Raw genomic sequence first — 72089 nt, 5'->3', positions numbered from 1 at the left:
TCTTTACATTTGCTTTTATACTTATTGTAGATACCTCACCACTCAACTCTGTTGTTTTACCTACTTCAGTAATCCCTGTCAAGCTTGTACTCACACTATCTGTATAAAATTTCAAAAGATGCAAACTTTCTCACATATGTAGCTTATCCTGCTTGGCTTCTTGCTTATGTACTGTCTCATTCTAACTGTATAAAATCATAAAAGATGCTTTCATACTATGTATCTAATGTTAAAGCTTTGTGCTTATATAATGTCTATGTAAATATTAATGCTACTGTTATACTCATGATAATTGCTTGGAATTGATTTGTGGAGCTTTTCTCCTCGGGCCACTGTTGAAAATGGATATGTATCCAGTCAGACTTTCCCGGTCAACAAATATAAAATAAATAAACAAATAAATAAATAAATACTTATCTCTTTGATCTGAATGATATTCCTTTGGCATAATAATTTCAAATACTTTGCAGCCCAGTATGCAGGTATGCATGGTCAAAGTTTTGTAGACCAGATATAAAGTGTTAACAGGCAAATTATTTTCTGTGGTCTGGGAGTTTGAGAGACCTGGTCTAACTCATATAGCCTATAGATCCATTTGAAAAGCTACCCTGCATAAGTCATTGGTATGTTACAAGCTGATTATGTCCCCCTCATTATGTTGCAGCTGAACAGCTCAATTAAATAATTCATTGATGAACCATGCAATCATTTATTTTTTCTTATGAATATCAGATCTGTATAAATGTTGAACCTCAGCACTGAAATAAATAGGACATGCTGGAGGGACAGATTCATAACCCAAAGGCTCCCTTCACTCTGGAATAAAATCCCAGTCCAGGTTAGGCAGAGTCCGTCATTGACTCTCTTCAAGACGAATCTTGATGAGTGGATGGGAGATCGTAGGTTTACCCCGGGTATCACTTCTGTGTCACTGTTAGACAGAGGCACAGTATACTAACCTCGAAAAAGGGCATAACAAAATTAATTTAAAATGGGTGGTGAAAGCCAAACACATTCTGGCTAGGCTTATAAATGCCCTAGGGCCGATAGCCTAGTATGAACCTATGAACCTATAATGTGGTCAAAGGAGTTTTCTTCCTCAGCCTGAACTGAAAATGGGTCTCCACTGAACTGGGTAGCACAGTGATCAAATCATACATGCATGCATGCATACATACATATATACACAGATATTTAAATAAATCCAGATTAAGCATGCATGCATACATACATATATACACAGATATTTAAATAAATCCAGATTAAGCATGCATGCATACATACATATATACACAGATATTTAAATAAATCCAGATTAAGCATGCATGCATACATACATATATACACAGATATTTAAATAAATCCAGATTAAGCATGCATGCATACATACATATATACACAGATATTTAACTAAATCCATATTAAGCATGCATGCATAAATACATATATACACAGATATTTAAATAAATCCAGATTAAGCATGCATGCATACATACATATATACACAGATATTTAAATAAATCCAGATTAAGCATGCATGCATACATACATATATACACAGATATTTAAATACATCCAGATTAAGCATGCATGCATACATACATATATACACAGATATTTAAATACATCCAGATTAAGCATGCATGCATACATACATATATACACAGATATTTAAATAAATCCAGATTAAGCATGCATGCATACATACATATATACACAGATATTTAAATAAATCCAGATTAAGCATGCATGCATACATACATATATACACAGATATTTAAATAAATCCAGATTAAGCATGCATGCATACATACATATATACACAGATATTTAAATAAATCCAGATTAAGCATGCATGCATACATACATATATACACAGATATTTAAATAAATCCAGATTAAGCATGCATGCATACATACATATATACACAGATATTTAAATAAATCCAGATTAAGCATGCATGCATACATACATATATACACAGATATTTAAATAAATCCAGATTAAGCATGCATGCATACATACATATATACACAGATATTTAAATAAATCCAGATTAAGCATGCATGCATACATACATATATACACAGATATTTAAATAAATCCAGATTAAGCATGCATGCATACATACATATATACACAGATATTTAAATAAATCCAGACTAAGAACTGCATTCTTTAAAAGTACATGCATATCTGGACTCTGTGCAGCAGGCATGGCTGCCAAACCTACCATCTGTAACCCCAGAAGCCATATGCGTAAGCTTCTCCATTGGTTGTTGCTTAGAGACGCTTCAGTTTGCTAAAGCAGAGACTATTCAAAATTGGTCATACCCATTAATAAGAGGAAATTCAGGACTTTACTGTGTTTAACTAGTTAATAGTGTAGTCATTCATGATTTTATTATACTGGTTCATTACTTCATTAAATTGACCAAGTCAAGGGCCACACACAATTAAATGATTTAAATAGGTGGGGTGGTGATTCAGGGTTTGAATGGGATTTGAAGGTGCAGAGCACCCCTGAGTTGTCAGCAGAGTTTGTTGTGAAGAGAAACTCTTCTTAGGATGAGTTTTGGTTGTTTCATTCCAGGAGACACAAGAGGCAAAGCCACCAATACACTATGTGAGCTTAATGTTGAACACTGTAGAACAAGAACATTCTATGTCTGAAAGGAAAAGCTGGGCATAAAACTGAACTCTTAAGCACAATTCTTGGGCAGAACTTTTCAGCTTTGGTTGACCATTCCTCTTTTCTGTGAATGGATTGTTAAACAGATAAAATGCCAGGGCCATGTGCCACTTCCTGAGTTTGCAGCCCTTCTGATTAAAAATGGTGCACTGACTAGGGCCCAACATGAGAAAGCAAATGCCTCCGCTTTGGGCCACTATTTTGCATGTCCTGCAGCTCACTACAATCTGTATTAACTTGGGGGATGTCTAACACTTGTTCTGAGAGACAGAGAGAAGAGTGTGACAATAGGGAGGAATATATTTTGAAGTCAGGCTAAGGCGCTGTAGTTGGCTACTGCAAACACTTTGAGATCAGTTAATTGGCTGGGGTTGTAAATGGACTGTGTTAAAACCTACATGCACAGTAGAAACCTGTGTGCTGATTCAAGCTAATAGGCTGAATTTGTAGAGCCTGTTATTATAACAGGGGAAGTAAGAGTAAACAGAAGGGGATGTCTCTGAAGAAATAAGCAAATCATTGAGGACTGAAGCCACTAAACAATGACAGACATTTGAATTTTAGACTTCATAGTCTTCCAAAAGTCCAAGTTAATGCAAAACCTACGGCTCTATAAGTGTAATATTTAAAATCTGTCCATGATTTTGGACCCCTGTTCTCCATATTGATTTTAGCTTTGTCCAGAATTCTTGAGTTAACAGTTTATGAGGTATATCTGCACATTTTAGCAGGAGGTTATTCTAGTATTCACAGTCATCTGCAATCCCTATCAGTGTAATCTTAATTAGCATAAGTAAAAAAAAATGTGGAATGTGTTTACTATTGCTACTGCCCACAGATATATCTACTGCCTTGTAACTAGTTCTAAGGAAATCCAGGTATCTAAACAGAGAAAAATGCAACTGAAGAATAAGAGTTTTTAGTTCCTCAACAACTTGTGTAAAGCTCTTGGATGGGTTGCTCTAGGTAAGCCATCTCTTCTGCTTACTTCTTTCTTTCTTTATCCTTTGTTGATTGTATTAATCTCATTAGGCTAGTAGCCTCTTTTAAGGGGACCCACGGTGGTATTAATCTATTGACTGCAATTACATCTGGGTATAGTGCCCTTTTTGTGTTTGATTCAGATATATTTGTTCACTGGCTTTATGATAGTGCTTATATTTCAAGTTATTCATACATTTAAAATTAATTATAGACTTGCATCTATGACGTTGTTTAAGTCTTCAGGGGATCTCAGAATATTTTAGTGGCATTTAATAATGTTCATTATGTTCTAGTATATCTATTATAGCTCAGTGTAAACCTCAGTTTATTTGATCTATCCTGAAACATTCTAGCTGCAGCAACTGTAGCTTGATTTCTATTGTTAGGGATGGCAATATGTTTCAATAAAACTTTTTACCAGTCCTCCTTATCAGCTAATTGTTCTTTCCCTGTTTGTTTGAAGTCTGTAGCAAAGCTGTATTATTTATCACCCATTAAGCCTATCACTAATTGTGAGATCACAGGCAGGTACGGACGCAGAAATTAGGTTTATTGTATTGAAAATGTGAACAAGATGAATATTTTTATTTATTTATTTTATTTTACATTTGTTGACCGGGATAGTCCTTCTGGGTGTGAGCCCATTTTCAGTGGAGGCCCGGGGAGAAAAGCTCCAATAAAACAAGAACAACATTGACAGGTACAGTGTCAGTTTTACATAGAATTTAACAGAAATATCTAGAGACAATAATGAAAGTACAATATACAGTAGGCACTTTAGTGAAAAGGCGAAAGTTATTACAATATAGTATAGTTTTATATATATATATATATATATATATATATATATATATATATATATATATATATGTTTTTTTTTTTTTTTTAATTTTTTTTTTTTGAGGGCAGGGGTCCATCTTTATTTGATCATTTGAGTATACTTTAATATGTGTACATATGTATACCCGTACAAAACAAAAATATCAAATTATACTCTTATTGTAGGTAGCTGATAGGTGGTGTTAACAAGTGGGAGTGGGGTATACATGGAGACTATAAAATTTAGGGGATGAAATTTGAAGTGGGCTTATGTGGTATTAGCTTGTATTAAGACTGAAATGGCTGAATACAAATGGATAACAAGGTTGAGGGCTGACATACCCCACCTGCAGGTATTAATGGGGCTGATAGCTTCAAACCTATTCTTAAAGGCCATGGCCTTAAAGAATAATTTAAATGAGGTCATGTTATTTGTAATTGCTATTTATGCAGATCCATTGCTATGGTGGGGTAGGCAGGGTTGTTGTCCAGGGGCAAGGTGTTTGGGGGCACAATTGGCAAGTGTCAGTGGTGTGAGAATACATAACAGCCTTTCATTTATAAGAGATTGCAGTCATGCCTGAAGTAATTTTCAGCAATGAAGCACTCTATGTGTGCAGTGATTTAATTTAATGCCTCTAGCATAGCTTGCAGTTCATCAGTTCATTCTACTTAGCTGGGATAAGTTGCTAATTAGAATGAACTTCAAGCTATGATAGAGGCATGGTGGTCAAAGGATTATGTGTCATCAATGTCCATAGGGTTCAACGGTCTCTTTGAGGAAACTAACCTGGATAAGAAGAAAGGATCTGCCTTTTCCAAAACCCAACCGATTAAGGCCCTGGACCAGGACATTATAGGTTCATAGTTAAGTACTAGGCTAGCTGCCATTGCAGACCATTTAAGCCTAGCCAATTTCCCTTTTGGTCCTTGAATTAACCTATCCTATCTGGAGTTAGATTGACCTTACCCATCTCATAGCTGACTACTATATATTATCCCTAATGAGAGTAACTCAGATCATATTGTAGATAATTTGAGGTGACCCATGCATGGGGTAAAGCATTTATTAGCTTCCTCTATCTGATAGTACTACAGGATGCAGTCCTGGGGTAAAAGTTTTGTTTCATATCCAAACTGTACTAGAATATAGACTGGGATGAGGTTTGTTTTACTTGAATGGGGGGGGGTCTGTTCCAGAGCAGTGGTATCTTCTGCAAGATAAACCTGTCCTTCCAGACTGTTCTGTTGATGCTGTAGAAGAGATTTAGATCCCTAGAGTGAGTATTTGTAATAAGATTTATTTGCAGATGTGCAATAAACTTATCAGTATTTGGTTAGAGGACACCTTGTATGCCAGACACAGGTCACCTCTTAGCAGTCTGAAGGATACCATGTATGGTCACAGAGCTTTGTGTCATTCCATGTAGAACTTATTGATAAGAACAGCTTTCCTTTTAGTAAGCTATTTCTGTGGGCATTCCAGTTGTTGTAAGTGTCTGGACAGATATATTTTTCAATGACTGGACTAATGAGGGCTGAGTAAATGGGGGCGATGGCATCCCTAGAACTTGACACAATCCCTTTGCTGACATGCTGTGCAATACAGACTGAGGCAACAATGAGAGGCATTTTGTAAATGTGATAGTTCCCTGAGGTAGATGACTTCCCAAAGGATATGGTAATACATGTTTTGTCATTTAGTTTCAGTCCATGATTTCATCACCAGTTATTTATTTGGGATAAGCCTTCCTGCAGGACTGCTAAATCATTTGGAATTTCAATGACTGCTCCCACCTTGCTGTCATCTGCAAACTTAGTCATTCAGAGCCTTTAGTATTGGTTTTACTTCAGAGAAATAGATGGTAACACGAAAGGTCCAAGCACAGAACCCTAGGTGATGCCACTGATGACTGATCTCTTGTGGAGGTAACCTCCTCTATTTTGATTTTTTCCATCCTATCTGTGAGCCAGTGAATGATACAGGCATTTATTCCTAGTTTATTTAGTTTTTCTACTATGTCTGAGTGTGGTGTTGCGTCAAAAACTTTGACCTGGTCAAGGTATATGATGTGTACTGTTTTACCTTCATCCACAGTGATCTGCTAACCAATTCTAAAAAGACCATCAAGCTGAGTAAGCATGACCTGCTCTTGACAAATCGAAACTGAAATGGAAGATGGATAGTGTTCAGAAGCTCCTTTGTCTATATTGTTTAGTTCCATGATAAGTCTTTCCATGGCTTTGCATATGAGTTAGTAATTTCCTGGTCTGTGGAAGTTCCTGCCTTATGCAGGGGAATGACCGCAGATTTTCTCCATTCACTTGTTACAAAACTTGTGTGATGGCTGAGGTAGAGCGGTGTAATTAGTGGGTAGGACTAAATCATACCATATCTAAATTACCTATATCTAAATTTAGGAATTCATATATGAATTGCTTTACAGCCTTACATATGTTATGTTTGAAGCTAATAAGTCTGAATTGGCATTGAGGCTGCTCTTATGCAGTGGCACCACCCGTTTTCAAAAGAGGCCCAAGAAGAAAAGTTCCAGAATACCACCATTTCTACACTGAAGACCTAAGGGGTACATACATTAGGGACATATTGTAATCATGTACAATATACATATATTAAACTCGAGTAAGAAGTTACCAGCTATAAGCACAATATTATATAAAATACTAAGATTGCTATATTTACAGAGGAAAATACAGTCTATTTGATTAGTACTTATTCAAAACAATGTATTGTTAAGGAGAAAGTGAATGGTTAGTGTCACGTTTACTAGACATGCTACACAGAAATCAATAGTAGCTAGAAATCAGAATATAGATAGATATGTTTTATACAGTTTCATGGTCAGTGAAGGACAGATGCACAGCTGGATGGTGGGTATTAGAAACTGTAGGAACATTAGTAACATGTAAAGACTAAGTAAAGGGCAATAAGGCAAAGGCGTTGCTGACAGAGGTTGGGAATGGGTTGGCTAGGTTATAAATGTCAATACATGGATAGTAGACAAGATTAAGTAGAGAGGAAGCTAGGTAAAGATGGAACTGGAAGAAGAGAGAGAGAGAGATAAAGATAGTGATATTAAACTCCTGGTCAGAGTTATGCTATGATGTGCAAGTACGACAAGTACAGACGTTTTATACAGGAATAGCTAGTACATGTTCTGCATTTGCATACCCACTGTTCACACAAATATGTTATTGTACTGGAAATCTACACATTGTACATGGCTGTCTGTGAACTGCACTTCTGTTTTATATAATATTTTATATGTGCTTCCACATCTTCACAGTGCACTATGTTTATTTGCACTGTCAACCATTTCAAGGTGGCCACCATAACTCTTAACCTCTTAGCACAAGAAATCTGGACAAAGCCAAAAATAATGGTGGGGGGGCAAAGGCCCAAAAATAACAATGGATTTTAACTATTACTCTTATACTCTTAGAAATCTGCTAGAATGACTGATTTTGGTTAGCATGCATTTTTTGAAGGATACAATGTCTGAAACTCAAATGCCTGTCATTTTTCAATGACTTAAATCCCAAGTGATTTGTCAGAAAAGCACAAATTTTAATGAGGATCAGACATAAAATATTTAGTGAAAATCTGGACATTCTGCAAAAATCTGGACCATTCAGAGGTATGGTGGCCACACTAGCCTGGTAAACTATAGTTATGTAATTATGTAAGACATATGAAGAGATTGCTGCTGTAGTCATTATGAGATATCTATTTGTGCTTCGATATTATAATCACTAGTTGTTCTAAATTTTTCATCATAATATGATGAATTGCACACCATTTTTGGGGAGTGGAATTTCAGCTTTATTTCTCTCAGGTTCAGCAAGTCAAATTATAGTGGAATAGAAAGCAACAAAGAGTACAGTTTCTATAAAATGTAAGTCTTAATTTAACCTGATTAATTTAACAATTTCACAAAAACAATACCAAGTATAAAATAATATGTAAATTATTATATAAAGGTTAATAAGGGGATAACTGTGCATTGCCTACAGAGAGGCTTTGGGGATCCTTCCTGACAGGAATAGCAAGGAGAGAGTACTGCTATGAACCTGAGGAACAGTGGATACACTAAATGTAATTTTACTCATGCCGTGACTAGATCTTGAAAAAGAGACAGCTATATTACACAAACCACTCTCATATTACAGATTTGTTAACCTGTTGAAATGCTATCTAAAAGCTTACAATAATTTAGGGATTGGACTTACCATTAAGCAAGTCTATATTTCTTAATAGCCTTTAAGCTGAAATACATCTTAAAGAAAATTTATGAACTTTGGAACAAGCTGGCAGCTTTTCTGCCTTGAGATATAATGGTTGGTTAAAGATAAGAAAAGTGTCTAGTCAAAGATTTAGTTTTATTTCATGCAGAAAATGTAATTATATCCAACATACAAAGATAATAAGATCTTCTGCTCATAAGTTCATTCTGGCTCTTTAGATAATACTGTTTTTTTATATTCATAAGAGCACATTTTTGTAGGTAATTTCTCATTGCAATGTCTGATATGTCGCTGATTTAACTATTTACTTATATCCTCCTAGAATATTGCATCTGATAAACTTCCTTGTAGTTAGTTTTGATATTCTGTAATAGTATTCCTTAATGTTATGTTTACAATATTTTATAATATGTAATTAATTTATTTATAAGGCATAATGGAAAGATATACAAGATAGTCTTATTTCTACTGTGAGATTATTTCAAGTGTAATATTTCTATATATTTCAGGCTGGCAGAGCATATCCATTTGAAAACCTTTGACGTAATAATGTTCCATAATGCAGATTTTTTTTAGGTTTGTTTAGAATGAGATGCACTTGTCTTAAAAAGTGACAATGATCAAAACCCTCACATTAATCCTTTATAATTTTCCAGTGATTTGTAAAAATAATTATGGAGATTTTGCTTTCTCTGTGATCTAGGAATGGGGTAAATTGCTGCGTCAAACATAAATTTCAATGCGCTTCTATGTCATTCTCCCTAGGTGATTTTTTTGCTCTCCCTACAATGTGTCACTGATTAATCAATGGCTGTGTTAAGATTGTTTGAAATGCCCAAACCATTCATCCCTTATACTGCTGTGAACCCCCAGAAGTTCCATGCTCATATGCAGCTCATAGCTGCCTGTGTAGTGTTAATCTGTGATGCTAGCCATGTCATTCAGTCCGTACTGCTGGCTATACTAAGGCAGGCATCTCAGGGGCCTCCACCATTCATTAACCTGCTGTTTGGCAGTATAGCTGCTTATGGTCTTGGTATTTCTGAATTAATGATGAACATAGCATATCTCTGTCTTGATAATCTAAATGCCAATGTACAACCTTTTTAGCAAAAAGGTACCTTTCACTACTGGAGCACTTGATCTTTGAATTAATTGCACTTGCCTGCTAGATATAATTCTTGCTAAATATTTTTTTTTTACTGACAAGATTTTAAAAAACATGAGACTCCTAAAACACAGCTGAAATGAAAATTGAATGAGTGATGTTAAAAGCACTAATTCATCTATATAAACATATCGTAAGACCATATGTTCTAGATCATGCATAAAAAATACAATACTTATCACTAGACTCTGTTTTCTAACTAAAGGCCAGTATTGTTTGGAGGAAGTTGATTTATGGCACAGGGATACATTCTATGTAAAATAAATTGCATGTATCTGCTGATATGGATTTAAAGTGCTCTGTTGCAGCTCTCCCAGGATGCTGACTTTGATTTATAAAACCTTTGAACATGAATGTACTGCAGAATACTACGGCTGTGAAAGTAAATCAAAATGTCACTGCCAAAGGAATAATGAAGACTGACTCTATGATAATGAGCTTTAGTGTTTAAATGTCTCTTGTTTATGTTTCTGTCCTAATTGTTATTCAGCTGCATTTAAAATCGTTTCTTCTTTTTTTTTTGCTGTGATGGATATGATTGTTTTATCTGAGCATAGGTTTTGTTAAATAAAGTGCATAAAATGATCTATAATGTACAGAAGAATCTGTATAATTGTGTGTTTTACAAAACTATGAATCAAACATGTTCGTGGAGCAAAATTAGCTGACTGAGATTATGTGGACAATCATGTGACCAGCAATAAACATAATTAACGGTGGGGTCAGGGAGAACTTCTTGTGCACTTCCTAACACTTCCTTTACAACAAACTCCCTAGTGGTTCTTCCTTTCAGCAAATACAATACTATTGATAGACAGTTATCAACAGCCCCTTGTCTCTGACACCAAGCCCTTTTGAAGGAGTAATATTCCTTTCCTCTTCCATCAGAAAACCAGCTTTAATCCTGTGACACAGTCTAGGTTGAGCAGTTGCTTCTCAGATCTCCAATTTCCCACTCACAGTATATTTCTGGAATAGTGTTTCTTCTTGCTAAAGAGCCTTAATGCATATGTGGTGCATTACATGCTTCATCCCCACTAAGGTATGAGTCTTTCCTCTTCCAAAAATCTTTTCTTTGACTCTACAGAACGTGAGGACCTGTGAGGGTTAAATAATGGCTCAAATGGGGAAACAAAACATTTATTTTATTATTTCTAAGTGTGTTTTTCCTAACCCAGCCACTGTTGATGCACAAGCCAGTGCATTTCTTTGTGCCGGTCCCAAGCCCGGATAAATGGGGGAGGGCTGTATCAGGAAGGGCATCCAGTGTAAAACTTCGCCAAATAATTCATGTAGACACCAGTAAATATTTACATACCAGATTGGTCGAGGCCCGGGTTAACAACGGCCACCACCAGTACTGTTAGCCAACAGGGTGCTGGCGGAAATTGGGCTACTGTTGGCCAAAGGAGGAGAAGAGGTGGAAGGCATGGCCAAAGGCAGGAAGAGAGGAGAAAGGCTAGGACTGTGGTAGTGAGGGTCGGAACTTTGAATGTTGGCAGTATGACTGGTATAGGGAGAAAGCTAGCTGGTATGATGAACAGAAAGAAGGTTGGTATATTGTGTGTGCAAGAGACCAGATGGAAGGGGAGTAAGGCTAGGTGTATCGGAGGTGGGTTCAAATTGTTTTATCATGGTGTGGATGGGAGGAGAAATAGCGTAGGAGTTATCCTGAAGGAACAGTATGCTAAGAGTGTTTTGGAGGTGAAAAGTGTGTCGGATAGAGTGATGTTTATGAAGCTGGAAATTGATGGTGTAATGATGAATGTTGTTAGTGCATATGCTCCACAAGTTGGTTGTGTGATGGATGGGAAAGAAAAAATTTGGAGTAAGATGGATGAAGTGGTGATGACTGTACCCAAGGGTGAGAGAGTGGTGACTGGAGCAGATTTCAATGGGCATGTTGGTGAAGGGAACAGAGGGGATGAGGAAGTGATGGGTAGGTATGGTGTTAAACAAAGGAATGCAGAAGGTCAGCTGGTCTTGGATTTTGCAAAAAGGATGGACATGGCAGTGGTGAATACATATTTTAACAAGAGGGAGGAGCATAGGGTGACATACAAGAGTGGAGAAAGATGCACACAGGTGGATTATGTCTTATGTAGGAGGGCCAGTTTGAAGGAGATTGGAGACTGTAAAGTGGTGACCGGGAAAAGTGTAGTTAGGCAGCACAGGATGCTGGTTTGTAGGATGATGTTGGTGATAAAGAAGAAGAGGAGTGTGAGGGCAGCACCAAGGATCAAATGGTGGAAATTGAAAAAGGGTAAATGTGAGGTGGAGTTCAGGGATGAGTTAAGACAGGCACTGGGTGGCAGTGAAGAGTTACCAAATAGCTGGGTAACTACAGCAGAGCTAGTAAGGGAGATGGCGAGAAAGGTGCTTGGTATCACATCGGGACAGAGGAAGGATGACAACGATACATGGTGGTGGAATGAGGAGGCACAGGAGAGTATACAGAGAAAGAGGTTGGCAAAGAAGAAGTGGGATTGTCAGACAGATGAAGAAAGTAGACAGGAGTATAAGGAGATGAGGTGCTTGGCAAAGAGAGAGGTGGTGAAGGCTAAGGATAAGGCATATGAAGAGTTGTATGAAAGGTTGGACACTAAGGAGGGAGAAAAGGACCTATACCGATTGATTAGATAGAGGGACCGAGCTAGGAAAGATGTGCAGCAGGTAAAGGGGATAAAGGATAATGAGGGAAACATACTCACAAGCGAGGAGAGTGTGTTGAGGAGATGGAAAGAGTACTTTGAGGAGTTAATAAATGAAGAGAATGAGAGGGAGAGAAGGTGGGATGATGTGGGGATAGGGAATCATGAAGTTCAATGGATTAGCAAGGAGGAAGTAAGGATAGCTATGAAGAGTATGAAGAATGGAAAGGCTGTTGGCCCAGATGACATACCTGTGGAAGCATAGATGTTTTTAGGTGAAATGGCAGTGGAGTTTTTAACCAGATTATTTAATGAAATCTTGGAAAGTGAGAGGATGCCTGAGGAATGGAGAAAAAGTGTTTTGGTACCAATTTTTAAGAATAAGGGTGATGTGCAGAGCTGTAGTAACTACAGAGGGAATAAACTGATCAGTCACAGCATGAAGTTATGGGAAAGAGTAGTGGAAGCTAGGCTAAGAAAGGACGTGATGATTAGTGATCAGCAGTATGGTTTCCTGCTGGGAAAGAGCACTACAGATGCAATGTTTGCTCTTAGAGTGTTGATGGAGAAGTACAGAGAAGGTCAGAAGGAGTTGCATTGTGCTTTTGTAGACTTAGAGAAAGCATATGACAGGGTGCCTAGAGAGGAGTTGTGGTATTGTATGAGGAAGTCGGGAGTGTCAGAGAAGTATGTAAGAGTGGTACAGGATATGTACGAGGGTAGTGTGACAGCGGTGAGGTCTGCGGTGGGAGTGACAGATGCGTTTAAGGTGGAGGTGGGATTACATCAAGGATCAGCTCTGAGCCCTTTCTTATTTGCAATGGTGATGGACAGGTTGACAGACGAGATCAAACAGGAGTCCCCATGGACTATGATGTTTGCAGATGACATTGTGATCTATAGTGAAAGTAGAAAACAGGTGGAGGAGACCCTGGAGAGGTGGAGATATGCACTAGAGAAAAGAGGAATGAAGGTCAGGAGGACTAAGACAGAATATATGTGTGTGAATGAGAGGGAGGATAGAGGAATGGTGAGGATGCAAGGAGTAGAGGTGGCGAAGGTGGATGAGTTTAAATACTTGGAATCAATAGTTCAGAGTAATGGTGAGGGTGGAAGAGAGGTGAAGAAGAGAGTACAGGCAGGATGGAGGGGGTGGAGAAGAGTGTCAGGAGTTATTTGTGACAAATGAGTACCAGTAAGAGTGAAAGGGAAGGTCTTCAAGAGGGTAGTGAGACCAGCTATGTTATATGGATGTGACAGTGTTAAAGATGTTAAGATTTGCACTGGGTGTGACGAGGGTGGACAGGATTAGGAATAAGTATATTAGATTGTCAACCCAGGTTGGAAGGTTTGGAGACAAAGCCAGAAAGGCAAGATTGCGTTAGTTTGGACATGTGCTGAGGTGGGATGCTGAGTATATTGGGAAAAAGATGCTAAGGATGAAGCTACCAGGTAACAGGAAAAGAGGAAGGCCTAAGATAAGGTTTATGGATATGGTGAGAGAGGGCATGCAGGTGGTTGGTGTGGCAGAGCAAGATGCAGAGGACAGGAAGAAATGGAAACCGATGATCCACTGTTGTGACCCCTAACGGGAACAGCCGAAAGAAGATGATGATGATTTCTAAGTGTGTTTTTCCTGTTGCAAATGGAAGCAAAACTATCAAACATACTTCAGTTGTGAAACCAGTATAATTCAGTGACAGTTCACTGCATTTTTAAAGTGTGTCTTCACTGGGGGAGTGAGTCATAAGAGGCAAACAGTAGTGATAATGAATGCATAAATAGAATAGAGCTGAAGCTAGCTCATAATGAGAAAGATGTCTTTAGTGATTACTAGTCTGCAAATATTTCACATAGGTGGTAACACCCACAATATAAGTTCACACTGGAAGAAGAGGTTAGCACTACTAAACTTCTGTGCAACTGTTGTTTCATTTTAAATGATGACACCTAGCTTACTTGTACTTTCCTTTACAAATGACAAAATAACAGATTTCTGACATATATTAAGCCAAAGCAAGACCAGATGACAGATTCCCAGGAGCAATATTACTCTTTTGTTACCTCACAATGATTCAGTATGCAAGGGGTGTTAAGTAATTACTTAACTTGGGGGCTGCCTTCTCATTTCTAAACACATTGGTACGTACAAGACACATACGCATACACAGCATAGGACACAACGTAAACCATCTTATACTGAGGTTGTTAAGAGAACGCTGTCTAAGTCTTCCACGCTAAAGTCTAAGAAATCTCAGAGATTAGTTCACATAACAACACGTACACCTTCACCTTTCACACCTATATACACCTCTAAGAGTCACAAGGGTGCAGACTCAAGTCCTTATATACCACTGAGACTGCATCTAACTAGAGTAATGTTTTAGAAATGTGACTCTGTTGGCAAGTCATTCGGACAGCACCCTCACCAGGCAGTATACAAATAAGGTGACAGCTGTCTTTCTGGAGCCAGGATCTGGGACATAACAAGGGCTCTTAGATCACTTAGATCCCTTCATTCTGACAAATAGGATTATGAACTGACAGTAGTTTGTGTGTGGATGAATGACCTTGGATACTGCACCCAGAGACACATGCAGATGGATATTACTGAGTGTGCTATGCATGTGTCTGTGGTGAGAAAGACACTGGTTTTGAATGGTATTATGCCATCACCCAGAATGCTGCTGAAATACAAATACAAGATAATTGGCTTTAATAATTGCCTATGAAGTTGGTGACAAATGCTGCTGAAATACAAATACAAGATAATTGGCTTTAATAATTGCCTATGAAGTTGGTGACATTCGTGGAGGATCAGTATGTGTCAGCCTGGGATGTGATGGCTGAGAAGCCTTCCTGGTTTGCTAGGGATGGTCTGCAGCTCACTTCCCAAGGCATTCTCGCAAAGGCCTTGACTGCACTCATACTGTCTTTTTAGTATGAGTCCATCTTATAGGCATTCCAATGTAGTAAATACTAATTTGCAACACATTAATGTGACTCTTCTGAATGCCAAGAATCTTAACAAAAAAATAAAATGCCCGACTTGAGGCTCTCTCACCACTTGAACATATTCATATATAGTTACAGAGATGAGGTCAGAGCTTTGAATTCACTCCTTGTATTCCTGGTTATAGTGCTTACACCACTTTGTCAGATCTCCTGGCAATTATGGAGGAGTGTCAGTATTTGTCAAGGATATCATCATCTCACCAGAGATCGTACCTGTCAACCTCTTAGCCTGCAAAATCTGGACAAAGCTTGACATAATGGGGGTACAAAGGCTCAAAAATAGGGAAATATTTTAAATTTTGCTCTTATAAGCTTAGAAAGTTACTAGAATAAAAGTATGGATTAAAATGCATTTTCTGAAGGGTATGAAGCCTGAAACTCAAATGAATGACATTATTAACTAATTTCCTTCCACAGATCATCCCAGTGATTTGCCAGAAAGTCAAACGTTTTATAAGGAACAGACTGAAATTTTGAGGCAAAAATCTGGACATTCTGCAAAAATCTTGACAGTTGAGAGGTATGTCACAGATTCCTCAGGATACTACATTTGAACTCCAAAATGTCCAAATCACCATAAACTAAACTGATTACCACTTCATACATAGATATAGAATACCCTCTCGACCCTTTTGTACATGATAGCTATCTTAACATATTAGCAGAAATCTCCATTAAACCCAACACCTTTCTATGGGGGGATTGCAACTGTCCATCAATAAACTGACTGGCCTATACTACCAATGGTCAGCAAGTCCAAGTGCTTCATTAACATTAAAAATGCTAACTCTCTTTTACAAATAGATAAAAGTCTTACTAGAGGCCCCAACATCCTTGATCTAGTCCACACAAACATGGCAACTTTTTGCACATTCCCATATGTATCATCCTGCCCTGTTAAATCAGACCATCGTTTTTCTATTTATTTTATACTTAGACCCCATAGACCAGTGTCCTCTTTTCAGAGAAGACCTGAGATTGTATTAATACGAAATTTGGCTGGAGCACTGGACAATTTCCCCTATTCCTTTTATTAAATGCTATGAGAGCTTTTCCATCCACCGGAGATACCACCCACTCAGGCAGGAGAAACCTCAGTTGAATGTCTCATCTGAAGGATGGCTCACTCAGGAGTGCAGTACCCCCTTTATGATGCATTGCAGTGTCAATACTAAGAAAATAATGCAAGTACATGGTATGGGGATAGAACCCACAAACTTCTGATCTTTCAGCACCAAAGGCAAGTGTGCTACCTTGTTGAGCCGCTGATGCTGTTATTAGTGCCATTTCCATTAAAACTGGTGGCACTTCCCTGGCAAATACCTCCACGTTTAGGGACTTCTCAAAATCAAACTTTCTTCAGTTACCTGATGACCTAAATATATTCCAGTGTAATCCTTCACAGATGGATCCCACTGGTAAAGTTGCTGCCTATACCTCTGACTTCTCCTCCCACTTAAATAGTTATCCTGACATGGAAATCCCTCACCACATCAAATATGAGAAATTTAAAAACAACCACTTACAGTGGAATACCCAGATTAATAAATTATGTAAGAAGAGAAAGAAAATTGCTTAATGATTATAACAGGTCTCTTTCAACCTACCTTAAGAACTCATTTAAGCAAAGTAGTATAGAGTTTAAGGGAACTGTTAGGAGGCTCAAAGTTGAGTATGAATTTAAAATAGCCAAAAAAAAATCAAAAATAATGAAAATCTTTGTTTAACTATGTCAGGAAGTTAAGAACTATTACTCAAAATAGTTGCAGCTAGTCCACAGTAGTACCACACTCTCTGACCCAAATGAAATAGTTGATATCCCATGTTTTAGTTTACCTGTAGTTATACCTGTCCCACAAATTCCATAACCCCAGCCATATCCTTTAATTACTATGGAACACATTATCTCTGCCTTCTAAAAAGACAAGATCACCTCATCCATGGGCCCTAATAATATACCAGGGTGTCTAATTATCAGTGCCCAAATTTGACTAACTGAACCCATACTTAATCTCTTTAATCTGAGCAGCTCTACTGATATCATTCCTGAAGCCTGAAAAACAGCCAATGAAATGCTTTTATACAAGGGTAACCCAACCATAGACCTATTAGTCTTATTAGTTTCATATATAAAGTTATAGATCATATTATCCCAGACCTCATCTATTTCCTTATTGAAAATCCATTAACTCTGGACCTCATCCATCTGGGTTTGCCTCTTTGATTTCCTTAATTTCAAGTAGTCAATAACAGTTATGAAGTGCATACAGTATAACTGCAAATGGATCAGGCCTTGCACCTTATACCCTATGCAGACATCTGAATATAAATCTTTATGTTGTACAATGGATAGCTAATTGTTTTTCTGACAGAACCCATGTGGTTAGAGTTGCAGGTGCCACTTATAAAAGCAAAAAAAAAAAATATATATATATATATATATATATATATATATATATACCAGTAGTGCACCACAAAGCAAATTGTTTGGCCTCTGTTTATTATTGATTTCTCACATCTTCAGGCCAGCAATCCTATCCTGCAATTATATAAGTTTGCAGACAACTGTAAATTGAGTGTTGCTATTCAATCTTCCACTGATTCAGAATTACTCCAACATGGGTTAGACTTCGTTAATAATTAGTGGAAGGATAATGGTCTTAAATTAAATGTAAAAATATATATAGCATAGTTAATTTTGTAAACAAAACATTTTTACCTACAATATAGGTGACACCCCCTCCCCCAAATCAGACACTGTTGTACGGGATCTAGAATGCTTGTTGATAATGCCTTATTGTTCAACCATCATGGCTCCTGAGTTGTTTGGAAAGCTTTCTGTCTAGCTGATTTAACTTCCACTGGTGTCTCCACCAGCTCTAAAGAAGTCTTAATTCCCATTTACTCTTATTTTATCAGACCCATTATTGAATATAATGCATATTTTGATATGCATTTGTCTAAACATATCACTAAACTTGAGAGACCTCTGGCAATCAAAATTAAAAACATCAGTGACCACAAAAATCTTAGTTTTCTGGACAGAGCAGCAGCTTTCTGTCTCTCTCTCTCTTTCTGTTTGTACTCAGTCCCCTACAAACTCCTTGAAGATCTGTGTCTAGTCTTTCAAGTCATGACACATCCAACCCTCTTTGACCTCTCATTCCTTCACGGAGGAAATGGTATCTCAAATACCTGGTTAAAGGAATTAAACCATCAAAAGGTAAATAAGACAATTTTGTGTGACGGATTCATATCTCAAAGCATCTCTCACCTCTAAAACAAGCTTCCACTACTACATGTGAATCAGAGTACAACCTCAACTCCTTCAATTTAAAGCAAGCTAATTGGAATGGGCAGCTTCAAATTCTCCCCTGGTCTATTTTGTATTGCCTTCCTTGAGTTTGGAGAGAACTTTTGAATAGGGCTTTTTGGCTTGTCTTGTAATGGACTGCAGTGTGATACCCTGGTACTTATTTAAAAACCTATAAACCTAATAAGTAAGCTATGGAGTCACTTTGAGCCAAGCAAAATGTTAAATATTAGATGTACCAGTTCAAAAGTGCAGGACAAATGGAAAATGAGTCTACACAGATGTTTTCTTTTCAGGCTAGGTACACATACAAATACTGCAGGTTAAATATTCCAGCAAGAAACTAAAATATAAACATGTTAATACTTATAATAATTCTAATAAACATTATAAATAATTAAATACAATTAATAAGGACACCTATCCAGTCATTTAACTCTTTTGTGAAGGAAGAATGTGTGTCACATTGTTTAATTTAGAGTGGAAGTTTCTTTCAAAGAAGGGGTTAGAACTGAATGATGACTGATTTCAGGAGCTATAAAAGATGTTGGACAACAGGATCCTTATTGGCCTGAAAGACAAGGCAAAGATTACCCATAAGGAGCTTATAGGGCACTGAATTAAAAGACAGTGTCTACAGCCTCTCCTTTTAGATCTTGTCTTTAAAATTTGTTTTTTTTTTTTAAACAGAAACCTCTGGGGACTTTATAGTTGATTGATATGCTTAGTGAGATACCTCCAAAAAGGAGTATTGTATTCAATAATAGGTCTTATCAATGCATGTTATACAGGGATAAGAACTTTCATGGATATCAGTGAAATATGATTTGCCAAATACTATGCCAGGTAAAATGATTTTCCTAAACACTGACTGTTGCAATGTGATGGGCAAAACAAGTGAATTTACAGTTGCAATGTAATGGGCAAAGCAAGAGAATTATCTACCCATGTTCCAATATGTACACTTTCATTTTAGCAGTGTGGTATTGCTTGTACTACAAGATAGATTAAGGGATTTTTTACTAAATGTGATGATATTGTACTTTTTAGAATTCAGTTTTAACCCATTTGTAAGCACCAATTCACATGCGTGAGTTTCATTTGAATTTTGTGCACATCAAAGTGGTCTTGAGGACGACACCAAATTTGCAGCTGTCTGCAAATTTGGTTAGTCACATATCCCCATTTGGAATTTGGAGAGCTGTGATGCTGATGCCAGATAGTAGGGATCCCTGCATGGAGCCCTGGGGACACCAGTGGTCATCTTCATGTTTCCTAAGGATGCACCTGCCAGCCTCACTACATGGGTTCTAGCCTTCAGACACTTGCTATTCATCTAACTATATAGGGTCAATTTGAAGCTCATGCAGCTTGTTTATTATGTGTCAAAAGCCTTAGGCAGGTTGAGGTATGCAGCATGGATAATATGTCCATTATCTGCAGCTTATATTACTCTCGCAAAGAAGTTGACCAGATTCATTAGGGTAGGTCATGCCTACTCAGCCTGGTAGACTTCTTTGAGAAGGTCATCAAAGCAAAGAATGAGGACAAAATGGTGCACACTGTCTACTTTGATCTGATTGAGGCATTTGTCACAATACCTAACTTGAGCATTGCTGACAAGCTCAGTAAATTAGGTATAACCCTCCCCCACCCATGTCACCCATTGGATAGTCAGCTGGCTCATGGATAGGGCACAAGAAGTTAGGAAAGGGGAGTCTACCACAACAATAAGGCTGGACACTAGTGGAGTACCTCAGTGGTCAGTGCTTGGAGTGCTCCTGTTTGGCATCTACTTCTCTGAAGTCAAAGCTAATATCAAAGACATCTGGTTGCTCAAGTTCAAAGATAATTGCATACTAGGAGTAGTCACTGAATCTCCCATGACTCAGACTTATAACTGATGCCAGAGTCTTGGTCTGAAACTCATTGTGAATATGTGCATAACAGTATTTTTCATTAAGATGGTCATCCTTGCAAACTAATTAATTGGTAATACTCTCCTAAGAATGGACCTAACAGTCAGGGCTTTGGGAATGCATGTAGACAGTGGCTTGGCCTTTGACCATCACGTGTCTGTTGTACTAAGGAAATAATTTTATGCTGCACAACTTGTAAGAATGGGTATGGCATCTAGTTCCAAAGACGTTATCGTTCTATTATACTTGGCCTCATTAGACCAATAACTGAGTTCAATGCCCCTTCTGGATGTACTTGACCAGGAATATGCAACAACTGGAGTATCTACAGTTGCTCTTGACAGAGAGAATGCATGATGTAGAAAACAATTCCTATGCAGACTGCCTCAAAGCCTATCCTTATACTCAGTTTCCTATAGACTGCTGAGAGGTCACCTATGACTGACTTACAAAGCATCCTCTGATCCAATCTTACTGTACCATTTGCATATATGCAAAACAAATGGCATCAGAAACACCTGAGCCAGGGACCTAAACCTCATTTACAACATACATAAGACATGTTGGAGGGACAGATATGTGTCTCAGAAACTATCCCTTCCCTGCAACAGGCTTCCCATCCAGTTCTTCTCTGCATTATTCAAGTAGAACTTGGATGAATGGATGGGAAATCATAAATTTACCCCAGGTCTGACACCTATGTACCTATGAGAGAGAGAGAGAGAGAGAGAGAGAGAGAGAGAGAGAGAGGAAGCTTGTATATGATGTCCAAGTTATACATATTTACACCCCTCACAAATTCAAAGGACCAAAAACCTGTCCAATACTTTTGGGAAGCATGGCTTGGCTTAAAAAGGCCCTTTAGGGTCATTAGCATAGTATTCTATTATCTTTATATCCTATGATTAGACAGAATCTACCCTTAACAAAGCTGAACTGCTGTGAGTCAAGCCTTATAAGACTTTTGATTCATATTTAATTAGGTCAGTTATGATATGTTCCATGGCTTTGCAGATGAGGCTAGTCAGGCTAATGGGTCTGTAGTTTCTGTGGCCTACGGTGGGTCCACCTTTGTGAAGTGGCATCCCAAGAGCTATGTGCCATCATCATCTTCTTTCGGCTGTTCCCGTTAGGGGTCGCCACAGCGGATCATCTGTTTCCATTTTTTCCTGTCCACTACGTCTTGCTCTGTCACACCAACCACTTGCATGTCCTCTCTCACCATATCCATAAACCTTATCTTAGGCCTTCCTCTTTTCCTGTTACAAGGTAGCTTCATCCTTAGCATCTTTTTCCCAATATACTCTGCATCCCTCCTCAGCACATGTCCAAACCAATGTAATCGTGCCTCTCTGGCTTTATCTCCAAACCTTCCAACCTGGGCTGACCCTCTAATATACTTATTCCTAATCCTGTTAACCCTTGTCACACCCAGTGCAAATCTTAACATCTTAAACTCTGCCACATCCAGCTCTAACTCCTGCCCTTTTGTCAATGCCACTGTCTCCAACCCATATAACATAGCTGGTCTTACTACCCTCTTGAAAACCTTCCCTTTCACTTTTACTGGTACTCGTTTGTCACAAATCACTCCTGACACTCTTCTCCCACCCACTCCATCCTGCCTGTACTCTCTTCTTCACCTCTCTTCCACACTCACCATTACTCTGAACTATTGATCCCAAGTATTTAAACTCATCCACCTTTGCCACCTCTACTCCTTGCATCCTCACCATTCCTCTATGTTCCCTCTCATTCACACACATATATTCTGTCTTAGTCCTGCTGTCCTTCATTCCTCTTCTCTCTAGAGCATATCTCCACCTCTCCAGGGTCTCCTCCACCTGTTCCCTACTTTCACTACAGATCACAATGTCATCTGCAAACATCATAGTCCACAGGGACTCCTGTCTGATCTCATCTGTCAACCTGTCCATCATCATTGCAAATAAGAAAGGGCTCAGAGCCGATCCTGTACCATACTTCAGGGTAAAAACAGTAGCTAAAGTCAAGTCAAACAGCTGCAGGAGTTGGCCTACTAGGGCATGTTTGTACTGTTTATCAGGCAATGAGTTATATTAGTCAGCCCCATGGATGATGTCTTTTTTGTTTTGGACAGTACCTTTAGCAAGTATTCTTTGGATATGATAGTATTTTGAGATTCTGTGGGATATGTGGACTTTGTACATTCTGAACAATGTTGGATGATTTTCATTAGTTTCCTAATGTAACTAAAGAATGATTTGTAATTGTCTTTAGTTTGAGATGCTAGTCTAAGTTCATGGGATGCCTTTGTATTCTTGATTGTGTTTTTTTAGTTCTTTGATCACATTTTAAAGTTAACCTTGATTTCAGTTTTTTTTATCTTGCTGTACAGTTTAAGAAGGTTTTTTCTTCTATTGAATATTTTTATTTTTACATGTGGAACACTTGTCTGATTTACTTTTAAACTTCACATTTTGTTCAGATCTGGTTGGCACTGCCTGGGCAATGCATTTATTCAGGTGTGCAGAGAGTCTGTTTGTAAAATCACTTACTGTGTTAATGTCTTGGGTAATACTGAGAAATTTCAAAACTTCATCATAGAATTTTAGAAAATGTGTACGTTTGAAGTCTCTGAACCTTGTGATGTTTGCATCTAACCAGAGATTTTGAAGAAAACGGTTACCAGTCTGAGATTGGATTTAACTGCAGAAGGGACTACTTGAGGATAATTAATATCAGTGCCATGCTGGTAAGGACCATATCACGAGTATTTTACCCACTAGTGGGATCCTTGACAATTTGGTCCAGGAAGTTTTTGTTTATGAAATCAAAGAATTTTTGGGCATAACCTAGAGTTGAGATATGGGTGTCCAATTTTATTGTGGGGGTAAGTAAAGTCTCCTAGGGTAATGAAATTCCTGTTAACTTGATGATCATCCGGTATATTTAGGAACCTAATATTTTTTGGGTGCACAGAAGGGGCCCCTTAGCAAGCAGTGATCGTCAGATTTAGTGTTTTTTTTATCTGAATTAGTTACGTTTTGGGGTCTCTAGGGATCTGCCTCGAATTGATGTAGTTTTTAGCCTGGTATGAAGGAAATGCTTTCTATACTTTTAAACCAAGTTTCTGTAATAGCACAAACATTTAAGTGCTTCCAATACTGCAAGGCTTTCATTAACACAACCACTTCATTAATTAACCAGCACAGCCTTACAAAACCATGTAATACAAACGATTATCAAAACTGTTCCTTCATCCATCAACTATTACCAGTTTACAAAAAAAAAAAATTCTAAAGACTAAAACCTTCCACCCTAGCAAAACACCATATTCTAGCATAACCTATGAGTAGCAGCTGAAGCCAAGGTTTACCTTGTAGCCTTACTTGTCAACATATCTACTACAAATTAATGAGAATCTATTCTCTGGACACAATCATACATAATACCCATTTATAAGATTATGGCCCAAATTGACATATCCAGCTTTAGACCAATTGCTTTTCTATCCCCACTCTTTAAAATATTTGAAAAATGCATTCATAAACAAATTCTACATTATCTTTTGACAAACATCTACAATCTAAACCAACCCAGCGTTTACAGTAGTGAAATTGCTATACTCGAGTTCCTAAGTAGAGCTAACTTACCCAGAAATGACAGTATCACAGCCTCTGTCTTTCTTGATATATCTGAAATGTCTGAAAGTTTCACACAAGCTATTGTTTTCTAGACTGGCAACAGCTTCCATGATTAAAAAGACCATACACTGTCTATCTTACTCAAAATCACAATCCATTCAATGGTAAAACACTAACCCTATTTTTCAACCAACCACAGTACGTGTAAACAAGGAGCCATCCTTGGGTCATCTCTATCCAATATATTCATCAGTGATATGCACACAATAACAGAAAAAGCTTCATACAATATCTTAATGATTACTATATAATATGTATTGCAGAATATTTAGCTCATCCGTAACTAGCAATCTAAGACTCCAACACTTAAATTAACACTGTTCCAATCAGACTCAACAAAAAAAACAAAACACATAACTTACTATGACTTCTTTAAACAACATACCAGTTGAACTAGTCACTCATACTAAACTTCTAAGAGTCATAATTGATTAGAGTATTAAGTTTAAACCCTATGTAATATCTAAAACTGATCGAAACGGAGCCATGTTCTAAAGATCAAAACCCTGCCTTATAGAACAGGCCCAATCAGATACAGCAAATAACTTAATACTCCCAAGCCTGTTTTATGTATCTCCAGTTTCGACAAACATCCAAAAAACTAACAGAAAAACTCCACAAAACTAGAACAGACACAACAAAATCATTATATTTATTGCAAACGTAATCAACAAAACCTACCACTGCACAGCACTACAAAAAGAAAATAACTAAAAGTACACAATGCATTAATCTGAGTTTTGTTTTGTTTTTTAGGTTCATAGGTTCATAGGTAAGTACTAGGCTATCTTCCCAAGGGCATCTATAAGCCCTGACAGAATGCGTTGGCTTTCGCCGCCCCCTTAGATTAGTTCCCTGTGCCTCTGTCCAGCAAAGTCACTGCAGTGATCCCCAGGGAAAATTTTCCTGTTTCCCATCCATTCGTCAAGGTTTCTCTTAAAGAGCGTTAGTGAGGGGCTCTGCCTAATGTAGATTGGAATCCTGTTTCAAAGCATGAGAAGTCTCTGGGACAGGAATCTATCCCTCCAGCATATCCTATTCATCGTTGTGGTGGGGTTTAGATCCGTAGAGTATGTGGCTCTTGGAGATTTGTTTTTTTTTTTTTAGGTGGAGAATGTCCATCAATTCTGGGTTGGACATGGCCTTGTATGTCAGGCAGAGATCACCTCTGAGTAAACGGTATGCAACCAAGCACAGCTGGAGTTTCTTCAGTCAGGCTGCATAAGGCATATGTTTGAGGCCAGTAATCCTCTTGGTGAGGTACTTCTGTGGTCTTTCCAGCTGTTGCAGGTGTCTTGTAAGGTACATCCCAAATGGAGCGTTGTACTCTATGATGGGTCTGATGCGTGGTGAGTAGAGGGGCACAATAACCTCTTTTGTTCTAGATATAAACCCTTTTGTGATTAGGTGGGTCATATAGAAGGATTTTCTAACCACCTTGGCAATATGATTATCAAAGCAGAGATTACTATCTACTTGGGTCCCCAGGTCCCTTATTACATTTTCTGTATTTAGAGGACTACCAGTTTGCAGGTACATTGTTTTTTCCAAAGGGTAATGACTATGCACTTTTTGGCATTTAGCTTGAGGCCATGATTTTGACACCAGGCATCCATCTCAGTGAGACCCTTCTGGAGGATGCCTGTATCAGCTGGAGAGTCAATTATGGCCCCCAGTTTGCACTCGTCTGCAAACTTGGTCAGCCTTAGTCCCCCTGTGCTTGCCTGTACCTCTGAGAAGTATATACCAAACAGGAGGGGTCCCAGGACTGAGCCCTGGGGGATGCCACTTGTAATTGGTTTAGAGTCAGACCTAGAGCCTGCAACTCTCACCATGTGAGTTCTATCCGTGAGCCAATTGGCAATCCATCTCGTGACGTAGAGGTTTATGTTCAGGCTGGTGAGCTTGTCTATAATACCAGAATGGAGAATGGTGTCAGAAGCCTTTGTGAGGTCTAGGTAGGCTGTGTGGACCTCCTTTCCCTTGTCTAAAGCCTTGGTAACTGTCCCAAAGAAGTCCACCAGGTTTAGGAGGCATGATCTGCCCTTAAAGCCAAACTGGGAAGGGTCCAATGTTTGAAGGTTCCCAGTGTCTCTGTTAATGAATTCCATGATGATGCACTCCATAGCCTTGCAGACCAGGCTAGTCAGGCTTATAGGGCAATAGTTCCAGGGGTCCATTGTGGCTCCACCTTTGTGGAGCGGGATAATTGTTGCTGTGCGCCACTCTATGGGTAAGTAGCCTGTAGAGAGGCTGAGTTTGAACAGTGTGTTTAGGTGAGGGGTTAGTTCATTTTAGAGCTTGTGTAAGACACAGCCTGGGACACTGTCTGGTCCCATTGAAGCTGTATTTTTGGCTTTGGATAGAGCTGTTTTAACCTGAGTGTCAGTGATTGCCTGGGGACTATATTCTTCTGGTAGGGTTATGGGTCCTTTAGGAGGTGAGAGGGAGGTGAAGTTTGCACTAAAACTTTCTGCCAGAATGTTGACAATATCAGTCATTTCGGTGTATTTTGTGCCATTCTGCACTAACAGATCTGAGAGTTTTTACTTAAGTTCTTGACATAGCTAAAGAAAGCTTTGTGGTTATCTTTGGAGTCCTTGGCAATTTTATGTTCAAAGCCTTCCTTGGATGATTTTATGAGGGATGGTAGTTTCTTGCTGATACTGATCAGGGAAGTCTTTCCTTTTTGGGATTTTACTCTTTTCTGCACTAGTTTCCTCCTTCTATTGAATAGCTTGTTTATGGCAGGGATCCACCAGACTGGTTTCCTTTTCTTGGAGGAGTGAGTCTTGGTTTTGCTTGGGATAGCACGATCTATGCATTCTTGCAGGTGCTCACAGAGTGCCTTTATAAGGGATTCAGCAGCTTGGACAGCATTGTCCTTTAGCATGGGGGCTGTGAACCTTTCCACCTCGGTCTTAAGTAACATGACGTTTGCTTTTGAAAAGTTTTTCACAGTGGTTTCTTTGATTAGTGGTGGGGGCGGAATGTGGATATCCAGAGTGATTAGTCTATGGTCTGATCTAACTGGTGTAGAACACCAGTCACCCATGTTAGTGATGACCAGGTCCAATATGTTGTCACCTCTGGTGGGGGTGTTGACCAGTTGATCGAGGGCATGAGTTATAGCCTGGTAGTGCTGGGGTGCTCTCTGGAGCCTTAAACCAGGTTTCTGTTACTGCACAGATATCGATGTTCTCCATACTGAGGAGTGCTTTGAGTGCCTGCATTTTGAGGTTTAGACTTCTGGCATTGAGTAGCATTACCCTCAGTTTTTGGTTACTTGTGCTATTTACAGTGGTGTGTTTGTCGTTTGAACCTCGACTAAAAAAGGCACTATGGGAGAGGCAAAAACCTTGGCTAGTATTTGAAAGCCTAAGGGTAACAGGTGAAAGCCATCTCTTGTGAAGCAACATAGCTTATCGAGCATGTCATCCCAGGTGGACAGATACTGGAGCCCCTTTGAATGAGACCAGAAACTTAGCCAGTTGTTGAAATTGATCATTTTTTCTTTATACTGAGGCATCATTCTTCGTGAGGGTAGGATGCTACTCAGGGTCAGGGTCATACCAGCCTGGGATATGTGATCAGAGAACTTTTCCATGTCTCTTTTCATATAGTCCAGGGAGGTACATCTCAGGTCATTCACACCAACATGGACAATGACAGAGTCATATTTGTACTTGTTCTGGAGTGACCTGAGTGCTTGTGTTATGTGGTGGATCCTGGCACCCGACAGGCTGCTAACTGTTACCTTCTCCTTGTCCAGCCTAGTTAGTGGGATATCAGTGTGCCTGAGTATAGAGTTACCTGTTACTAGTGTGTTGGGTATGTTATTTTGCCTTAAGGGCTGTGATTGCATGGTACACTGATTATGTGAAGTATGTATTTCATGGTTTGTGATGGGGTGTGGAGGTTGCTTGGGTGTCTGCTTTGGAGGTCTCTGTTGCTTTTAAATATTTTTATTTGGAGCCTCCGAGTAAGTTTTCATGTATTTATGTGTGTTATTTGCCGGTGTTGGTTTAGTAGGTCTATGTGAGACTGGTGGTGTGTTGCAAGTATTTTCCTTCTCCTCTTGACTGTCAGTTCCAGTCTTGGGGTGAGAGAGCTTTGCCTCCAGTTTGTCTGTATTATTGCATCTCTCGCATTTATTAGTGTTTGGTGGTAGGAGGAGAGGGTTGCCTGTGTACATGAGGCAGTTGTAACATTGCCTCAAAATGCCTAGATTCACTAGTTGGACTGGAGAGTACACCTGAAACTGCCTTTTGGACATGCCTGAATAGGTAAAGTGAGCTGTTTTACTGATTAGTCGGTAAGGACGAATAGAGAGGCTTGTCCTTCTGGACAGTATAGGGGATTTAGTGCTAGGGCTAATTAGTGCTTGCTATGAGTTTAGAGCGAGTGCTGGGCTGTGAAATGAATGGTTTGAGTGCTTAAGTTGAAAGTCCGTCTAGTTCCAAGGGAAAAATTGAAGAACAGACTTTGTGGAGCCGGGAATAGTTTAACCCTAGCTAACCGGCGCTGCCTGGTGCGCAAAACCGCGCAAATGCGCTTATTATAGCAAGGAAATGAAAGAGCTAGAAATTAGCCCCAAATGGCCAATAAGGTACTAACTTCTGGGCTACAGCAAACAAGGCACACAAATTTCAGAAAGGAACAGATCAAATAAGCAGGCCAGAAATTCCCAGCTCAGAAGGGCAGAATCTAGCCTCTCCTCCCACAAGAATGCAGACTACAAACCTTCTTAATGTAAAATAACTGGCCTGAAGCCCAAGTGCTTAAACCAGAACTAATGCACTTTTAGAATAACAGACACTGAGCCTTCAATCAGCAATTCCCAACTTAGAAGGATGTAAGCTACCTGTCCTGCCACAACAATGCAGTCCACTAACCTTCTTAATGTAAAACAACTGGTTTGAAGCCCAAGTGCTTAAACCACAAGGCTTAGAATAGCAGTTACAATTTAATCAGGCTACTACCAAGCAGTAATAACTGCAGCAGAATAATACAATTGAGTACTTTTAATAAGAAGCACAAGCAAAACAAGGTAATAAAGTGGGAAGAAACACAATTACAGTAAAAGCAGATGAATGAAGTGCGGTTTTATATATATATATATATATATATATATATATATATATATATATATATATATATATAAAACAATAGAAAATGAGCAAACTGATTTAAACAAGTTACCCAATTAACAAGTAAATAACCCTCAAAACTGAGCCCTGTTCAAGCAGTCTTCAATATAACAAGTTCTAACCGCACACTCCTGCCACTAGGGTGCAGAGGAACCCTCTCCAAAAATGATGGCCTGGATTAGTACTCAAGTTATACAAACAAAGCTAGATTCAGCAGGCCTGAATCTAGTCTATGCTACAGCAGACAAGTTGCACCAATACCAGAAAAACAAATCAAATGATCAGGCACAGTAAGCCTTTAATGAGGAATTCCCAGCTCAGAAGGGTAGAATCTAGCCTCTCCTCCCACAAGAGTGCAGACCACAAACCTTCTTAATGTAAAATAACTGGCCTGGAGCCCAAGTGCTTAAACCAGAACTAATACACTTTTAGAATAACAGACACTGAGCCTTCAATCAGCAATTCCCAACTTAGAAGGATGTAAGCTACCTGTCCTGCCACAACAGTGCAGACCACAAACCTTCTTAATGTAAAACAACTGGTCTGAAGCACAAGTGCAATAAGCAAAAGACTTAGAATAACAGTTACAATTTAATCAGGCTACTACCAAGCAGTAATAAATGCAGCAGAATAAACACAATTGAGTACTTTTAAGAAGAGGCAAAAGCAAAATAAAGTAGGAAGAAACACAAATACAGTAAAAGCAGATAAAGTGCAAATAGTTTTTTTTATATACAACAATAGAAAACAAGCAAACTGATTGAACAAATTACCCAATTATCTGTGAAAAACCTCAGAACTGAGCACGGTTCCAGCAGTCTACAATCAGACAAGTTCAGGGTCTAAGTGGGTATGCCTACTCAAATGTTCTTTCTGTATTAGGCAGGATGAGCTAATGAGACTAGACTAGGATAGAGCTGGGACAAGGCTGAACAGATGGGAATGGTAGGAGTGTCTGAAATCAAAATATCATCTCATTGTACTCGGTTGAGTGAGCAAATTAGATGGGCACAGGAGGAGTGTTCAAACACAAATTTACAAGAGGAGCAGGTTATCAATATCAAGATTATACAATGAAAAGATGTGGGTTTTGTAGAGCTTGCCCTTATATAAAATGTACCTAGACATTTGTTATCAATGGGAAGATGTATCAAATGCAAGGTAATTATAACTGCAATACAAAAAGAGTGGTGTATGCAGCCCTATGTGAGTCTTGCACCACCTTTTATGTAAGAAGGATGGAAAGGGCATTAAAAGATAGGATAAGGGAACATGTATATGCCATTTCCAAAGCACAAGAAACAAATGCTTTGGCTAGGCACACTAAACTGCATCCTACACATTGTTTTAAATTTGTTGTTTTGGAGAAGTTGATTGAAAATCCAAGGGGTGGTCCTTTGGTGTTGCATTGGACAAAAAGGAACTGCAATGTTGAAATGTAATGCAAGTGTGACTTATTTAATAAATTGTTCTGCAGATATGGATGCTAGCAACTCCACCTAGGTGGTAGATTCTTTGCATCTTGTTTTACCCACATAGGCTTGATGATGTATAAGCAATAAATATTCAAAGTGGGTCTGCTGCTGAAATTTTCCAACATGTCATACAAGTCAAACAAGGAATAGAATATGCCAAGACCTTTCATTGGTGACATTATAGAACTTAGCAGAAATGCAGCAGGAAATTATAAAAAAAGAGAATTAGATATGTTAAGAGAGAACAGTCTTACTGTAATTAAGGAAAAGTGTGATTCTTGTCAAGAGTGTTTTTGAGTTCTGTGGATTTGTATTTTTAAAGAATAATACATCATCAGGCTCCCAAGAAGGTAAAAGTAATGCATGCTACAATGTCTTCAACCAATGCAATAGATATAGTACCAGATTTATGAAGGACTTCAGCACCACTATAGAGCAACACTGAGAAATAATGAAAAAGACATGTCACTTATTTGGCAAGAAAGACAACAAAAGCCTCATAAGTACTGAAGAGGAGGTTGAACTCTGGGACAACAATGTCACAATTTCATACAAATAGTCTTCCATTATTAGAAGAGTGAACACACTCTATATCCCTTCATGCAATATTTAAAATGGATGTTAGATTGATATCAGACAGTTATACCATATACAAACTGTACCCTATCTGGAATGAAAAAGATAAGTGTAGAATGAAAAGTAAGCTGGAGTCATTGTCTGCCATTTTAATTTTGTCATATTCACATTTTTACAAAAGACTTTACATTAGTCACAGGTCACAAACATAGAAGTGAAATGTAACAACTTTTTATAACATTCTCTTTTTTATTTTTTCCAAGTATTTTGGGTTTCTAATACCATGACTGGGATAAACCCCATTCCTAAGTCAAAGTACAATTAAAGTTCATGAAATCAGTATTGTTTCAATCTTTGATGTTAGCCAGAAGTGCTCTTCACAGCACCTGCAATGTGCCCAGTAATTACTCCTTCTGTAATGCATATGGAGTTACATGTATCAGCCACATATCTAAGTACGATTGTAAATTCTTTTTTAAAGGACCCATTGCTCTTACTACTACTGGAACTGTCTGGGTATCCTTCTTCTACATTGCGCTCATTTCTGCCTACAAATTCTGGTATTTTATGACTTTGTGTCTCTCTGTATGTAAGACACTGCAGTCATTGGGTGTAGCAATTTCAATGATCAATGCTACTTTTGTCTTCTTTTTATGGACTACTATAGCTGGTTTTCTCGCATCTAATTTTTGATCTGTTGGTAATGGATGATCCCATGTGATATAAGCTTCATCATTTTCTATAATGCTTTGAGGCTGATGTTTCCAGTGTTTTTCAGCTACCTCAATATTATAGTTTTTGCTAAATCCCCAACACTCTTGCCACATTATTATGCCTTTTTGTATACAATTTTTCTGCCATTAGTATATCATAGCCAGCAATAAGATGTGTGACAGTTTCCAGTTCTGTTATACAAAACCCTGCATTTGTCTATTTCTCCCACATGTTCAATAGACTTTGTAAACCAACATGTATGTAGTCCACTATCTTGGGCCGCCAATATTAATCTTTCATCTTTTGGTTTAAATTCACCTCTCCTTAACCATTCCTGCATTCCATCCTGATTAAAATGAGGCTGTTCCAAGAATTTTCTATACTTGCAACTATATGTATGCATTTTCCACATATCTTGCCTTCTCATCTGATCCTACACCTTATAGTCTTTCTTTTCTTTTTTGACACATTCAGTTGTTGCCTGATTTTTATCTGCTTCTGGTTTGATTTCCATTCCCACTTGAAGCTGATATGCTTCTGCTAAACTAAGCAGGGAAGTTATCTTAGACTTATTCTCTTGATGTTTCAAAACTTTCTCTAAGTCTGGGTGTTGTGAGGTCAGCAGATATGTATGCAGTCCCACAATTACAGAGCTATGCATGTAATCAACTTTGAGAAAGACCATACCTCCTTCAGAATGGGGAATATATAATCTTGGTATGCACTGATTTTTATAAATCATTTGATGACATGAAATATCCTTGTTTTCCTATCTAATCTTTCAAACACCTTTTGGGGCCAGTCAATCATTCCAAAACTAAGTTATGATAGGAAGAGCAGATTGGTTTATAGCTTGAGCTTTGTTCCTAGATGTCAACGCTGTTTTCAGTATTAATTTTAGTCTTCCAAAATATTCCTTACTGAGTTTTATTTGCATCTGTTCATGTTTTATTGTTGATTCTTTATCAATTCTCAAATATTTAAGGTCTATATTATATTGGCGAATGCAATGAATTGCTAATGTTATATAATCGTCCCACAATCCTCGAAAACCCAAAATGTTGAACACAGGAATCAGTGATTTTTTTCCAAGGGAAATAAATCGCTGATCCGTTAAAAAAAAATCTAAACATAAAATAAAGTGGGGGGCTTTGCCCACAACCCCCCTGATGTGGGGGGCTGTGCCTCCCACACCCCCCTACTTAAATATACCAACTCCGAGATAGCACCACAGTGGAGGAAATGGCAAAGTCCCGAAAATGGCCCAGTGATTTTTTTTCCCCCTAGGAAAAAAAATCACTGTTCCGTGCTTTCAGTATTTGACATGTCATGTAATGACATTCGACTAAACAGTGTTCGCAATTCATTGCGTTCACTAATATAATAGGGACCAAATATTTATACTCTCCCTCTTGCTCAAGTTCTTTTATATCACATTCTTTTCCCAAACTGATGTTTTCTTGGTGCTACAGCTTTCTTGCTTTAAAGTTGCTTTTGCACATTTATCAAGACTAAATGACATTCTTATATCATCTGAATAAGTTTTGACAACTTGCTATTATGGTTTCAGTTCCTCATCTGATGAGCTATATAGTTTTAAATCATCGACAAAGAGAAGATGAGAAGTCTTTACAATTTGTTGTTTTCTGGGAGTCAAATTGTAGCCATGACCTAATCTGCTAAGTAGACAGCTTAATGGGTTATGAGCAAAACAAAAGAGCAGCGATGACAGAGAGTCACCCTAGAATATTGTCTTTTGAATTTTTATCTCTGTAATAATAATTTTTCCTTTATAATGGCTTAACTGCAAAGTGGTTTGTCACTGTTTCGTGGTCACTGTAATGTAATTGATCAGTGTAGGGTGTATCTTATACACTTTTAAGTACTCTTTTATCCATGAATGTGGCATACTGTCAAATACTTTTTTGTGGTCTATCCATGCCATACTTAAATTCTTCCCCTTTTTCACAGTTCTCCATTAAGACTTTATTTATCAGCAAATGATTCTTTGTTCCATATGACTTTTTTTATTTCCCTTTTGTTCTGTTGTCATTATTGAGTTTTCTTCTAACTGACTATAAACTCCTTCAGCATCAATTCCAGTGTATATATTATATGTCATTAGAAGGCAAGTTACTGGTACATAGATTTTAGGATAGCTTGTAGGTTCACTCTTAAGTAGGAGTATTGTTTTTCCTGTTATTAACCAGGCTGGCGTCTGTTTGGGGAGGGGTGCATATGAATAGTTCTTACTCATGGCTAAATCTTCATGTGAAGGTATTAATGCTTTTAACGAGAAGTTAGGTATTGCATCTTGGCCTGGGGTTTTCCAATTTGAGGCTTTTCTCAACTTTGTTTCAATCTCTCTGGCAGTTACTTCATCCCATTTCATATCATGTGCATTTGAACTTCTTATTCTTTCTTTTACTACTTCTATCCATTTAGCATATTTGTTATGTTCCACAGGATCTTCACAGATATTTCTCAAAAATATATGTTTCTTCTCTACTACTCTGCATTTTTGTGGTAAGACTTTATCTGTTCTTAATTTAGCAGCACAGTAATATATCCTGTTTAATTCTGTTATATCACAGGACTTTCTATGAACAGTCCTAATTACTGTGTTCATTTGTTCTATCAAACTTCTAACCTTTCCAGTTTTATTGACTTCTGTAGTCTATTTCTTTCATTGATCTTAATATGTCTGTCCATCTCTATTAAATCAAGCAACTCTTCCATTAGATCATTTTCTTCTTAACTGAGGGCACATTCTTTGTTCTCCTTTTCCTGTGGACATTCTATAGAAAGTCGCAGAGCCCCTTCCTGTGCCACATTCTCTTGTTTCATCCTGTGTCATCTGTTACTCTTTCATATGGGAACTCACAAGGCTATCACTGCACAACATTGACTGCATCAGAGATGCCTCAGGTTTATGTTCCTCCCCTTGCTGTGCAGCTCCAGCTGAACATCTGTACTAGTTTCCTATGGAAGGCTCCAAAGTATCTTCATATAGCAACTGATCAGATATTTCTCTCTCCACTGGTTTCTCCCTATTTTGGGGATCCATTGCTCTCTCCTGCTGTGAAGTTTCTGAGTTAGATTTTCTACACTAAAGTCTTCACTTCTCAGGTACTCCATAGCCTCTCTTTCTACTTCTTTAACTTCTCCAAAGCTAATCCTCTTTTCTACTTTTCCTCTTTGTTTTCTTATGTTTTGTATTGTAAAATTTTCCATGAAAATATCTTTGGTACTGTTTTTGTATTGATTAATTTTGCTTTCTCCTTTGCATATATATTACACCATATTAAATCTCTTTTTATTTCCCATGTCGATATTTTTCTTCAAATGTCTCCTGATCCTCCTGTTTCCCCTTACTTGCAGACTCTTTTCATCATGCTGTGATATAATCTGTATTAGACTTTCTACACTAAATCCTTCACTTCGCAGGTATTCCATAACTTCAGCTTCTATTTTTATAACTTCTACTTTATTAATCTTCTGTTCTATGTTCACTCTTTGTGAAATTTTCTATATATGGATGCCTTTGCCTGTATTTCTCTTTAAATATCTTTTGGGCTGCCTTTTTTGTGATTAGTTTGGATTTCTTCTTCGCATAAATATTGCACTATATCAGATCTCTTTCTTTACCATGTCCATATCTCTTTTTTATACCTTTCAAAAATATCTAGATTTTGTTATTTATATTTTAGTACTTCCTCGAATGCTTCTTTTTCCAAACGGATCAAGGTTTCTTGGTCTATATAATGTTTTTCATAAATCTGTTGCATTAATGAACACAATTTTTATTTGAAGCTTCTAACAGTTTTTCTTGAGCAGGTATTTTTCTTTCTTCTAATTTCTCTCAATCATTTTGTATATCTTCTGTCTGTAAATTATGGGCTTCTTGTATAATAGTAACTGCATCATTTCTTTCTTATTAGTAAGTACAGTCTATCATCTTTATGGGTCTTTTTTGGCCTATTAGTTTTTGTGATTTTGGTGGACTGCCACTTCCTTCTACATTATGAGGGCCATCCTCCCCCGGGCCCTGGCCAAGCTCCATTGTAGGAATGTTTCCGTGTCTTGAGGATTCTACACTGTCATTTTTTTCCAGTCCTGGCACCAGTGTGCCTACCAAGATTGGGCACTTTTTTATCCTGGGTCTTGTGCACCCAGCTATCTTTAACTTACTTCTGTCCATGATATATACTATAAAAATACAGTCTATAGATCAGTGTCGTCTTGGTGAGATTTTGTGAAAAACAGGGTCCACCTCATGAAGGTACTCCCCAAGAGTTGAGGAGGAATTCAGTTCCAGCTATACTACTCTTCTTTGCTTGCTGACGTATCATCTCTCCATTCAGAACTGAGAGATGATCTGTAAGACTTCAGCCATTCCAGCTCACTTTACAACACAGAAAAAGAAAATATATATATATAGTAGGTTATTTAACACTGTATCCTGTAGGCTCACTAGAAAAGGGTGAAGCACATGCTGTTATAGCCGATGGTTACTAAATATATTGCTCCTTGAACAATGAAACACAGAGACTGCAACAGATTCTGAAAAGGTATGAAGAATACACGAGGCAGATGACAGGATATGAAAGTGGGAAGCATTTGTTTAAAAAAAGCTCAAGTCATATTTATCAACATAAACAACAAAGAAATGCACTGATATTATAAAGACCAAGTCAATAGAGAGGGAGAAACATGGCTTCCAGAAATAGATGAGGTTCTAGGGAAAGTCTGAGAAATACAACAAACCCATTTCCACTGAAATATCTGAATTTCTAGAAGAAGCACAGACTGGCTTGAGCAGCAGCATGTAGGTGCCTATATGTATTAAACAAGAGTTACCTATTGCCATATATTACTCAGGGTTCTCTACACACTGCTGATATTCTTTCCATCTCTGAAACATGGTTAAAACCCCATATATCTGATAGTGAAATCTCACAACCTGGATACAATATTTTCTGACAGGACAGACCCAGGAAAAATGGCGGAGGTGTAGCTATACTATAATGAGAATATCTCTGGTTCCATCCCCTACCTTACACTCCACCTTGTTTTTACACTGCTGAAATCCTCATTGTCAACTGTAATTTGAAAAATCAAAAAAAAAGAAATCAAAAAATAGTCATCGCTTCCATTTATATACCTACTAGGAACAACATTCCTACCCTTGAACTCTTTCTTGCATGGACCTCACAAACTACCTCTTATGAATCCATAATATTAGGTGATGTTAACATAGATTGGAATAGTTTGTCCTCTAACTCTCCCAATACTAGCATTGAACTATATGGCTTCTCTCAACTCATCACCTCACCAACTCGTATTAATCTACAATCCAGTACTAGCAGTACACTTGACTTGATTCTCACCACCCACCCTGTCCTCTACCATAACCCCTCTATATTTCCTGACACACTTAGTGATCATCTCCCTATTTCTATCTAGTGGCATTCTCCACAATTATCTAAATTGCACATATATAGAGACTGTCATAACCTATCAAACTTTAACTCTGACATATTCAATCAAACACTCTCCTCCATTAACTGGCCATTCCTATTTGACCTCTCTCTCACAGAAGCTGTTCTAAAATTCAACAGAATCTTCCTTAAGAGTCTCAATTCCTTGGCCCCCATCAGGAAAATTATAGTTAAATCCAATGTTGCACACTGGATAAGTAAAGGCAGTCTCTCCCTTATGCACAAGAGAGACTGTGCTTGGGAAACCTGGTATAAACTTAAAACTCCTTCCAATCTCCAGCTCTATAGAGAACTTCGGAATTTAACTAAAGAACACATCAGTGTTGACAAACAGGCATTCTACCTTAATCCATAGGAAAAAAATATTTTGGAGTACCATCAACAAGCTGTTACACCCAGGGAACCCATCTGCACCAAATCCCTCCTCAAACAGCCCTCCCCTTGAGACTGCCACACTTCTGAACACATTTTTCATAGACTCCATACAGAAATTAACAAAGACAATCAGTAATACCTACCCAGATACCTTCCCCCACCCTCCAACACAACTTCCTTTTCTCTTAAGCCTTCCCCCGCTTCTTGTATCAAATCACTCCTCAGTAACCTTAACCATGGTCCCCTTCTCCTGATAACTTGACACCTCTCTACCTAGGATTAACAGATTCTTTTGTTGCCTATCCCATCTCCATACATATCAACAGGTCAGTTTAGGAAAATTTTGTCCCCAATATCTGGAAGAAACTCTATGTTATTCCCCTACACAAAGGAGGTAACTCCGCTGACTCCTCTAATTTCAGGCCTATTGCTATTCTATCTCCCCCTTCTAAAACTCTTGAAAAGTGCATACATAAACAGCTCATTACTCATTTAATTAAAGAAAACCTCCTCACTCCAACACAAATTTTACCCATTCTATTTCTACACCTCTTGACAATAAATAATTAGTCTCATAGCTGTTCCTTGACCTCTCTAAAGCCTTTGACAATGTCTCTCACAACATTCTTCTCTCCAAACTTGCTGACCTTAATCTTTCCACCTTTACTCTAAGTTGGTTCTCTAGTTACCTGTCAAACATACTACAGTCTGTTAAATGCCTCTCTTCATCTTCCCTATTCCTCTCAGTTCAAACTGGGGTCCCCCAAGGTTCCATCCTAGTGCCCATGTTTATTCAACATCTTTACGAATAATCTCTACCAATCCTGTCCACACTCCTCATTAATACAATATGCTGATGACTCTACTATTATTTATGCTGGCACTCTACCTCACCTACACACTCTCACCCAAGAATATCTGTACTCTGTTAAAAAATGGCTCTCAATCAACCAACTTCTACTTAAAACACTGGAACACCAGAGAATGTGGAAGAAGAGAAGGGGAATATATCTAAAGGAGAGCAGAAAGTTAATCTGAGGAAGTAGGAAGAACATCTGAAGAAAATTAAAAGAAGGACATAACAGAGTATGAAGAGTGGAAAATGTGCTGTTTGAATGTGATTGGCAATAAAATCCAAGTATAATTTGTATTGATAGCAAAACTGATTGAAACAACTGATGTGGATGTTCAGCTAACTATGACAGAACAGGTTAAAAAAGAGGCAATAATTAGGTACAAAGTGTAACAGTCTAAAGGCAAGAGGAGTATTCAGGGATAAGGACAGGCAGAGAACACAAATTTGAGACAGTATTGTAAATCTTGGAATTAATGGTCTTATGATTCATAAAGTAAGTTCAGTAAGATATACATATAATTTAGAAGTAATTTATGGTACAAAGAAAGAAGGGAGCATACAAATTTAGTTTGTACATTTAATTATGTTAGAAGTATAGTCACTCAGAAAGGGGAAGGTGTATGGATATAAATTCATAGAAGTCCAGAAAAGTTGTTGATTTTTATGGACATTAGAAACGTAAGAAATTGGGAGACAAGAAGAAGCAGACCTATTATTGGGTAGGAAAATAAATGTAACAGTATGTAGCCTAAAATATAAACAGCTTAATCTGTACAGGACACAGGATGAAATTATGGGTTTAGTAGATAATTATATACAGTTTTCAAGAAATCAACATATGGTAATGCAGAAATAAGTAACTGGAAGTTTTAAACTCTATTAGATGAGGAAAGACATTTGATGGATAACCACATATTATTTAGCATAACTTGATGTAGCACTGTGAGAACTTAAAACTGACACAGCATCTGATTTAGATGCCATATTTATAAATGAACAGAGAGTAATGTTTACAAATGTGATGGATCAGTAGTATACTAAAGGGTCATGGGAAACAGAAGGTCTGAAAACAGTGATAACATTTATGTCAGGAAAGAGGGGATAAGATGGAGCTGGATAGCTGGAGGCTACCAGCATTATGTCAAACTAGCTACAAAATATATTTTAAAACTAAGATTGTCTAAGGTGATGAAAATATTACAGAAAGCTATTTATTTTGCAAAATATATCAGAGAATTGTTGATGATTAGGGATGTTGTGGAAGATATAGAAAAACGAAACCACCCACACTCTCCAGGGACCTCAATCTCATTACCACACTCAAAAGAACATGCTGGAGGGACAGGTTCATAACCCAGAGACTGCCCATGCTCTGGAATAGACTTCCCATACATGTCAAGCAGAGCACTTCACTGGCCCATTTCAAGAGAAATCTTGATGAGTGGATGGGAAATAGAAAGTTCACCCCAGGGATCACTCCAGTGGCTCTACTTGATAGAGGCACTGGGGACTAATGGCAGTATGTTGGCAGGGCACCTCAATCGGCTAGGCTTGTAAAGGCTCCAGGGCCGTTGGCCTAGTACACATCTATGAACCTATGACCCTATGAAAACTAGCCAAGATATTTGAGCATAAAAACCTTTTACTTAACGCTTTCATCGAAAGACTTCTTCAGAATATATCCATACAAACTTTTCCCAAGTTTAAATACAAATATATCATGCACTTCCCATACTTAATTATATATTAATAAAACAATTAAAACAATTAAACTAATTGCAGAACAATAATCTACTCCACTGTGCTTACTAATTTAAAATAATATAATACTGCAACTAAAACAATACTTAATAATATTAAACATACTGTGTTTGCTCTCAAACATAAATTAAATACATTTAATACAATAATAAAATGTACATATTATTTAATACAATAAAATAAATTAAAAATAAAATATGTAAACTCCAATACTTTACTACATATAACATTAGAAGTTAATTACTTTCTGTTAAAAAACATTTGATATTAATAAATTCATTTAGACCAGGGAACCTATCTGCATCTAATCTAAGCTGCCACAATGATTCTTTTCTTTCAACTTTATTTTTGATATTACCACCTCTAAGGTCTTTGTTAACTTGTTCTAAGCCTCTAAACATAATTTTTTTATATGGACTACAGATGGTTGAGTGATTGAATAAAGCATTCTTATCATCTTTAGTTCTAATAGCGTAATAGTGTTCCCTTATTCTTGTACAAAGATTCCTAGTGGTCATACCTACATAAAATGCAGTTATTAATATCAAATGTTTTTAACAGAAGATAATTAACATCTAATGTCATTGTAGTAAAGTATTGGAGTTTACATATTTTATTTTTAATTTATTTTATTGTATCAAATAATATGTACATTTTATTATTGTATTAAATGTATTTAATTTATGTTTGAGAGAGCACACAGTATGTTTAATATTATTAAGTATTGTTTTAGTTGCAGTATTATATTACTTTAAATTAGTAAGTACAGTGCAGTAGATTATTGTTCTGCAATTAGTTTCATTGTTTTGTTTTATTAATATATCATTTAGTATGGGAGGGGCATAATATATTTGTATTTAAACTTGGGAAAAGTTTGTATGGATGTATTCTGAAGAAGTCTTTCGATGAAAGCATTAAATAAAAGGTTTTTACGCTCAAATATCTTGGCTGGTTTTCTCTGGTTTTCCAGTGTTTGGTTTGTAGTTTCTTGTTCACTGGTGGTCATTTTTTCCTAGTTGCTTCTACATGGCTCAAGCTCCAGAGGATGATCTGCTTAACATGTCCTTACATCTCGATGAAAGGAGTCAACATGATGATTTGGAAAGTTTGCTGGCAAAGCTACATAGTCTACAAGCATCCCTTGTCCTATTGACTAAAAAGATTAATCAAAGTTGTATGGTGTCTACACAACAAGAAATCTCTTTACCCAAAGAGATAGTGACTGATAAAGGTACTGTGGTTGTTGATTTTGGTGGTAGTGGTTTAGGTAATGTCCAAAATATGCTTTACAAAGACGTTGCTGCCATTTTACTCACTGAGACTGACCCATTCAGCTTAAGAGGAGATGAAGAAATTCTCGAACTTAATAACGGCAATAATATTACAGACAAATTATTTCTTATGGAATAAGGGCTAAAGAAATATAGGGCCCTAGTAATTGAAAACAAATATTATGAACGTTGCATAAATTTACAAATTGTTCCAAAGGGTTTGAGGTTTTTTAAGGCTCCGAATGGAGTTAAGGAAGAGCCATTCTTTAAAGAATTGGTGTTGTTCTTTAACTCAGCTGGTCTTGACTTTCTTAAACTATTAATTAAAAGGAATAATGACTCTATTAGTGACCTAAAAATTTAACTGGAAACATTAGATAATGAGTGTAAACTGTTCCTTAATGTCAGCAACAACATTAGTTCTTATTCCCAAATGTTGGTGGCTGTTGACAAGTATGAACAAGTGGTCATTGATAGAAAATTCAAAAGATTGATAGAAACTTGCGTGCTTATGAGGAAGGCAATGTATTTTATATTAATGTCAACAATGCGAAGAAAATACCTTGGGGTCCTACATCTAGTAATATTAAAAAAAACGTACGTTTAGTTCTACATCGAAATCTGGTCATTCCACCTTAAAATCAGCTGAATCAGGTACCGGAACTGCTTCTGTTTTGTCAAAGGAGGTGCGTCAACAGCAAAGGAAAAGTAACGGCTCGGATAAAGTTGTTACATAAGTTAAAAACATAATGAATAGTACTACTTCTACAACAGTTACTCCTAGTTCCAGTAAATCTGCAGAACATTCAAAAAACAGCAGCGGATCTACAGTAGCAACACGACTGAAACAAGGACTAGGATGGAGCCATTTGCAGAAATAGGACATAATTTGTCAGGTTCAGAATGTTTTTTGAACAAAAAACATGGTTTTAAAATTCATAATTTGTCTAGTTATGTTTTTAATGATGCTCAACTACTTGTACTTGAGATGGGATTGAATTTTATTCCCAGTAGAAGAGCAGATTTAGCTAACACGTTGCTTAATATCAAGTTGTATGTTAGAAAATTAAATTTAACATACATCCTTAAAGATATGCATAGACCATGTATAAATGTCCTTAAAAAAATCTACATTTAATCCCGGTTTACTCAGTACTTTGAAAATGTTTGAATCTTTATGTAATAATGATATTAGGGAGTTGTGAAAAGGTAGACCTGTCGAACGTTATTTTAATTTGAATAGTGAAGAAAAGAAAACCCTTCATGACTTACAGCAAATTAGTAACGTTAGATTTATGAAAGCTGACAAAGCAGGTGGTTTAGTGGTGATGAATGTAGAGAACTATATTATGGCAATGGAACAAATATTAAATAATGAGGATGAATATATGGAAGTAAATGGAGACTATATTAATAGAAGTTATAATTTTGTTAAATATGTTTTATATGACCATTTGATGAATGGGGAAATTACAGGTGATATTTATGACTTTTTGGTTATTGGAAATCCTAGGTTAGGTGTACTATTCGGTATACCTAAAATCCACAAAGAGGTCAATCACCCTCCCTTTAGACCTATTGTGGCATCATCAGGGAGTGTCACAGAGGGACTGTTTTTGTATTTGGACAAAGTTTTGAACCCTTTAGTTCAGAATTTACCTTCTTTTATTAAGGACTCTTGGTCCCTTTTAGATAGTATTAGGTCATTCTGGACAGAGAATAAAAACTTAAGGTGGTTTATTCAGGGAGAATTTTTCATCTTAACTGTGGATATAATTTCCTGTACACCTGTATCCCGCAAGAAAAAGGTTTAGAATTTGTACGGAATTTATTGACCAAATACACTGCTTTGGGGAATTCCACTGTTGGCACCTGTTGCTCCCTAATGGAACTTTTATTGAATAACAATTTCTTTATTTTCAACAGAAAGACTTATAAACAGCTTAAAGGGGTAGCAATGGGTGCCACAGTAGCTCCAGTATTTGCTGGACTGGTAATGGGATGGTGGGAAAAAGAAATCCTACCCTCCATTAGTTCTTTTTCTGACATTTTGTTTTATGGTCGTTATATAGATGATTTGTTTTTCATTGTCAAAGGTTCTTCAAACAATTACAACAGAGTATTGGCAGAACTAAATAATAGTTGTGAGTTTCTCAAATTCACACTTAGTGATTTTGCTAACAAAGTTAACTATCTAGATGTATGGTTGGAATGGGGTTTTGATATCAAACAATTTACAGGTAGAATTTATATGAAAAACACTTATGTTAATAACTACTTGCATTTTTGTAATAATCACCCTATGCACATTAAGAAAAACGTTCCTAAAGATCACTACATAAGAGTGTCTCGGATGACAACAAATGACAAAATATTTTTGGAAGAAATTGATTTCATCACTAATTTATTTTTTGAAAGAGGCTATCCCGAGGCATTGTTGCAGGAAATCAGTGGTGATATTATTAATAGACGGAAAACTGTATTTTCACCTATTTTGGCAATTGGCTTATGGGGGCAAATCTTGACAGTTCAACAAGAAAGTAACACTATTTCAAATATGACATCATCTATCCCTAGATGTATAACTGACATGTCTATTGATAGTAATCACATTAAAAAAGTGATTAGAAACAAATGGCAGATCATTCTTGGTAACAATGATTTAGTTATAGTTAGTACCTTAGGCAATGCACCAAGTATTGTTTAAAAAAAATCTAATACTATTAAGAATATGTTAGAAAAAAATGACAATTTGATAACTGCACCTATATCAAATAAAACTAATGGTATGTTCAAATGTTTTGGTTGTAATATGTGTAGGTACATTCAGGAAGGTTCTTTTATTAATTTGCTTCACTTGGACAGAACTATTAGTGTAAAAGGCAGATTGAATTGTAATTCATGTAACATAGTTTATATTGCATCATGCTCAGGTTGCACTGCATTTTATGTAGGTATGACCATTAGGAAACTTTGTACAAGAATAAGGGAACACTATTACGCTATTAGAACTAAAGATGATAAGAATGCTCTATTCAAGCACTCAACCATCTGTAGTTCATATAAAAAATGTATGTTTAGTGTCTTAGAACAAGTTGACAAAGACCTTAGAGGTGGTAATATCAAAAATAAAGTTGAAGGAAAAGAATCATTGTGGCAGCTTAGATTAGATGCAGATAGGTTCCCTGGTCTAAATGAATTTATTAATATCAAATGTTTTTTAATAGAAGGTAATTAACATCTAATGTTATATGTAGTAAAGTATTGGAGTTTACATATTTTATTTTTAATTTATTTTATTGTATTAAATAATATGTACATGTTATTATTGTATTAAATGTATTTAATTTATGTTTGAGAGCACACACAGTATGTTTACTACTATTAAGTATTGTTTTAGTTGCAGTATTATATTACTTTAAATTAGTAAGCACAGTGGAGTAGATTATTGTTCTGCAATTAGTTTAATTGTTTTAATTGTTTTATTAATATATAATTAAGTATGGGAGGGGCATGATATATTTGTATTTAAACTTGGGAAAAGTTTGTATGGATATATTCTAAAAGTCTTTCGACTAAAGCGTTAAGTAAAAGGTTTTTACGCTCACATATCTTGGCTGGTTTTCTCTGGTGTTCCAGTGTTTGGTTTGTACTTTCTTGTTCACTGGTGGTCGTTATTTTCAACTTCTACTTAACCCTAAGAAAACAAAACTCCTCCTCTTCCTCCCCAAGTCTCTGCAACATCACAAATCCACTGTCTCAGTTTCCTCACTAAATAACACTATCATTAAGGTTGAACCCCACACAAACTACTTGGGGTTTTCATTGATGATGAACTTACATTTGACATTCACATCAGTAACTGCATTAAAAAGACCCACCAAAAACTCAGATTACTTAATAGAAACAAAAAAAATCCTTACACAATAATCTAAACTGTCCCTAGCTCAGACTTACCTACTCCCTACCCTATTATATGTTGCCCCAATCCTAATGAACTTCCAAAAGAATCATTTGTCTAAACTTTAACTCACTTACAATAAAATAGCTAGAATTGCCAGCAATCTCCCATTGTGGTCACACCCTGCCTTTCTCTAAAAAAACTCCACTCTTCCTGCCTCAGCTACACCTGACTCACTCTGTCCTTCACTACCCCTAGCCTGTCTTATGCTTGCAACTCCTATTACCCCCTATGCTCCTAACCATGAAGTACGGAGCTCTGACCAACATCTCCTTCAAATCTACAAATCCAATAAATCCATTGGCTAACTGCTTTATAATCACTCAGTCGCCTGTACTTGGAATGGACTTCCTCTCTATAGTCGTTCACTTCATAACACAAACTGTTTCAAACAAGCATTAAACGAGTATCTGCTAAACTCCTGGATCTGCTACTGTATTGATCCAACTTAATTTTTCTACCTCCTCCTTTTTTATTCTCCTTTGCCCAGAATGTTTACTCTTCATAAGTCTGTGTCCCTGTAACATATAGTAATCTAACTTCAGTATTGAACCCTCACAGGCTTTTTCTCATTATTGCATCTCCTCTCTGTCTCTTCTAACCATTTCCCTGACTCTTTCTATATCACTAATAGGGCTCCTTGTAACTATAAACAACTTTACATCTTCTAGCTTATTTCCACTTCACCAGCTCTCTATTGACTTCCATTTCCATGTTGCATATGTTTATTTTATTCTAAGTTTTTTTGCCTTTCTTTTGCACTGATATATAATCTGATAATGTGTGACATATCTCTGCTTAAAAGTATTTTCTCAAAGATTTGTATAATTCTCTTTCTAACTATGTTACAACACTAAACTGCATTTCTCATGTTAATTTGTTAGTGACACATCTCTGTTTAACTGTACTTTTACAAAGTTTGTATAATTCTTTTCTGACTATGTATGAGACAAAGCTGTATTCCTCATGTGTTAATTTGTTTAACACTTGCTATATTTAACTCTCTATTTGGAGCTTTTACCTTGGGTCTCTGCTGAAAAAGGGCATCTATCCAGTCAGACTAACCCAGTTAACAAATGACAAATAAATAAATAATTTAAAAAATCCACACTGAAGAACCAGCATTTTCCAGATTCACACATGAGGTGAAGCCAGCTCTTTGTAAGTTATCTGCAACATTTGGTGTGCTAGGAACAGTAAGTAGTGACAATGGTCCAAAAGTCACAAAATTATTTTTCTTATCCTACAGTATAAGTTATTTCATGTGCCGTGCAAGCCAAATAGTCATGGTTCCTTTGATTTTAATTGGTAAAATTTATTGTGCATGTTTCCACTGAATAGGACTTTAGGTAATTTGTGTAAACTTTTATGAATGTGTTTTTTGTTTTACACTAGCTTCTGTGGTATTTTTTTGATTAATAGCTCACTGTTTAATTACTGTACTAGTTTAATAATGATTATATTTGGGTTAGGTTTATACGTTACCCGTATTTTACAGTTAAATTTTATTTTGTTGAATTAGAGTCCATTTCACTAGTAATGCCTGTTATTAATTGTCTAGTTGACATCAGTCTTTTACTTACTTGTGTGAAGGGGTAAGTGTTTTACTTACTTGTGTGAAGGGGGTATCAATCCTAAAAAATAGGGATATAGCACCAAAAATGGGGTCATCCTTAACTAGGCCTGAAAAATAGAAATGTTCCTCTAAAATAGGGAGAGCTGAGAGGTCTGCATTTGTGTATATAATGTTTAAAATTACTTTTTTAACTTTAAAATGAATGGGGAAACTGGGGGGGGGGGCAAGAAGGCAGCTGTCTTTGTATACATCACATTAACCTTGTGGACTTCAAAGACAGCCATGAAGACATGCAGCACCATATCAAGCAGTCTCTGTGGCCATGCTACATGCTAATTAGCCATGTGGTCTCTCCTCTTGAACTGCCCCCCCAGGAGGGCATCTATGTACTGAGTGATTCATTGGGAAGTCTAGTGGTCAGGTAGGGTGGGAGGTGTGTGAGTGAGTGCACTTGAGAGGCTGCATGTTGGAGTGTGTTCATATGTGCCTGCATGGGTGATGGCTTAAGTGGGGGCAGAGAGGGGTTGGTAGGTGTGTGTGTGTGTGTGTGTGTGTGTGTGTGTGTGTGTGTGTGTGTGTGTGTGTGTGTGTGTGTATGTGTGTGTTTGTGTGTGTGCTTGTGTTAGTGTGTGTGGTTGTGTGTGTGATGGATGTGTATCTGTGTGTGTGTGTGTATATGTGGGTGTTGGCAGGGGTGTCTGTCATAACCTCCATGCAGCCCTAAACTAATGAGCATAGTCTCCAAAATTGGGTTGGGACCACTAACCACCAGGGATGACTGTAGAAAACATGTCCAAAAACTGTACCCTGTAAAGCAGTAAATAAAAAGCAAATAACTTGTGCGCTGACAAGCTTAGAGCAGCTAACCAGGTATTGCGTGGCAATGCATATAGAATTAGTATAATTCAGTATTGTGTAAACATTAATGTTAGTAGAATTTGGTACTGTTTAGCATAATCTGCACCAATAAAACACCTTTATTATTCTACACCAACAAAGCACCCTTAGTAGCCTTCTATTACCAATATACCACCTCCTTGTAGCTCACAAATAAAAGGACTGGACAGCATGAATATGCCATTTCCTACCTTCTCTGTAGACAGCTTGGTGAATATCAGCATCCTGAGACAATGAAGCAATTGTCTCATGTTTACCAACAACCATCTAATTCTAAAAGAGATAGACACATTATATTAGAGGTGTGCTTAAGGAATGACAATGGAGTCTAAACTCTCACTACAAGTTTACATGAGGTTGATTAAACCATGCAACCAGCACCCACCTCACAAAGCACACAGGCACACATAGACTAATGTATGATGACGCATTTAAAAGCAAGCTTCTTAAACAACAAATAGTGTCTAGACTGTCCATTGTCAAAGCTATGGCTCAGCAAGCCCAAAGGCATTCAGAAAAAACAACACTCAACACTACACATACAGTCACACTCAATGCAGACTCTAAGGAAAGCAAACACACTTCGCAAGATTCACATTGTAGGGGACTCCACTTTAAGACACACTGATGCCCCATAACCAAGCTGAACAGGAAGAAGGTAATGGCTAGTTGCTTATCTGGAGCCAGAAACCACCAAATCATGCACACTCTCTTGTCACTAAATCACTGGTACTGATAGGATTCCATCAAAGTCCAAGTAGGTGTAAATGGCCTGAGATGTACTTCTCTGGCCTCTGGGCTGTATGAATAGGCTCATGTGTCTCAGGCTGGTATGAGCCTAGCACTGAGCAGCGCATTATCACAACTGAGGATGATATCACAATATGAGCAAAGGATGATTGGTTTTAACAATTGTCTGTCTTTCTGATGTCATTCTAAGGAGATCCAATATTTTTCAGCTTTGGAGGACATGGTTAACAGAACGTGTTGCTTTGCCTGTCTCCTGTATCTTTTGAATACTAGCTAAAACTGCATCTACCTCCACAGTGCCTTTTTTAGGCAATGCCAAACTGCCAAACCTACCGACATAGCAAAATCAACTCAACTGAAACTCAACATGTTCCTGTTAATTGCCAGGAACTTAAATAAAAAATTACACTCCATCCAAGCCCAACTTGTACTTGAAAATATAAACATTTGTATAGTTATAGAGTCTTAGTTTAAAGTGGCAAAGAGTACCCAGCAGCTCAAGGTTTCAGTGCCTTCCGCATTTTTAGCAAGGACAAGGGCTAAACATTGAGATGTTTTAATATGCATCAGTAACAAACATACCTTTAAGGTGGTCAAACTGGTTGACATGCTGGAGTTCCTCTGTGTGCAGATTACCATAGACAAAATCCAGTACCATATCCCCGCTAGCTATAGATCACTCTCCATGTCTCAAGAAGCTCACAAATCATACTTGGGCTTACTGGAGACGCTTAACATCCAACCTAACACTCTACTCTTGGGAGACTTTAATTACTCCTCTATAGGCTGGGAATCCTATATAGCCTCAAATCTACAGACACAGAGATTCCTGGATTTCATAAATACAAACACCCTTGACCAAATAATTTACATGCCCACTAGGAGCTCTAACATACTGCACCCCCCACTCCCAATGTCTTGTCTTTCCTGTTAAAGTCTGATCATATAGCTGTCTTCTTCGAAATCAAAATCAACTCTGTAAGCCCAGTAAAACTACTAACAGTTAGGAACTATTCCAAGGCAAACTGCCTTTCATTAAGTGATGGCTTATCAAAATTCAATATACCACCAAACTCTGAGAACACAGCAGCCTACACTGAACAGCTGTCAGAAACTGTAAAACCATGTCAGTGGCTTCAGAGAGGCTGCTGTACCTACCAGAAATAATTCCAGAACTAGCCCCAGAAACAAAGCACCTTGATGTCATCCCAAATCAAACAGGATATAGAACAAAAGGAAACAATAATATGGCAAAAATCAGGAAGGGTAATTCCAGTAATAATGATAAAAACACTCTTATCAAAATAAATAGGCAACTAAGAGGGCTAATTAGGTCAAACTTAACCATGTGAAGATGGCAATAAGGTCTTCTTCAGCTATGTCAAAAACCTCAAGGTCAGCACACAGCAATATCCTAAACTGGTGGATAATGGTGGCAGTTCAATTGGTGCAAAGCCATGGCTTAAAACTCAATGCCAAGAAATGCATTATAGTAACTTTTGGGAAGTCAGCCACCCTGAGTAACTACTTCATCAATAAAACATCCCTAAAAGCTGATTTACTAGCCAGGGAGCTGGGAATTCATAGAGATAGTATCCTAGCCTTCAACCAACAATTGTCCTAAGTGGTAAGAAAATCCTTTTATGTTACTCAATGTATAAGTAAGGGCATGGCATCTAGGTCTAGAGTGGTCATCATATTATGGTACTGGGCTGTCATCAGACCCATCATCATATATAATGCCCCCTTTGATATTTACATGAACAGACACATAAAGCAACTGGAATGTCCACAAAGATTCCTTACAGAAGGAATACAGGGACTAAACAAAATGTTCTTGGCTGGTCACCTCAAAGCCCTGTCTCCATGCTCTGTATCATACAGACAGTACTGAAGGGTGATCTTTGCCTTCATAAAAGGAATCTCTGGACCCTGTTTTGATGAACCATTTGTAAATTGTCAAAACAAACAGTATCAGACCTATTAAATCAAAAGACCTAAGTATTGCTTGCAACATAATTAGGACATTTTGTAGAGACAGATATCTTTCTCAAAAGAATTCCCATTCTCAGGAACAGGCTCCCCATTCATGAGAAGCAGATTTCCTTCCTAACCCTATTTAATGCGACTTAGATCAATGGATGGATAATTGGAGATTCACCCCTAGTCTAGCACCAATGTCTCTGATGGATAGTAAATCATCCCCATATATAAATCAAATTTGTGGGTCACATTTGGATTGCACGGCTAGGCTTATAAAGGCCCTAGTGGTCATTAGCCTATGTATGATCCTATGAACACTAGCCATCAAGGATTATCCTATAACACTTGTGCCTTAAAAACACTTAATCACTACAGTGACTGGGAGGACACTAGCCCCAAGGGATTAACCTATAACACTCTTTCTGCAATGGCGCTTAATCACTATGGGGATCATGAGTGGGGGGACCACTAGCACTCAGGCATTATCCTATAATACTCATACCTTAATGGCACTTAATCACTACAGAGATCATGGGGTGCAGAGAAAACTAGCCACCAGGGATACTCACTATGGAATGCCGTAAAGGTACATTAAATAAAAGTGTGCAGAATCAGTAGACACCAGGGACAAAAAAAAATGATGAAGAGGAGGAAAATGGATTTGAACCACCATATTGGATACAAGCACCTCCTGCATTTCCCCGCTACACTAACTGATACGTTAGAGCAGTAGGTGATTTTTTGTTAATATTTTGAGGATTTTTGGCATTATGCAATGCCTGAAACAAGCAGTGTTGAATGAGCGGTTTGGCTGAGACACATTGCCCATATCTCCCAGCCTCCTAAGCTTGTTCACTAGAATGCATTTACTGAATAACTTGAAGTATAAAACTCAAATGTCTGGCATTAATGACTGAACTGCAGGGGAAAAAGAGATAATGTCGATGATCAGACAACAGGAATAGGAGGAGGTATTGGGGTATGTGGTGCTTGTGAAAGTGTGTGCTTTACTGTGTGTACAAGAACAACTTGGGGCATGCCTCTGCTTCCACAATGCAACCAACAACAAGGTTAGCTACAGCAAGAAGTGCTAATCTGCATTTTGTGGTAGGTAATATGATTCAGAGACACGCAAATTAGTCCATAATGAAGTCTTCCTTCCTGCAACTTATTTTCTCTGAATCAGAAAATACATTTTTAGCTCAAGAGGTACGGCACATGCTGGGACTGTTAAGGAATCCCTGGGTCTGCCTCTGTTTTACTTACTAGTTCTCCTTTTGTTTCAGTGAGTATAGTTTTGGATTTAAATGGTTATTTTACATAGGTTAGGATGTTTTGGAGAATGCACGTCTGCTTTGTGAGTATGCAGTGTATAACTTTTGCTTAAGTTTTTAATAAGTAGAGTTAATATTTCAGGATTTGGATGATTTTAGTATCTTTAACATCATACAAGTGGTGTAGATAAGCCATTGATGACATAGGAAAGGTTTAAATAAAGTTTTTATGATATGTCAAAATTGTTGATATGCAAAAATTAATACACCGTCTTCTAAATTTATTACAACTTCTGGTGTGCACTGTTAGCAAAATCAACAGATAGATAGATACATAGACAGAGAGAGAGAGACAAATAAGATAAACATAAAGTGCTAGCATAATATGTAAAACAGTAGTGCATATTTGGTAAAAGGTAATAACCATAATGAAAATAGGTGAGTTGAGCAACCATAAAATATTTTTAGTACTTTTTCTTAATACAAGACCGCTTCAGATTGGCATGTTAAAACTGAAAACAAATATAAACATTAGTTATACATTGGAAAAACATTGAAGAGTGTCATTAGGATGCAATAAATCCTATAAATAATGGACTAATGTGTAGTTGTCGCTCTGGTGTTATTATTGTGAATGAAACACTGGGAAAAACAGAGGGGGAAAAAGGGTAAGGAAAAGCATGGATGTATGAGGTGAGGTTAAGAAATCCAGTTACACTGGTTCGGCAGAACAAGAAACATTGGAGTGTTGGTCTTAATAGAGTGTTGCCATCTGAGGAAGAGGCAAAACTAGAGAAAAAACACAATCCTTGCTTCTTCCGTTGTCCCATCTAGTCCATCCATGGCCTACCTTTTCGAACAATTTCCCCACCAACTCCACTTTTCACTGTGCCCATTATAGGATGAAAATGGGAAAGTCCATCCATCATTATGAGCAATGCAACATTATTTATGTATGTATGTATTTATTTATTTATTTATCCTGAACATGCATGGACATCACTGCATCACACTAAAATATTGGAGCTACAAAAATCTGGCAGTGGAGACTTTGCAAACACAGCATTCTGTTTGCTGTGGTCAACAGAGTACTGGAATTTGTAGAGTATTTTATGGGCTACTGGATCAACACTTACTTTTACAGATAGTCCACAAAAAGATAGGTGGTAACACTAGGCCATCAAGATTTTGTTTTGGTTCTCTTTCTTTGTTATTTTGACTGGTGCAGTTACTATCTGTAGGGAATGTATGATTGATTTGATATGTTACTGACTCCACAATTGTTTTTTCAGGTGATATTATTAAATCTGTTAACTTCATACTGCAATATATCTTCCAAGCTCAGAGATGATGGCTAAGGGCTCTGGGACTACATCTAAATACTGGCATGTCCAAATCAAAGGTTTTGCTTCTATGTACCATTTGCACGATGGTGTTAAATCTCCCTCCATCCAGAAGAATGAACATTGCTTACTCACTACTCAAACAAATAAAGGTCTTAACATTACTCACTAGACCTAGCTCTTACAGAAGGGGTAAGTTATTGATACCTCTTTAGACCTATCTCCTACAGAATTAGAACATTATTGTCATCCTCTTAGAGCTATCTGCTACATAAAAAGTTACTGACACCTCATTAGACCTATGTCCTCAAGAATAAATAAGTTACTGTTACCTTTTTAGACCTATCACCTACTGACAGAGTAAGTTACTGTCACCTTCTCAGACCTATATCCTAGTAATAATAAGTTAAAGTCTGACAAACAAGCTGTTACTGAGGTCACTAGAACTAATCAAAGGACTGGCAAGCCAGTTTACCAGCTCTACTGTGAGATGGAAGGAAACTCATTGTAAAGTCCTTGCAACCACACTGATTAGTATTAACAAATAAGGAAGAAATATGATAACCCTTGGAAACTTGTTGCTGTTTCGGAAGCTCTGGAGACAGCATATAATAAACACCTATTAAAACAGTGGCATATTAAATGTGATATTTAAGCAATAACCCACGCCTGGGTGTGGCTGGTGCTTGGTACCCGTGGTTGGTGTGGCAAAAAAAGACACCTAAATCAGCATTACCCACCACCCAAAGTGGTATTTATTATATATTAAAAAAATGAAAAAATTTAAAATAAAAAAAAACTTTTCTTAAATAATGGCATTGTAATGCCCTTGCTGCTGCTCTTCTGCAGTTCTATAGCATTCCTGTTCAGTTCTGATGTATACATGTATATGGTTATGCAGTACATCAGAACTGTGTGTGGAAGCAACAGAGAAAGGAAGATCTCTGTTGCTTTTAAAAATGTGTCTCACTATGTCAAGAGTTTAACATAGCAAGACAGCATTAAAAAAAGCAACGGAGATTTTCTTTTCTCCGTTGCTTTTTTTAAAGATGTCCCGCTATGTTAAACGAGTAGTTTACATAGTGAGACAGCTTTAAAAAAAAGCAATGGAGAAAGGAAGATCTCAGTTGCTTTTTTTTAAAGATCTCTCGCTATGTTAAACTCATTTAACATAGCAAGATAAGAGCAATGGAGCTCTTCTGTTCTCCGTTGCTGTCCAACAAAAAAAAAAAAAAGACTTATACTAATGGAAAAAGTCTGGGCGACAAGACCTTTTTCCATTAGTATAAGTCTGATTTACAATGTGCATGCTGACCAATCAGCAGGCACGTTTTGGAATATTAATGGGGGGTCATTGTATAATACTTGATTCTGAACCCAGTACATCTCATTATATTACTTTTACCTTACATAATGAATTATCCCCTCTTAGTTATTCTTTTTCGGTAGCCTGTGTAGGACTAACTAATAATTACCTAATCACTTAATTTCTGTTTAAGGCATTTCCACTAAGGTTTACCTTCATTTCATTGAACATGGTTTGTGCGACGTCCTTCCATCGAAAGAACATCCTCACAAAACTCACAATGGCGACTAACATATGTTCGAATGGCTACAATGTGAATGCATTTAGCCATTCAAAGACATGGACGAATAGCGAAAATGGTATTCAGCTAGACCATTTTCGACATTTGTATTCGGAGGTTTTCCGTGATTCGCTCACTCAATTCGTGGAAATGCCTGCTCGCACAAACCATGTTCGATAAAATGAAAGTAAACTGGAATCTAGCTAATGTATGAAATAATCTGTATAATAACTAAACAGTTAAGTTTGAATAAAAAACAATATACTCAGCTGACTGAACTTATGCCAGATTCCAAACAAAAGGCATTACAAGCAGAATTTTGATCTACCCCATCATGACAAGATATAGATATGTTGGTGTTATATAGACCTTAGTGGGGTTTATCTTCATTTTATCGAACATGGTTTGTGTGAGCAAGCATTTCCACGAATCGAGTAAGCGAATCATGGAAAGCTTGAGTGCAAATGTTGAAAATGGTCTAGCTGAAAACCATTTTTGCCATTTGTACATGTGTTTCAATGGCTAAATGCATTTGTACTGTAGCCATTTGAACGTATGTTAGTCACCATTGTGAGTTTTGTGCGTGTGTCCTTTCGATGGAAAGACGTCGCACAAACCATGTTCGACAAAATGAAGATAAGCCCTAGATCCCAACCTCTTGATACCAAGTAAAATGTTGTTTGTATTATATGGTTTAAAGTTCTTATGATGTTTGCAGCATTAAATATAAGCAAGGTCAACTATGTACTTTCTTGTAAACTGTCCATGTTAGTTCAACTTTAATATCATTTAAATTTACAGATGCAGTTAAGACCTAAATAGCCACACTTAAAGGTAAGAAAGACTCTTCTGACCCTTACTAAGTAAAGTACACTTGTCACTTTAGCCACTTTATAAATATCCTTGTATTTTTCTTTGTACTGAAGTAGGACTACAGTGAGAAAAGGTCTTCCCCAGATGAATAGTCTAGGTTAACAAATGTAATAAATAGCTAGATATCTAGCTAGATGGACCAAATGACTGATTGATAGATAAAATTAATAAGCGATGTGAATACTCCTTGCTACTTTTCTTCCTTTATGTTTACTGAATCCACTTCTCTGTAAATAAAATTCATAGTAAATCAAGGAAATTAGCCACTGTGATGCCATTTGTCACAGTTTGTACAGTTTTAACATTTATTGTAGCATTCACCACTCTCATAATTCATTTTCTTAGCTGCTCCTGTATATCTCTATCTAGTGATGTACAATAATCCTTGGGCTTGCAAGGAATTCTAGTGATTAGGGCTGGTGGATCCTTCAGTTTGTTAATAGTGGCCAGAGAGTCGGATATGAATTTTCTCACAGAACTCGTATTGATTACTTGCTTATATTTCATTGCATCATTGCATAAAAATTATCTGTTGACATGACACCATATTCTTTGGCATATTTTCCAGTATCAAACCTGACTTCCAGGATGCAGCATGTGTTGAACCAGAAAATGACACCTTTATAACTGTTGCAACTACATGGGTTTGAACTCCTAATCTAGAAGCCAGTTGATCACAGCCACTTCAGGTGCGGGAGAATGTATACAGCCATTTACTTTTCATGCACTGCATGATTGTAGGGCTGTAACAAAATGATGGCAGTACTTACAAACCACAAATCTAATAATTTAGCTGCACTGTCTGTGTGTTCACTTAATGCTCAGTGTCATGTCGATAATTGCCTTTTGCTGTCATCTGTAAACTTTTTTTGCATCGCAGTTAAGTGCCCAAAGAGTATATGAAGTTTTGAAAAATCTGGGGAGTCTTTTGATAAATATAGAGAAGAGTAGCAGAGGAAGTTTACATCCATTGTGATTGATGAGCTGCTGAGGAGACTAAAGGCTGCAACTTTATAATGAAGAAACCTTTTAGAAGACTGTTAATAATTCAGTTTGTTGCAACGAGGCTAAAGCCAGGTGTAGACTGAAATGGTGTGAGTACATCATGACTTAAAAGTCATGTACCTCCATGAGGTCTATAATGGCAGCTCTTATGTTACCTTTATCTATATCTAGCAAAATAACTGTTAGGGCTGCGGTGGTGCAGCATTTAGCATTGTCGCCTCACAGCAAGAGGTTCTCCTGTTCGATTCTCTGCTGGAGCGCCTTCTGTGTGGAGTCTGCATGTCCTCCCCGTGGTTGAGTGAGTTAAAGACATGCAGGTAGGTGTGTGCATGAATGGGTGTGCCTTCTTTGAAGGTTGGGTGTCGGGCTGGCAACTCGGCACCATAAAAATCCACTGCTAATAATTAGCAGACTGGAGTTCGGCTGTGGCGAACCCTAACCGGATAAAGCTGAAAGACATTACTAGGATCCAGTGGGATTTCTCCTGCCCCAAAATCCAGTATATCTAGAGTGGAAAATGCATTTTTGTACATTATGGCACACTTGATTGTGAGCAACTTTTTGTTTTCTAATATTATGGGTAATAGGATGGGTTTGAAGTTTTAGGTGGTATTTGATTTTGTAAGACTTTGGGAGTCCTTGATGAATGCAGTTTCTCATAAGAATTAGAAGAAACGTTAAGTAAATGCTAAACTGAAATTGTAGAGAAAGAGTTATATAATTTTGCAGTTACAATTAAAAAATGCTGTGACTGCTAGGACTGTTGTTAGGGACTTTATCAATAAAATCAGGGAGTTCATGGAGATGTATACAGAATGGGGTGAGGAATGCAGAGGAGGATGTTGGAAGCTACGATTGGTTACTGATGAAGATAAATGGTATGGTTAGCAATTTATTGAACTCACAGAGAAAATCTTTGGTGAAGGCTTGTCTCTTTTTATTTGAAATGGTATTTGTGAGAAGGGGGTGGTTAGCTGATCTTCCAGTTAAGGTGTTCACTTATTTCCAGATTTTTAAAAAAAAATGTTTAGTAGCAAAGCTTTCATGTTTCAATCAATTAAATGTTCCTTTGCAACACCTCACTGACATTTTACTCAGGTTTCTTGAAGAGATAAACCTATCTTTGAGCTCTTAGGCTGGATTTTGTTTTTACTAGGCCATGATTAATCCATGAGGTTGAGCACAACATGTAGTTCTTTAGTCATTCATTTATTTGCATTTATATTAGTTGACTTAATCTGAGGCAACTGGGCAAAAAGTAGTCCCACAAGCTGGTTACAATGGACAGATAGCAACAGTTTAGCATCTTTGTAAACTTAAATAAGAGACCATTTGAGGTAGCTGAAGTTAGAAACTGGTCTTTCTATTTTCTCCTTGGGTTTTGATTTGTGGGAACAAAGGTTTGGTGGAAGTTACTGAAGAATTTGCTTTAGGCTAAGGGTTACTAGGGAGTGGTTACTACAAGGTGAGGTATATGTAGATAGATATTATTTTATTTGGTATGCTTGTGATTATCAGGTCAAAGGAGGATTAGTTATTGGTAAAGGGAGTTGATCTGGTAGGCATGTTGACCATTCAGTAAAGTTCTAGGCTTGCTTAATTGCTTAAGCTCTCATTTTAGTGTCAGCCAATTATGTTGAAGTTGAAATCCTCAAGAATGCTCTGGGATGTAGAATTGCTTAGGCAAGTGCAAAGGATGGAATATTTGTTTCCTAATATTACTGAGGGTGGGAGCTAGGCTAAGTTCTATGTTATTTTTTGATCTGATACCTTGGAAAACTGTTAGAAGTAGAGTGTGACACTAGGGAAGGTTTTAATACTTCTTGAGGGTCATAGTATTTTGTCTCCAGTGTATTCTTCTGATCTTGCAGTAAATACGTGGTAATATTTCAGGAGAAAGGATGAAGACTTGTGGTTTATTTTAAACACCATTCAGAAATGACCACTATATCAGATGAATGAGGACTAACATGTTAGAATTGCTTACACATTACGCAAACTTCTGACAAACATCAATTTTGATACTAGTTTCCATGAATTTCAAGCACAGGTTGTGCCCAAAGGCATTTTTTGTGACTGTACTGCTGATAAAAGTAGGGGAAAAAAATGCATCAGACAAAAATAACATCTGACAGATCTATGACTAGCAACAATAATAACAGCCTAATTTATGATTTCTACTATAGTGAACAAGACTGAATAACTTTGCAGTGAATTATTTTACCGCGTGGAACTAAGGGGATCCAGTATCTGTCTGCCTGGGATAATATGATTGACAGACCACTATGCTTTGCCAAAGATGGCCTGCATCTGTCACCCCTGGGCTTCTGGATACTGGCCGAGGCTCTTGCCACCCCTATAGTGCCTTTTTCAGGCAGTGTTCAAAAGACCAAATTACCACCATAACAGCTGCAAACAAATGCAGTCTCAGGGTCATGCTGCTCAATGCTATAAGTCTAAATCTCAAAATGCACTTGCTCAAAGCACTCCTTAAAATGGAGAACATCGACATTTGTGCTGTAACAGAGACCTGGTTCAAGTCAGCAGAAAGTAGCTCTGCACTACCAGGCTATAACTCATTCCACGCCTTTTGGCCTCAGAACTTGGATGGAAGCTCCAAAGGCAGCGATGTTTCCATAATCATAAAGGATGCACACACCTCCAGACTGGTAACCCAACATAACACATCAGAGATACTTCAGGTGCAGCTAACATTGGGTTAGACAGTGATTAAAGTTGTAGCCTGTTATGGATCCCCAATCATGTCTGAAGACTCACACTCCACATTCCTAAGCACCCTGGAGAATATTAGGGTCCAACCTAACACTTTCATAGTGGGTGACATGAACTACCCCTCAATTAACTGGGAAAACTACTCATGTACCAGTACACTTGCCCAACATTTCTTGGAGTTCATTAATTCCAATGTCCTGGACCAACTCGTTTTTACCCCCACTCGAGATAGCAATATCCTTGACCTGGTAATTACTAACATGGGTGACTGTTGCTCTACAACAATAGTCATCTCCTCCCTGGTTAGATCTCACCACAAACTAATCACCTTGGAAATCCACCCCCCCCCCGCAAAGGTAACCACCATGAAAAACTTCTCCAAAGCTAACTTTGGGCTCCTAAAAACAGAGGTGGCTAACTTCACGGCACCCATACAAATGGAGAATAGTTGCATGACTGCTGAATCATACACCAGTGCTCTGTATGAACATGTTCACAAATGCATGGATCTCATCATACCCAATAGAACCAAGACAGTCTCCTCCAAAAAAGGAAGCCAATCTGGTGGTCCCCTGCCATAAACAAACTCTACAACAAAAGGAGGAAACTGATGCAGAATAAGGTGAAGTCCCAAGACTGAAAAAACTCCAATATCAGCCTTAACAAAAAGTTGAGATCCCTCATCAAATCCTCTAAAGCTAGCTATGAGAACAGAATTACAGCAGATAATAAAGACAACCACAAGGCCTTCTATAGTTATGCAAAGAATATCCATGGCAATACACAAATTTTCTCTGAGCTACTGCACAATGCTTCCTCCTATACCGAGCCAACAGATATTGCCAATATACTGGCTGACAGATTCAGTGCCAATTTTACCCCCTAAAGGACCAATCACAATACCAGTAGATTTCCAGACACCCAGTATTACTGCTGCACAGGTTAGAACATCACTGTCCAAGGCCAAGAATACAACTTCTAAGGGACCTGCCAATACCCCTGGCTGTGTTCTATATGAACTGCAGAGTGAACTGGCACCTCACTTGTGTGCCCTGCTCAATCACAGCCTCATGTCAGGATTTGTCCCTACAAAATGGCACACTGCTATAGTCATCCCTCTCCACAAAGGAGGAGTGACTACAGACCCTGGGAACTATCGGCCCATTAGTCTGACAAGTCTGATATGCAAAGCTGTGGAACACATCATCATGGACCTAATAAACAAGGAAAAATTAGATGGCTTAGTGGTTAAGGTCTTTGCTTCTCATGCACAAGGTACAAGGTTCAATCCTGACCTCCAACCAATGCCTGTTTGCAGTTTGCATGTTCTCCCTGTGTCTCTGTGGGGTTTCTCCCATGTCCAAAAAATATGCTGAGTGTTTCCATCTCAAACTCACCAATGAATGGAAATGTGGGCAGCAGCACATACTCTACATGATGCCCTACAGGGGGAAGAGTTGTACAGACCAACCGCTTTGGGCATCTGCTATGGTGCGCAGTATCCTCAAGATAGGATAACACGGATCACAGACTGAGCTCCATGGCAGGGCTCGATGGTGTAAAATATGGCTTCAGGTGATTCGGTCATGTTGACTAATGTCGCCAAAAATGGGCATGGGTAGTTACTGGTGATAAGTGAGTTGAGAACCTGGATTACTCTGACCAATGCTTGGGACCCATGCTAATGGTGGGAGGGGCATATGTGCCCATATTAGCTAGTGTGTGCCAGCCATAATGCCCAGCAGCCCTGGGTCAATAAGCTGCTGGCTGGTGTTTAGTTGCCCAGCCTGGGTTACCTGGGATAGCTCTGTCTGTGAAACTGGACATAAAACCAACCAACCTGCCAAACCTGAACTGAGAATTGCTATGCTTACTGTAGGTTCACTGACAGGACTCAGCTTGGAAGTGGATGACATGATGATATGGAGGAGGCTGGACATCCTATGTATCCAGGAGAGGAGATGGAAGGGCAGTGCAGCACATCCACTTGGCTTGGGATTCAGAGTCTACTACTCAGGTGAAGGGCAGGCTAGAAATGGTGTAGGAATTGTGGTGAGAGAGAGGCTTCAGAAAGGAGTAAGGGATATCATCAGAATTAATAACAGACTCATGCCAGTCAGACTCCAGTGTAATGATAAGGCAGTATTCATAATCTCAGCCTATGCTCCACAGCAGGGTTGTGATAGTGTGGAAAAGAGTGCATTCAAGCAGCAGTTGCAGCACCTACTAGATAAAGCAGGACAACATGAATTGGTGTCGATAATGGGTGACTTGAATGCACATATCGGGACAGACAGAACTGGATACGAGGACTGCCTGTGTTCACATGGGTTGGGCAACAGGAATGAAGAAGAAGAAGAAGCCATTCTAGACTTCTGTCTGGCAAATGGCTTGATAGTAACCAACACATGGTTCAGAAAGAGAGGCAGTCACAAGATCACATACAAGAGTAATCAACATGCAACTCAGGTAGACTTCCTCCTAGTAAGGAAAAGGCACTGAGGCAGAATCCATGATTGCAAAGTCATCCCCAGTAAAACAGTCAGCCCACAGCATAAACTACTAGTTGCCACAAACAGCTGCAAGCAGTGGTCAGAGAAGGCTCTAAGGTCAACAGGGACCAGACTGAAGACCTGGAAGTTGACTGGAGAGAAAGTGCAAAAGTTCAAGGAATTACTTAGGGCTCTAGCACCACAAGAAGAAGCAGAAATAGGTGGAGTTGAAGAAGAACAGGAGCTCCTAAAAACAGTCTTAGGACTATGATATGTGGCCGAGCCAGGTATGGAATTAAGATACATAAGGAAAGCCGGTGGTGGAATGCAGAAGTCCAGGAAGTCATCAAAAGAAAAAAGGAGTGCAGGAAGAAGTGAGAGACAGAAAAGACTGACCAGGCTAGGAAGGACTTCTGGTTGGCTAAAAACGAAGCTAAGAAAAAAGTTGCAATAGCAAAGAATAGGGCATTGGAGGCACTGTACCATCTTCTGGAAAGTGACTCAGTAAGGGGCACAAAGAAACTCTATTAGGTTGCAAGGCAAAGACAGAAAGATAAAGAAGATAGTCAGACACCCTTCATAAGGGATGCCAGCAACAACCTGCTCACCAGACCACAGGACATCAAAGGCAGATGGAAGGAGTATTTCCAGCAGCTTCTGAATGAAGCCTTATCACAGGATACGTGCCCAAGGAGTGACGTACGGCAACTGTGGTCCCACTCCACAAAGGCGGTGCCTCTACGGACCCTGGTAATTACCGCCCCATAAGCTTAACAAGTCTAGTCTGCAAAGCTATGGAGAGGATCATAATGGAGCTCATAAACAAAGATATAGGGGACTTGCAGACATTGGACCCGTCCCAGTTTGGCTTTGTCAAGGGCAGATCATGCCTTTTGAACTTGGTCGACTTCTTCGAAACAGTCACCAAGGCCATTGATGAGGGAAAGGCAGTCCATACAGCCTACCTCGACCTTGCAAAGGCTTTCGACACAATACCCCACTCGGGTATTGTAGAAAAACTTACCAACTTAAATGTAAACCCATATGTCACAAGATGGGTTGCAAACTGGCTTAAGGACAGAACCCACAGGGTTAGAGTTGCTGGCGCTATATCAGACTCCAAGCTGGTCACAAGTGGTGTCCCACAGGGCTCGGTCCTTGGCCCCCTATTGTTTGGCATCTACTTCTCAGAAGTACAGGCCAACATGGGAGGACTTTGGCTGATAAAGTTTGCAGATGACTGAAAACTGGGCGCCATAGTGGAAAGTGCATCAGACACGGATATCCTTCAGAGGGGACTCATGGAAAATGATAGCTGGTGCCAGAGCCATGGCCAAAAAATGTATAGTCATACCCTTCGGGAAAAACAAGGTAACCCCAAGCTACCACATAGGTGGCAATCCTCTAAGCACAGAACAGGTTATCAGGTACCTGGGGACCCAGGTTGACAGTGGCCTTTCTTTTGACACTCACGTTGCTAAAGTAGTTAGAAAGACCTTCTACATTGCCCACCTGATCATGAAGGGATTCACATCCAGATCTAGTGAGGTCATTGTTCCCCTGTACTCTTCACTTATCAGACCAATGATCGAGTACAATGCCCCATTCGGGATGTATCTCACCCGACATCTGCAGCAATTGGAAAGACCCAAAGGTACCTCACCAAAAGGATAAAGGGACTACAAAATCTGTCATATGCTGCCAGATTGAAGAAACTCCAGCTCTATTCAGTCGCATACCGTCTGCTCAGAGGTGACATGTGCCTGACGTACAAGGCCATGTCCAACCAGGAATTAATGGACATGCTCCACCTCAAAAAATCCAAATCCACCAGAACCACTACAGCAAGTGACTTAAACCTTAGCACGGATATAAATAGGACGTGCTGGAGGGATAGATTTATCACTCAGAGACTCCCTATGCTGTGGAATAGAATCCCGGTCCATGTGAGGCAGAGCACCTCGCTAGCTCTGTTCAAGAGAAATCTTGACCTGTGTATGGGAGATCGTAGGTTTACCCCGGGAATCATCTCTGTGTCACTGCTGGACAGAGGCAAAACAAACTAATGGGCACAGTATTTTTTTCATATAAGGGGTGGCGCAATCCGCAAAACTCTGGGCTAGGCTTATAAATGCCTTAGGGCAGATAGCCTAGTATAAACCTATGAACCTATGAACCTATAAGAAAACCCCACAGAAGCTGTACTGCTCTAGAAACAGCCTACAATGAGAGAAGAATAGGAGCCCACCCTAGAAGAAGTAAGAACAGCACTAAGGAAGATGAAGTCAGGGAAAGCAGCAGGCTCAGATGAGGTCACAGCAGATATGATAAAGATGCTGGGTGAGATAGGGGAGACATGGCTCCTGAGGGTACTAATAGCAGTGTGGAGAGAAAGACATATCCCAGATGACTGGAAAATAAGCATACTCATGCCAGTGTACAAGAACAAAGGGGGCATCCACAACTGTGGGCAGTACAGAGGCATCAGACTCCTATCACATTGCATGAAAGTCCTGGACAGGGTGATTCATAAATGGATACACAGAGTAGTAGAATGTAAGATGGGAGGTGAGCAGTTTGGATTCAGATCAAGATGGAGAACAACTGACCTGATGTTTGCACTGAGACAGATACTTGAGAAGAAGCTAGAGATGAGGAGAGAGTCCAACTGGGCATTCCTAGACTTGGAGAAAGAATATGACAAGGCCCCAAGAAAGCTGATCTCTGCAGTACTGAGGTGGTTTGAAGTCCCAGAAACATTGGTAGGATTAGTGCAGGCTATGTACAAGGGCCCAAGCACTCAAGTACAGACAGTGTTTGGCCTCAGAGAGGATCCCAGTGATAGTGGGTGTACATCATGGTTCAGCTCTGATCCCACTGCTGTTCATACTAGTGATGAACTACATAAGCAAATAGGTCAGAAGGGACAGATCAACAAAGCTGCTGTATGCAGACAATGCGGCAGTACAGGCAAACTCTGAGCTAGAGCTTCAGCAAAAAATAGGAGAATGGAATGCAAATCTGAAGGCACATGGGATGAAACTAAGCACATATATGATGGTGGTAATGGCAGCAAATTGGGGAAATCAGAAGAAGCTGAGAATAGAGATAGAAGGGAAGATAGTGGAACAGGCAAACAGCTTCAAGTATCTGGGATGTGTAGTTGAGGAGAAGGGTAGTCTGAATGAAGAGGTCAAAGCTAGAATCAGAGGAGCTGCAGCCAACTGGAGTTGACTATCAGGTGTAGTCTATGACAGAAGTATGCCAAAGAAGCTGAAAAGTAAGGTGTACAAGACAGTGGTGTGACCAGTACTACTGTATGGTACAGAAACCTGGGCAGTAAAAGCAGAACAGTTGAAAAAGCTAGAGGTGATGGAAATGAAGTGCCTGAGAAAGGTGATAGGATGCACACTGTGGGACAGACGAAGCAATGAGGACATAAGAGCAGAAGCCAAAGTAGCTCCAATTGCAGAAAAGATCAAAGAGAACATATTATGGTGGTTTGGGCACATGTGTAGAAAAGCAGAAGACAGTCTGGTGAGGAAGATTTGGGACAGACAGAAAGAAGGTAAGAGGAAGAGAGGACATCCAGCAAAGAGGTGGATGGATTGTTTGAAAGAAGATCTGTGACAGCCAGGCATGAGTGTTGAATAAGGCAGGAGTGTGGCACTGAATCGAGAGAGTTGGCAACAGTTAACATAATACCCCAAGCCCATGTAGAAAAATGGGAAAAAGGGGGCATGATGATGATGCTGATGATAGGGAATCTCCAGACTCTAGATCCCACACAGTTTGGTTTTGTGCTCAACTTGGTCAACTTCTCTGAGTCAGTCACCAGAGGTGTGGATGAAGGCAAGGTGGTTCATACAGCCTACCTTGATCTGGCCAAGGCCTTTGATACCATTCCCCACTCAGGAATCATAGAAAAACTCACTAAGCTCGGCATCAACCCCTATATCACTAAGTGGGTTGCAAACTGGCTCAGAGATAGAACCCACATTGTGAAAGTAGCTGACTCCAAGTTAGACTGCTGACCAGTCACGAGTGGAGTCCCACAGGGATCGGTCCTTGGTCCTCTCCTGTTTGGTATCTACTTCTCAGAAGTCCAGGCCAACACAAAGGGATGCTGGCTGACAAAGTTCACAGACAATTGTAAGTTGGGAGCCATTATTAACTCTCCAAGTGATGTTGACATCCTACAGAAAGGCCTCACTGGGACCAAAGACTGATGTCAGAACCATGGTCTTAAGCTAAATGGCAAAACATGTGTCATCACCCCCTTTGGGAAAAACCCAGTTCCCATTAATTACCACATCAATGGTAGTCCATTGAACACAGAAGGCATTATAAGAGATCTGGGAACACAGGTTGATAGCAACCTCTGTTTTGACCACCACATTACCACTGTGGTCAGAAAGTCCTTCTATGCTGCACATCTCATTACTAAGGGTTTTGCATCCAGGAAGAAAGAGGTCATTGTCTCCCTCTACTCTTCCCTCATTAGGCCAGTCATCGAGTACAATGCCCCATTTGGCATGCACCTCACTAGACACCTGCAACAACTAGAGAGGCCACAAAAGTACCTCACAAAGAGGATCCTAGGCCTTAAACACTTGTCCTACATGGACAGACTCAAAAAACTCCAACTATTCTCTGTCTCATATTGCCTACTTAGAGGCAATCTATGTTTGACTTACAAAGCCATGTCTGCCTCAGCTCTGTTAGAAATGCTACATCTAAAGAAATCCCAGTCCCTCCGTACCACACGCTCCAGAGACCTCAGCCTCATTACCATAATCAACAGAACATGCTGGAGGGACAGGTTCATAACCCAGAGACTGCCCATGCTATGGAATAGACTTCCCCATACATGTCAAACAGCACCTCACTGTCCCTCTTCAAGAGAAGTCTTGATGAGTGGATGGCAACTAGATCAAGGGGCTCTACTTGACAGAGGCACTACAAACTAAGGTCAGGTGGCACAATACCAGGGTACTCTTATGGGTTAGGCTTGTAAAGGCTCCAGGACCATTAGCCTAGTACACACCTATGAACCTATGAAGCTATATAGATATGAATAAAACAAAACTGAATAAACAAATAAGCGGCAAATCCAAATAGCACAAACCAAATTTTAATAGTCATGATCTATGTTTATATAAATTATTATAATTATTAAATTATTAAGACATTTTCTCATGCAAATTCTAGTCACTCAGATTACTCTCTCCAGACCAACCTATGTAACATATGATTAATAAATCTCAGAATGGCCCTCTCCCAACAATACTGCTTTAACTGTGCATATTCATATCATCATATCATGCACGTGTAGTGTTTCTTTTTTTGAAAATATACTGGGATGCATTATCCCTCACTTCATATTGCAGTTCTTATTTGTATTAAGGCTGTACTCTTAGGAATCAGTTATAAGTAGATAAAAAATACTGCAAACTGTAACAACAGAGTGCTGTAATGCTTTAAACTGCAACAGTACCTTTTATGTTGTATAATCGCACGCCAAGGCTGTATTCACTTCTCCAATATGGTATGCCAATGTCAAGCCGAGTCGCCCAAACAGTATTCACTTCTCCAGGTGTCCCCAATAAACAATGTATCCAAATAATAATAAATGATGATAATACAGTCCAAAATCAGTTACTTCCAGCTCTTCTAGCATTGTAATAAACGTACTACGAATATAAAATGCGTGTAACTTCAAACAGGCAAAGTATTTTATTGAAATAACACAAACAAAATCGGCTAGCGCTTTCACCTACTGGCTTCCTCAGGCCGTTAAAACAATACTAGCATTAGAGGCCTTATATAACCTTAGGAATTTAAAATTCCTGATGTCACATCCTGTTATCCAATGCATTACTTAATAGTATATTAGTCTCATTGCGATACATAATATCGCTGCATCTAACACATCTAACCATTCATTGATACATTGTATCACCATTTGATGCACAAAAAGGAATATAGGTGAATTTCTTAAATTTTATAATATAATCATACATATAATAAAATGATCTAAAAAATATGTAAGCTAAAAACAACAATCATGAAATTCACAGGTGCATTAAAAAGGTGTATGTAGCAAATATATATGTATATGGATCTACCTGACTAGATTGAAACGTCATAACACCGACAAAGCGCCAGAAGATCGACAAGGCAGAAGACCGACGGAGGAAGACACCGACGCTGAGAACACTGAGATGGGGAAAGGATGTGTAAGTATGCAGTGACCGTTAGGCGAGTAAGGTAAGTGTGCGATGTTGACGGTCTGTAGGGATAGGGTGGGATAAGTGAGTTAGGGTTAGCACAGGTTAGGTAAGGGTGCAGTAGTGATATTTTTGGGTTAGGGAAGGGTTAAGTGAGTTAGGGTTAGCGCGCGGGTTAGGTGAGTGTGCGATAGTGATGGACCTTAGGGTTAGGGTTTCAGTTAGGGTTGTAGATAGTTGTGTATGTAAGGGTTAGTGTTGGTTTGTAAGGATTTTGGTGTGCTTGTGTTGTGTGTGTGGGTTTTGGATAGGGGATTTGTTTTGTTTGTTGTTATGATGTGTTGAGTGTATGTGGTGTTGTGTTTGTGAACTGTCAATTATGTGGTGTCGGTGAAGTGCTTGTTGGTGTTATGAAGTTTCGATCTAGTCAGGTAGATCCATGTATATATATAACTTTTTGTTAATTATAATGCACTCGCTAATAAAATTATACATGCTACATGCTGTTATGATTCCATTTCGCTTAATCTAATTCTGACCCGTTCATAGAATAGTTCTGTGCATTCAAGTCCTAATCATTTAAATTTAATAATGTAAGGCTTCACTTCCTTCACAAATTGCGATGCTCAACGATACTAGTAGTGTCTTTTTATTTTGAACTATATCTGTCACTGTATTTTCTAATATTTACTCAGAAGGCATCGTAAATAGTAAAAAATTAATATTAAAAAGCTAAAAAATAAAATATAAAAATAAAAATAAACATTGCTTATTCGAAGTAAAGCCATTCTTTAAAACCTTGCTTATTCGTGAATAAGAGTATACAAACCATGTAAAATAATGACCTAACAAGATCATTTTTGGCCAAATGCCATGGCAAAACATTAAATCTTGTGTATCATAGTATACCTATCTCTACGATGTTGTGCGTTTTTCATTCATAGTTAAAGCCAACAAACCTTACTACTGCATAGAATATTCTGCTTATTTATATAGAATATAACATATTAATATGTAGTTTAAGGGGCTATGAGTGCTCTTGAAATGTCTAATAAAAAACTGTGTGTTAACTCTAAACTAGTAAAAAATTTTGTGAACCTTATATGTATCATCACTTATATCTATATTATATATTATTTTGTAATAAAGTGTATACATGTACTATGTGATCGTTGACTCTTGGGAATATTTATTTCAACTATTTCAAAAATGAACAGTACTTATAATATAAGTTTCAAGATATTTATGCAAGTGACATAAATTCTCATTATTATATACATGTGTTAATTATGCTTATTAATCATGGTTATTTACCGCGTGGAACTAAGGGGATCCAGTATCTGTCTGCCTGGGATGATATGATTGAGAGACCTCTATGCTTTGCCAAAGATGGCCTGCATCTGTCACCCCTGGGCTTCCAGATACTGGCCGAGGCTCTTGCCACCCCTATAGTGCCTTTTTCAGGCAGTGTTCAAAAGACCAAATTAACACCATAACAGCTACAAACAAATGCAGTCTCAGGGTCATGCTGCTCAATGCTATAAGTCTAAATCTCAAAATGAACTCGCTCGAAGCACTCCTTAAAATGGAGAACATCGACATTTGTGCTGTAACAGAGACCTGGTTCAAGGCAGCAGAACGTACCTCTGCACTACCAGGCTATAACTCATTCCACGCCTTTTGGCCTCAGAACTTGGATGGAAGCTCCAAAGGCAGCGATGTTTCCATATTCATAAAGGATGCACACACCTCCAGACTGGTAACCCAGCATAACACATCAGAGCTACTTCAGGTGCAGCTAACATTGGGTAAGACAGCGATTCAAGTTGTAGCCTGTTATGGATCCCCAATCATGTCTGAAGACTCACACTCCACATTCCTAAGGACCCTGGAGAACATTAGGGTCCAACCTAACACTTTCATAGTGGGTGACATGAACTACCCCTCCATTAACTGGGAAAACTACTCATGTACCAGTACACTTGCCCAACATTTCTTGGAGTTCATTAATTCCAATGCCCTGGACCAGCTCGTTTTTACCCCCACTCGAGATAGCAACATCCTTGACCTGGTAATTATTAACATGGGTGACTGTTGCTCTACAACAATAGTCAACTCCTCCCTGGTTAAATCTCACCACAAACTAATCACCTTGGAAACCCCCACCAATATACTGGCAAAAAACAACGCTACCAAATCACTTGACGTCAGAAAAGCACAGAACACTTTGTCATAAGCTTTCATCCACTTTAATGATCGTGAACTTCATCAGATGAAAGTGTTTTGTGCTTTTCTGACGTCAAGTGATTTGGTAGCGTTGTTTTTTGTCTTTGGACTACTTTGCTGTGCCAATATACTGGCTGACAGATTCAGTGCCAATTTTACCCCCCAAAGGACCAATCACAATACCAGTAGATTTCCAGACACCCAGTATTACTGCTGCACAGGTTAGAACATCACTGTCCAAGGCCAAGAATACAGCTTCTAAGAGACCTGCCAATACCACCTGGCTGTGTTCTATATGAACTAAAGAGTGAACTGGCACCTCACTTGTGTGCCCTGCTCAATCACAGCCTCATGTCAGGATTTGTCCCTACAAAATGGCACACTGCTATAGTCATCCCTCTCCACAAAAGAGGAGCGACTACAGACCCTGGGAACTATAGCCCCATTAGCCTGACAAGTCTGATATGCAAAGCTGTGGAACACATCATCATGGACCTAATAAACAAGGAAAAATTAGATGGCTTAGTGGTTAAGGTCTTTGCTTCTCATGCACAAGGTACAAGGTTCAATCCTGACCTCCAACCAATGCCTGTTTGGAGTTTGCATGTTCTCCCTGTGTCTCCGTGGGGTTTCTCCCATGTCCAAAAAATATGCTGAGTGTTTCCATCTCAAACTCACCAATGAATGGAAATGTGGGCAGCAGCACATACTCTACATGGTGCCCTACAGGGGGAAGAGTTGTACAGACCAACCGCTTTGGCCATCTGCTATGGTGCGCAGTATCCTCAAGATAGGAGAACAAGGATCACAGACTGAGCTCCATGGCAGGGCTCGATGGCATAAAATATGGCTTTAGGTGATTCGATCATGTTGACTAATGTTGCCAAAAATGGGCATGGGTAGTTACTGGTGATAAGTGGGTTGAGGAACTGGATTACTCTGACCCACGCCTGGGACCCATGCTAAT

Source organism: Protopterus annectens, chromosome 10.part0 (assembly GCF_019279795.1).
Source record: "Protopterus annectens isolate FY-2018-M chromosome 10.part0, PAN1.0, whole genome shotgun sequence".
NCBI lineage: Eukaryota > Metazoa > Chordata > Ceratodontiformes > Protopteridae > Protopterus > Protopterus annectens.
This window is presented reverse-complemented; position numbering follows the sequence as displayed.